We start from the raw sequence: 72,089 nt of genomic DNA on the forward strand, positions 1-72,089 counted from the left end.
CTTCTCTCCAGGGAAACCAACCCAGCAACCCCAGTCTACCCAATCTCCTCCTCTATCCAATCTCTTCCCTTCTACAGTCCTCCAATCCAGGCAACATTCTGGTGTATCTCCTCTGCATTCTCTCCAGTGTAACCACATCTTTCATTTGATATGGTGACCAGAACTGCACACAAAACTCCAAGTGCAGTCTAACCAGTGTTTGGTAAGTTTGCAACACAATGTCCCAACTTTAAAATTCAATGCCCTGTCCTATGAAGGCAAGCATGCCATATACTTTCATCACCACCCTGTCGATTTAAAGAGGAAAGGAAAGCAGTGGAAAGATGCTGATCAAATTTGAAAGACAAATGGACATGAACACACCTGGTAACTGAATATTCAGTGTACTCCTTATTTTACTCATCATATTTGCACTTAAAAGTTTTTTAAGATGGGGTTATTTACCTATTCAGCAAATTACAAATGTGCGATTTAAGTCTCTCTATTTATTTTTTCATTGGGGAAAATAGTGGGAACACGAGACCTAGCTTTTTCCACGAAAATATTTTAATTTATTTGAGGAATAAGTGTTCACATACATTTCACTCAAGGAACTGATTCAGTTATCTTAAGAGAAAGGGGACATTCAGCCTATCATGTCCATGCTAACATTCTCCCTTCTATTTCCAACTGTCCAGCCACCCTGGTAAGAATGAAGGAGCTTTGCAATTCATCGCACTATTTCCAAAACCTCCTTATTTGATGTTGCCAAGAAATGTCAAGCCATTTTCCCCAAATCATAGTTGAAATCATCCTGTCATGTTGAGACAAATGCCATCTCAACACTGATATTTCATATACATTGCCTAACCCCTCCTTGAATTTGAGCAACTCTCAGGCCTTTGATTCTTGTTCAGCCATCTATTTCCTGTTTGTTGATTAAAAAAACTACTTTAAAATATCCTCATGTTTTATGTTTATTTCTCCAGAGTCCATTGATACAACTCATTGAACATTGTTTAAAACTCCATATATTTTATTTCTGTTATCTGTTCACCCAGCTATTTAATGTTATTACATGTTTTAATATGATTTGTCTTTCACAAATGTATGTTAGCTTTGATTAATCTTGATTAACCATTCAATTTCAAAATATTTACCAGTTTTAATTTGAATTACTGTTTCTTTTCACAATAGTTGCTTTATGATAACCAGCTTGCGATTGTTGAACATCATTCAACGGTGTCATTACATCTGAGGATCGCAATGTGACACAGCATTGAAAGTAGGCATGCAGCCCATTGTGCTTGTATCATCTCAGGTAAGCTAATCAATTAGCTCCATTAAGTAAGTTCATAAGATAGGAGCAGAATTAGGATTTTTAGGCTCATCAAGTCTACTCCGTCATTCAATCATGCCTGATTTCTCCCTCTCAACTCCATTCTCCAACCTTTTCTCCATAACCCTTGACACCTGTACTAATCAGGATTTTTTCTATCTATGCCTTAAAAATATCCATTGACTTGACCTCCACTCCCTTCTGTGGCAATGAATTCCACAGATTACATCGTACTTTCTCCATAATATTGCACGATACTTCCCTTCAAGTAAATATCGTTTTGCATTTTGGATGTTCTGAGATGCCTAGTGGATCCTGTGGAAGTTCCGCCATTGGAAGGAGGGGGAGTTTGAAAGTATGGGGGTGGGGCAGCATATGTGGAGGGAATGGATAGGTGATGTTTTGGGTTGGGACTCTTCTTCAGACTCACTCATTGGATCTTGCATACTCATTCTCCTTGTGCTTGGCCTCCAGATATTCCAGCTGGAAATGTTTTAATTCTCCGGTGCTTTCCCACCAGTTGGTTCAACTTAGATCAACTTAGCCAGTGAGGAGGTAACAAGGATGTTTTTTGTTGGACTGGAAATCACTTGCAGAGAGGATAAGGGAAATAAGATTGTGAAATCATACCAGAAATAGTTCTCTATCATGTCACTTGTTGCTGGATCTCCTGTGCTCTTTCTACTCTTCGTTTTGGATCTTGGTATTCATAACTAGCTGTTAATTAACCAGTCACTTTGATGATGCTTCTAGCTCAAAAAAGCACTCCCCTTTCACTATATTAATTACTGGATTTCTTGGGCATTCTGAGTAGTATTTATTTTGGTCGGCCAACCATGTAATATGGACACCGTGGCTACTGGTTGGTTGGGAGTCATTAGGCCGGCTGAGAGATATTGGAGTGAGCAGAGTTTTTGTTGAGAAGTCTTTCACTATTGAATTTCCTCTGGTAGAGTCTCTATATAGTGGTTGGGTTCATGGAAATGGCAGAGTAGATTGGCCAGTCATTGGCCCAATAGTTGACAGCTCCCTTCATATCCACCAAGAGCATTCAGCTCGATTCGGCCCAATAATATGATGACACCATTTTTCCCATACCTGAACCGTCTGAAAGCCTCAGTCGTTTCATCTTCACCGTAGGTCCATGGCAATGTGCAGAACTGACCTATTTCCCTTCCAGTGTCTTTAGGCTGTAGTGGGACTGCTGCAGTGTGTCAGATATGAGATGTTTAGGCATTTCATTTGCTTCATTGAAGAGGTGTCCTCATAGATGTAAGTTTTCGAAATTGATTATATATTTCTGTAACTTCATTTCCACTCTGCAATATTCAGAAAATTCTTCTTTCTTTCAGCTTGAAATAGACAGCTTTTGGAGTTAAACTGACTTCTTTGCTTTACTAAAAAAAGGTAATTATGTCTTCCCCCAACCCAATTTCATTGGCTGCTGTTGTCCTTTTAATAAATTTAAATGTATCCATATGCATTTTGTTTTTACACACACCCCAGGAAGATACTTGCATTCTGGTTCTGTGGTAGAATCTTTTATCACCATCCCTATCTCACTTGCAAATGTTATAACTGACCTGAATGTTCCTGTGTGAACATTTGAATTTTCACATCAATGCAAGTTCCACACCTGCAGTTAGGGGATCGCTGTTTATTTTACAACAGTCCGATGTTGGAATCTAGGGAGTGTGTCTGAAATTCTGATAATTCCCCATCACTTATGGTGGTGAATTTGCATGAACAAACGGTGCCAAATTGGACCTGGCAAACAAGTGCTTTCCCTTTCATTTCAATGGCAAACTAAGCCTACAGGAGATTGGATTAAGTATGAGTTAATGTATGTTGCTCTGTTTCTTCTAATGTACTAATAAAAGTGCTTTGACTACTTTGGAGAATTAGAAACATAGAAACATAGAAAATAGGTGCAGGAGTAGGCCATTCGGCCCTTCGAGCCTGCACAGCCATTCAATATGATCATGGCTGATCATCCAACTCAGTATCCTGTACCTGCCTTCTCTCCATACACCCTGATCCCTTTAGCCACAAGGGCCACATCTAACTCCCTCTTAAATATAGGCAATGAACTGGCCTCAACTACCTTCTGTGGCAGAGAATTCCACAGATATTTAGACATTTCAATCGTGTTTTTGAGCCATTTTGGCTTAGTTTAGTTTCTAGATGCAGCGTGGAAACAGCGAGTCTGTGCTGACCAGCGATCACCTGTCCACCAGTTCTATCCTACACACCAGGGATAATTCACAGTGTGTAGGATGGAACTACCGCAGTGGTTCTATCTTTCCTCCCACATTGCAAAGACAAAGACAGCATGGGTTTCCCCCAGGTGTCCCAGCCTCCACACGACCTGCAGCCCAACTGAACCCCACCAACCGCCGGCAGAGCCGTCACCCCACAGCACCAGAGACCCGGGCCGACCCCGACCCCGGGCACCCTTCATGACCCCACCCCCCCTCCCCCCACACTCCGGCATACCAGCTGCACCCCACAAACTGGAGTCAACTCACTGTGAGCACCCGAGGTCAGGATCGAACACGGGTCACCGTGGCTGAAAGCTAGCAACTCTACTGTGGCACCACTGTGCCTTTAAGTTTTTTTCTTCATTTTCTCTCTCATTTATTATATTGTTTACAGTGTACTATGTTTACATATTCTGTTGTGCTGCTGCAAGTAAGAGTTTCATTGTTCACCTGGGACATATGACAATAAAACACTCTTGACTCTCTCTTGACTATTGAGTATTTTGTGACCTTTAGTGCTTATTCTAGTGTATGTTTATTGGCTGTTTTTCTCTTAATGCTGTAGATATTAACCCCATTTTTTGTTTACAGCGGACATTCGGTAATAGGACACCATCTACCCCTGTGTTATCCGAGAGTTATAGAGAGAGTTTACTGGACTTAATTCCTATTTCATTAAATATTTTGCACATAAACATACAAACCATTTTTATTTTGAATTCAGAATTTTCAAATGTTGATAAGCACTTTTTTAATCATCTTTTCAATTAATTTCCTCTCCCTTCTATAACTGTCTTCACCTTTCTCTTTTCCTCATCTGACATTTACAATTATTAATTCCAGGTTTGATAATTCTGAAAAATGCAGAAGGCTCCTGACCTGAAGCGTCATGTCTATTCCCACCACGGATATTGCCTGACTTCTGGACTTTCTCCAGCACTGTGATGTTTTGCTCTGCTTTACATTACTATTTTATCCATCTGACCGTTACTTTCAATCCTCCCTTTTTCAATATTTTTCTTCTCCAGGCGGACATTAGTGCCTCTTTTGTTCAGCTAATGTCGCCCTATGTTGTATCCACTGATCCCATGATGTAAATGCTTCCCCTTTCATCAAGAAGAAGGGTTTCAGACCGAAACGTTGCCTATTTCCTTCACTCCATAGATGCTGCTGCAGCCGCTGAGTTTCTCCAGCATTTTTGTCTATCTCCCCTTTCATCAAGTAGCATCAAGGGTGGAAATCGCCATCAAAACATGGGGGGGACGTGATTTCTTGCTGCCGCGTACACACACACACACACACACACGCACGCACACGCACGCACACACGCACACACACGGCTTCGGCCTTTGGACCTGTGGATGCTAACATCGGGAGTTGACCTGGTTGGTGACCGGCTCCGAACTCCAGCAACAGCAGCTTCGTCCGCCTCGAATCGTGGGGCTTCAATCGGCCCATTCGTGGGGTTTCATCGCCCGGCGTGGCTTAAAACTGGCTGCGGGATGTTCAACATCGGGAGCCTCGATTGCCTTGACAGCAATTCGACTGCGGGGCGACGGAAGATACCACGGCCGATTTTGATGAAAGGTCCCGCGAATGGGCCGATTTAAACCCCGCTCTATGATCTTCGCTCCACCAGGACGTCTCCATCCTCCAATCGCCTCGCTCTATCCTCAGTCCCACCCCTCTACTTCCACCGCTGACCGACATCTCCCTCCTCCAATCATCGCGCTGAATCATCATGTCCTGCCCACCCATTGCATGCTGACGGACGTCTCTCTCGTCCAATCGGCGCCCTCGATCATCAGTCCCACCCCCACTGGCTCGCGGAAAGCGGAGATTTTTAATAGATTTTTTTTCACCGAATTTAAAAATCCGGATTACAAAACATGGGGGATTGTCCCCCACCTCCAAAACATGAGGGGGCGTGCCCCCCCCTCCCCAATCCCTCCCGGGATTTCCGCCCATGAGTAGCATAGTGGTGCAGCTGGTAGTGCTGCTGCCTCAGATCTCCAGTGATCTGGGTTTGATTCTGACCTCTGGAGCTGTCTGTGCAGAGTTTACGCTGTCTGGACCTGTCTGTGCAGAGTTTACGCTGTCTGGACCTGTCTGTGCAGAGTTTACGCTGTCTGGAGCTGTCTGTGCAGAGTCTTCCTGTGACTGTATTGATTTATTTGCACTCCAATTTTCTCCCACATCCCAAAGGCATGCAGATTGGTTGTCAATTGGCTACTGTGAATTATCTCTAGGGTACAGACAAGTGGTGAAATCTGGGGGAGTTGATGGGAATGTGGTGAGAATTTTAAAAAAGATCAGCATAGGATTAGTGTAGATGGGTAGTTGACGGTCAGTCCGGGTTAAAGAGGCTAAAAGGTCTGTCTTTGCATTGTATGGCTCTTCTAGGCACAAGGACTAAAAGCAATCATATGTGACTAAGATGGGGTTCTGTTTTTAGAAGATTATTCGAAGGCACGCTGTCAGAGCTGAATGTCGAAGTAATGAACCATTTATCATCTTTACACATTGATAAATACTAAACCGAAGAAAAATGGAAACGTTTCAAAAATGACACCCATGCATTTGAAATTAACCCGGAAAACTGCTCCAAATCCAAATAATTAAGTTTATGTGGGCAAGTGCCTTCAAATTTTTCCAACAGATTGATTTGATATGGAAACAGGTTGATAATTGCCTTTGCTCTAAATGCCACTTTTGACATTAGTTCAATACAAGTGTCAGTGATTTAAAGACAGCGCATTCCAACACAGCAACTATAAATATTAATTCGATTATAAATATGAGCACGTTTTATAGCATCTCTCTTGGAATTGCAACAATTCTTACTGTTGTTCCACCCCTACCACAATAAACACCGAACTTTAGTTAAATTACCATATCTGGTCACCACTCTCATACGGTCTCCTACCTGCAGCTCTGATATCTGTTTGAGTGCCTCTTCCTGCTCTTTCAGTAAGCTCTCATGACGTGCTTGTAGATATGTACAATCAGTTTGCTCGATGCCTTTATCTCTTTGCTTCATGAAGCTTTCCATCCTGGAAATCTAGAAAGTCAACCCATATTAAATAAGCAAGATTAGTTTTTGCATTCCCTCTCTCTCCATCTAGCCCCCATACACGTTCTCCGACTAGTTTCACTGTCCTCCGTATTAAATTTTACTGATTGTATGCCTCGTTGTCACCTTCCCCTCAGCTAACAATGATCCATTCTACATTTTCCTTGAACTTTGTCCCCTTTGATCTCTCCTTTTCACATCTTACCCTTCCATATCCCTACGTCTCCCTCTCCCCTGACTCTCAGTCTGAAGAAGAGTCTCGACCCGAAACATCACCCATTCCTTCTCTCCAGAGATGTTGCCTGTCCCGCAGAGTTACTCCAGCATTTTGTGTCTATCTTCAGTGTAAACCAGCATCTGCAGTTCTTTCCTACACAAGATTTGATTTTGTTGCTTTATACCTGTGGGTAATTTCTAATTCTGAGGACGCTCACCTTCTGCAGAGAGTCCTGAATTCTATCGTAAAGTTCCTCCTTCTCCTGCAGATGTCTTTCATTCTCAACTCTGATGTTTATTTCATCCAATTGATTCTGTAGTTCCTGCAATGAAGATGTTAGTTATTGTAGAAGGAAACCTTACGTTATCATTATACAAAATCAAATTTACTTGAAAGGACTGTTATGTTAACTGTCTAAAAGCAATCTTCTGCCACTGTAACTAAAGTCGACAATGGACCACCCACAGCGATGGTTGCACTGTCTAAATAAGGCATTGTATTAGCTTCCAGGCATCAATGCCTTCTGCAGTAACTGGTGTGTCTTTTGTTGCTGTACCAGTGAGAACCTCACATCAAAAATCACCATGAAATGAGCTTCAGGCTTTAGATATACAGCAGGGAATCAGGCCCTGTCTCATGAGTCTGCGTCAACCAGCGATCATCCCGCACACTAACACTATCCTACACACTAGGGACAATTTACAATTTTACTGAAGCCAATTAACCTACAAACTGCATGTCTTTGGTGTGTGGGAGGAACTCGAAGAAAGGCCACATGGTCATGGGGTGAACATACAAACTCCGTACAGACATCAGCCGTAGTCAGGATCGAACCTGGGTCTCTGGAGCCTTAAGGCAATAACTCTACTGTTGCGCCACTATGACCCCTGGTGTATGGCACTTGACCGAAAATGTCAACAATTCCTTTTCCCTCAGAGATGCTGCCTGACCCCTTGAGTTCCATCAGCAGTTATGTTTTTGCTCCAGATCCCCCGTGTATCCCCATGGATACACAGATTTCTTGTGTATCCATGTACCTTCTGCAGTCCTTTTCTTTCCATTTCCATTGAGGTCTGCACTGCCTTGATCTCAGTAGTGTACTTCTTCACCAGTTCCTCCAGTCCTTTCATTAACTGCTCCTTCAAACGAACCTTCTCCTCTTCGGCAACTCGCTTCAGTTTCTTCAGCTCTTCTTCATGCCTTCTATGATGTTCTTCCTTTTCACGAGTAAGTGCCTCAATCACCTACAAAGTAAAAGAATTCTGAATTAAACTGCTTCAAAGCGAGATGCAGCCTAACCCGCTGGGTTTTCTCTGCACGTTCTGATTTTATTTCAGATTTCCCACATCTGCAGCTTTTTCATTTTCATTTCCTGAATAAATGTAACATGGAAATAAAGTGTCAACAAGGGACAAAAATGCTCCTGCACTGAACAGCCACAATTTATCTCCCATAGCCTCTGGAAGATAGTAACCTGTCGCAAGACACTTCATTGCAGAGAAAAGCCAACATAATTTGGCCCCAAGCAACAAAAGGTACCCAGTCACATTTCAGAGGGTTTTCAACCTAACTCTTGCCTCTCTTCCCACAGATGCGGCCTGACCCACATTCTCTCTTTTACTTTAGATTTCCAGCATCAGCAGGTTTTTTTGGGGGGGGGGGTTTATCACATTCCTGAGTCTAGATAGGATCTCCTAACAATTTGAAATGTGCTGCAAGTATAATTGGATGAGCTCCCTGGACTTTCCAGAAAAATCCAGGAATGTTGACACGGAACTGCGAGACAGGAGCGAAAAAAAACTGGGAGACAGGGATAAATCATTACAACCAATAAAGAGAGGAGAGAGAGAGAGAGAGAAAAAAAACACAAAGCAGGATGGGATGAGGAAGTCAACGTGAATGCCTAACTATCGCATCTGTTGAGATGAAGATCCACATGCAATTGTATGGACCCAACGTGATGGTCTTATTGATGCGTTTGGATGCACCTCCATTGGTATCACCAGGAGTGCAGGGATGGCTGTAACACAGGCTGCATATGATCACATTCTGCAGTACATCATAGTGTGGGTGCTCTGAATTAGTGCCCGTTGTACCCCTTCCTTGTGATAGCATCATTGTTATTGCACATGGACCACCCTCAGGTCGATTTTCATAATAACTAAGTTTGCTGCTCTGACCAGACATGACCCTGCCCTCATTTGGATGTACAAGCACTTTCAGTATGAGGAATGAGAAGATGATTCCCTGTATGCTTACATACTTGGCTAATAAATTAATTACAATTACAACTGTAATGATATATTATTAGCATGTGACAGGAAGGTGTGGTTCTTTGTGGATTCAGAGTTGTGCCACCTCAAGGCAGAACAGTTGTATTAAAGCAGTTGCATAGACAACTCCCAGGTATACATCATATAACGCCAGTTGCCAGAAATGTGTCTGGCGACCAGCAATAGAAGAGCAGTTGGGAAATACTCTGAAGTCCTGGCATAGATATCGCAAGAGGCCATCAGCTGCCATCAGACTCCCAACTCCTGGACTTGGCTAAACAAACCAAAAGCTACCTGGAGCATGCACATCAATAAATCTCTCACCACAGTAACCAGAAGATATATTTCCCCCAGACCAATGCAATGAGATATATGGATATGGGCCAAATCACGTTTAAAGCTGGCTGTCATTCTGATGGAAACAGGGTGTTCTGAGGCAATCTAAGATCACGTTTTTACATACACTTGACACAATTAGGGACAGTTTCTTCTCGAATGTTATCAGGCAGCTGAATCATCCTACTACAACCAGAGAGCAGTGCTGAACTACTATCTACCTTTTTGATGTCCCTCGGACTATCGTAGATCGGACTTGCTGGCTTAACCTTGCACTAAATGATATTCCCTTAACATTTATCTATACACTGTAAATGGATTGATTGTAATCATGTATTGTCTTTCTGCTGCCTGGTTAGCATGCAACAAACACCTCGGTACACGTGACAATAAACTAAACTAACTAAACTAACAAAACTCTACTAAACAATCACTGTTCACACACAAACCACACAGAAGGTGGACAAAATCAAAAACAAAGATTTTCACTGAGACAAAAATGATCCAATCCCTCAGAACCACTTTTGAGACACAAGTACCAATTCTCCCCAGACTGTCAGATTAAGGCAGCAGCTTCAGACTTCAATCACCCCCATACTATACAGTGCAGGTAATAACCAGTAGAATAATGCATTGACATATTGTCGATATAAGACCACACCTCATTCATATAATTAGGGTCAGAGAAATATTCATTTCTATGGAAACACCAAAAAGGTCTGCTTTTTGAAATGAACAAGAGGAATTTATTTTAGAAGTGACTAAAACCTGACTGTAATCAAATGTTTCTTGTAAATGTTAATGTAGTTAAGGAAGAGGTAGAAAGTAAGGCGTTATTTAATGACATTTGGTAAAAATATACTACAAACAAATAAATATTTGAAGGAAGGTTTGTGGGAATGCCCAGCCTTGGGGAATTAACCACTCACACGCTGGGTGGATGTATAACTGACAACAGATAGGATATGAATGGAAATTGTGGACTCATTGGTGATTATTTTCCTTTTTGTTTAATAGATTCAGGATCAGTTCCTGTGGATTAGAGGGTAGTTAATGTTATCCCGCTTTTTAATAATGGCGGGGAGAGAAAAGGGGAATTATAGACCAGTTAGCCTGATATCGGTGTTGGGGAAGATGCTGGAGTCAATTATAAAGGATGAAATAGCGACACATTTGGATAGCAGTAACAGGATCAGTCTGAGTCAGCATGGATTTATGAAGGGGAAATCATGCTTGACTAATCTTCTGGAATGTTTTGAATATTTAACCAGGAAAATGGACAAGGGAGAGCCAGTGGATGTAGTGTACCTGGACTTTCAGAAAGCATTTGATAAGGTCCCACATAGGAGATTAGTGGGCAAAGCTAGGGCACATGGTATTGGGGGTAGAGTGCTGACATGGATAGAGAAGTGGTTGGCAGACTGGAAACAAAGAGTAGGGATTAACGGGTCCCTTTCAGAATGGCAGTCAGTGACTAGTGGGGTACCGCAAGGCTCGGTGCCGGGACCGCAGCTACTTAGAATTTACATCAATGATTTTGATGAACGGATTCAAAGTAACATTAGCAAATTTGCAGATGACACAAAGCTGGGTGGCAGTGTGAATTGTGAGGAGGATGATGTGAGAATGCAGGGTAACTTGGACAGGTTGGGGGAGTGGGCAGATGCATGGCAGATGATGTTTAATGCAGATAAATGTGAGGTTATCCACTTTGGTAGCAAAAACAGGAAGGCAGATTACTAAATGGCATTGTTGGGAAAAGGGGAAGTACAACGGGATCTGGGGGTCCTTGTACATCAGTCTATGAAAGTAAGCATGCAGGTACAGCAGGCAGTGAAGAAAGTGAATGGCATGTTGGCCTTTATAACACAATGAATTGAATATAGGAGCAAATAGGTTCTTCTGCATTTGTACAGAGCCCTAGTGCGACCCCACCTGGAGTATTGTGCGCAGTTTTGGTCCCCTAATTTGAGGACGGACATTCTTGGTATCGAGGGAGTGCAGCGTAGGTTTACAAGGTTAAGTCCCAGGATGGCGGGACTGTCATATGCTGAGAGAATGGAGCATCTGGGCTTGTACACTCTGGAATTTAGAAGGATGAGAGGTGATCTCATTGAAACATATAATATTGTTAAGGGCTTGGACACACTAGAGGTGCTGGCTCGAAGGGCCAAATGGCCTACTCCTGCACCTATTGTCTATTGCCACGCACCTGCCCACTCACTCAACCTGTCCAGGTCAACCTGCAACCTCCCAACATCCTCTACACAGTTCACACTACCACCCAGCTTTGCGTCATCCGCAAACCTGCTAGTGTTGCTCCTAATTTCCTCTTCCAAATTATTAATGTATATGGTAAACAGTGAGTTGCTCGATCCAGAACCCGGACCTTCTGTCCAATGAGTAATGGTTTCAAGTCTTGTCTCTTGACTGAATTGTCAAAATGCGCCTTCATTCGCTGCTTGTTCTCTTCAAGTCGCGCAAAGTTCCTCTGCCCTTGGTATGTCTTGTCGGTGTCAAGGTTCGGGGGTAGAGGTGTCCGAATCTGTCTTCCAAACATCATCTCTGCTAGTGACGGTAACTTGGAATCAATCGGTGTAGTACACAAGTTGAGTAAAGCTGCGTTGTCAAGGACTCCTTGATGGCAGATTTCACCATTCGTACCATTCTATCAACAAGTCCATTTGAATGAGGGTACCTAGGTGAGGACGTCGTACGGGTGATTCCCCATTGCTTGCACATGAACTTGAACAGTTCTCCAACAAATTGTGGGCCGTTGTCGTAAATGATTCCCGTCGGTGGTCCTAAGAAGCCAAATGTTAACCATATTACCATAACCATATAACAATTACAGCACGGAAACAGGCCATCTCGGCCCTTCTAGTCCGTGCCCAATATTAACGTCATTCCCACATATACATGTTGCTACGCGGGCAAACTAAGTAGTCCTTGTGATATAACAAAGTAGTCCTTGCAATATCTCAACACACCCCTGCCCCAGCTTTCTTTAACTCCTACCCACCCACCCACCCCCACTACAATCAGTATGATGATGGGTTCTGACCCAAAAAGTCACCTATCCATGTTCTCCAGAGATGCTGCCACACCCGCTGAGATACTCCCACATTTCTTTATGTGGCTAAATGAGTGGTGGGAAAGAAACTGTGTATTTTGGTCCCATCATCCGCATCTGGCTTAGACCAACTAGGGCTATAAACTAGAAAATGTACTTGTAGGACTAGTGGGTAGGGTATTTGTTGAAGGACCCAAATAGATCACACAAATTAGGAGCTGGAGTAGGCCATTTAGTCCCTCAAGTCAGTTCTGCCATTTAATAAGGTTATGGTTAATCTGTTTATAATCATGATACCACATTCCAATATATTTATGGTATCCTTTTACCAGATTGTTTATTGAGAATCTATCTATCTCTGACTTAAATATTAAAAATCTTTACATCTACTCTTTGAGAAAGAGTTGCAGACTCAATAATGCCTTTGAGAAAAAAAAATTGCACCTTAACTCTTATTTTTAAACTATGATCCTTAATTCTATATTTTCCACGTACACCATTCAGTACCACTCATATATTTCAATTGCTTCCTCTTAAATTCAGCAGATACAAGCCTAACTTGTTCATCCTTTCCTCATAAAAAACATCCATTCTAGGAATCAGACGAGGAAACCTCATGTGTAGGAAATAACTGCAGATGCTGGTTTGAATCGAAGGTAGCCACAACATGTTGGAGTAACTCAGCGGGACAGGCAGCATCTCTGCAGAGAATGTTACTCCAGCATTTTGTGTTTACCAAGGAAACCTTTAAGCTCACTCTTCCGGTAGGTTAACATCCTTCCTTAAAGTTTTTTATAGATATGTGAAAAGAAAGAGATTAGTTAAAACAAATGTAGGTCCCTTGCAGTCAGAAACAGGGGAGTTGATCATGGGGAACAAGGATATGGCGGACCAATTGAATAACTACTTTGGTTCTGTCTTCACTAAGGAAGACATATATAATTTGCCAGAAATAGCAGGGGACCGCGGGTCAAAGGAGTTGGAGGAATTGAGTGAAATCCAGGTTAGCCGGGAAGTGGTGTTGGGTAAATTGAATGGATTAAAGGCCGATAAATCCCCAGGGCCAGATAGGCTGCTTCCCAGAGTACTTAAGGAAGTAGCTCCAGAAATAGTGGATGCATTAGTAATAATCTTTCAAAACTCTTTAGATTCTGGAGTAGTTCCTGAAGATTGGCGGGTAGCAAACGTAACCCCACTTTTTACGAAGGGAGGGAGAGAGAAAATGGGGAATTACAGACCAGTTAGTCTAACATCGGTAGTGGGGAAACTGCTAGAGTCAGTTATTAAAGATGGGATAGCAGCACATTTGGAAAGTGGTGAAATCATTGGACAAAGTCAGCATGGATTTACGAAAGGTAAATCATGTCTGACGAATCTTATAGAATTTTTCGAGGATGTAACTAGTAGCGTGGATAGGGGAGAACCAGTGGATGTGTTATATCTGGACTTTCAGAACGCTTTCGACAAGGTCCCACATAAGATATTAGTATATAAACTTAAAGCACAAGGCATTGGGGGTTCAGTATTGATGTGGATAGAGAACTGGCTGGCAAACAGGAAGCAAAGAGTAGGAGTAAACGGGTCCTTTTCACAATGGCAGGCAGTGACTAGTGGGGTACCGCAAGGCTCAGTGCTGGGACCCCAGCTATTTACAATATATATTAATGATCTGGATGAGGGAATTGAAGGCAATATCTCCAAGTTTGCGGATGACACTAAGCTGGGGGGCAGTGTTAGCTGTGTGGAGGATGCTAGGAGACTGCAGGGTGACTTGGATAGGCTGGGTGAGTGGGCAAATGTTTGGCAGATGCAGTATAATGTGGATAAATGTGAGGTTATCCATTTTGGTGGCAAAAACAGGAAAGCAGACTATTATCTAAATGGTGGCCGATTGGGAAAGGGGGAGATGCAGCGAGACCTGGGTGTCATGGTACACCAGTCATTGAAGGTAGGCATGCAGGTGCAGCAGGCAGTAAAGAAAGCGAATGGTATGTTAGCTTTCATTGCAAAAGGATTTGAGTATAGGAGCAGAGATGTTCTACTGCAGTTGTACAGGGTCTTGGTGAGACCACACCTGGAGTATTGCGTACAGTTTTGGTCTCCAAATCTGAGGAAGGACATTATTGCCATAGAGGGAGTGCAGAGACGGTTCACCAGACTGATTCCTGGGATGTCAGGACTGTCTTGTGAAGAAAGACTGGATAGACTTGGTTTATACTCTCTAGAATTTAGAAGATTGAGAGGGGATCTTATAGAAACTTACAACATTCTTAAGGGGTTGGACAGGCTAGATGCAGGAAGATTGTTCCCGATGTTGGGGAAGTCCAGGACAAGGGGTCACAGCTTAAGGATAAGGGGGAAATCCTTTAAAACCGAGATGAGAAGAACTTTTTTTCACACAGAGAGTGGTGAATCTCTGGAACTCTCTGCCACAGAGGGTAGTTGAGGCCACTTCATTGGCTATATTTAAGAGGGAGTTAGATGTGGCCCTTGTGGCTAAGGGGATCAGGGGGTATGGAGAGAAGGCAGGTACGGGATACTGAGTTGGATGATCAGCCATGATCATATTGAATGGCGGTGGAGGCTCGAAGGGCCGAATGGCCTACTCCTGCACCTAATTTCTATGTTTCTATGTTTCTATGTAAATAAGGAAAGCAATATTACATACGGTATTCCAGATAACGTAGTAATAATTGTGCTGAAATAATTATATTATCAGACAAAAGAGCGAATAACTACCAGAATTAGTACCTCAGGCACTACTGAAAAGAAACTAAATATGAATTAATAGACTCAGGAGAGAAAAGTAAACGATTAAACTATTAGACAGAGACAGTAGAGTATATGGACCAACTGCTCTACATCTAAAAGCAGAGCAAATGGCAAACAATTAAATAATTCCAGATGCAAATTCAACTTGATGTGACATGGTAGCTGTGATTGGTAACGGGGCAGCAAGACAGAAATGTACACTTGGTTCCCAATAAAACTAATTTGAGGAATGATGGAGGAAATTGCAGAGGGGGTGGAGCAGTCTTATTGCTTAAGGTTTAAACCAAGTCAATGAGAATATATAACGGGAGTTAAGCAGGCTTTGCAGACCTTTATGGATATAATTAAGAAATGAGAAAGGATTAATAATTCCAGTGGGGGTGGTACATAAAGCTGCCAATTAAAGCCATGACATCACAATGCATTAATGTAGAAACTAAGAGAGCAAAAATGAGAGGGATGGTTTAATTGGCTATTTTAAATTCCATATCGTTTGATACAAGCAGAATGATTCAGTCTGAATTTCTAGAATGCGCTTAGATTAATTTTCTGTTAGATGTCTGAATGCCAACGAGAGAAAGGTAATATTAGATTTAGTAACGGGTCAGAGTTAGTAAACAGCATAAGTGTACCTGACACTATGTGACAACACCTTTGTATCATTGCTCGATGCAAGGAGAGAAGTATAAAATGCAATAACAAAGACCTAGAAAGCCAAAGGACATGTTATAGCTAATGCCACCTCTGTATCGTGTACTGGTAGATTCCTCCCAAGGATCTGTGGGCAGTTGGGGAATCACAGCAAACGATGTATTGGCTTTAGTGGAGTGCAGTGTATATTACCAGACTTGTACCTCGGCTCCAAGATTTACCACAAGGAGGCATCACAGAAGCAAGATGACCCAAGTAATTCAGTATTTTTAAGGCAGAGATTGACAAGTTCTTAACTAAAATGGGTGTCAAAGATTACCGGGAGAAGGCAGGAGAATGGGGTTGAGAGGGAAAGATAGATCAGCCATGATTGAATGGCAGAGTAGACTGATGAGTCCAATTCTGTTCCCATGACACAAGAACAGTTTAGGATTGAGCCGAGGGAAAAATGAAGATGCAAATCTTTGGAATTCGATTAGTAAATAGCTGTGAATTACTCAGCCATTGCGCATATTCAAACCTCAAATTTAAAAACTTTTGGATATTAAAGGAATCAGAGCATATAGGAATTAGTCAGTCATACAACACAGCAATGTACCCAAATAGACCACCAAAGATCCATCATACAAATTTAATTTGCCAGCACTGAGCCTTAGCAAGAGAGTAGATGTAGCAAAGGATCAGCCATGACCTGACTGAATGACACAACTGGCTGGTGAGGCCGTATTAAATCTATTTATTATGTGATAATGTTACTATTTGTGAAGATAATCTGTAGAAACCTGCCTATAAAACATTATCTATTGTGGCACCTGTGCCAGTCCAGGACTTAGCGTGTCAGAAGGATACTGCTAGTGTGCAGGGCAATTGCTGGTCAGCATGGTCTCCGTGGGCCAAAGAGCCCGTTTCCACTGTACCTCTAAAATCTAAAGATCTCATCAGGTCCTGGAGGTTCATCCACCCTAATGCTCGAGAGCCCGAACAGCACCACCTTAATCTCAAACTGTACTTGCATATTAGTATTCTCCACCCTGATCTCACCAACCTCTATATCCTTCTTAGTGAAAACAGATGCAAAGTACATGTTTAGTATATCTCCTATATCCCCCGATTCCAAGTACCAACTCCCTCCTTTATCCTTGAGCAGTCCTACCATCTTTGGTTACCCTCTTATTTATTATTATTTTTTTCTTTAAGTATAAAAAAGTGGGATTTTCTTTAACCCGACTCGCCAAAGCCATTTTGTGGCCCCTTTTGGGCCTTCTGATTACCCACGAGATATTTGCGGGACCACGAGTTAAAACATACATCCATTATTCAGCCAGGATTCACAATCTTTATTTAGATAATTGGCTAACAAATTAAAATAATTACAGAACAAATACAGATTCAAATAATTCTATGACATATAAGGAATTACATTTAAAATAAAATTTTTACTCTGGAATAGACCAACTATTATAGTTTAACCTCATAGTCTCTCACACAGGAAAATAAGAGATCATAAAAAAAAGCAAGGTTAGAAAGAATCAGGGTACCCTACAAGATGTTATTGCTCATTTATATATCAATTCATGTAAATGATAAATAAATATCCAGTAAAGAAGCTGGTGGTGCAGTTTGACAAAGTTTTCTTCGTCTTTTTAGCGAATGTGCTGCTCAAATCTTCATTCTTCAGTTCAGCTTCTGCTTTCTTTGCCTAAGATCAGTAATGTCAGTTGGAACCTGAAGAATTAGGAAGAGGTTTGATTATCAAATTGTCTCCCCTCCTCTACACCCAAATAATTTTATTGCAGATTCAGTATTTGTATCTCCCAACAGTAGGTGGAAAATCTACAGACTTTTTTCCACCAGAGATTTTACTTCTCCCTTGAAAACATGACATTTACGATGATCACTAAAAGCACAACAGTAATAGAATGCTTAATGCACATATTTACTTTTCCAGTTGCATCTGACAATTGCAGTAAATGAAGAAACACCCTTACTTTATCAGCAGGTCCAACACTGAGTGGCTCATCCAATTAATTTTCGTCGAACACATCTAGAGTCTATAAAAAGGGGACACAAAAGTGTCTATAAAAGGAGATTTGGAAAGCAGAGCAAAAGAGACAAGACAGGGCTTAAAGCACAGAAAATGTAAGTTAAAACTGCTCTGTTACACAGGAGATATCCACAAGCAGGGTTACAGTCCTGTTAAGTTGTTAATATGCTTAACACATCATTGTGAAGTTTTACAATGATATAACAACCATTTCTGATCCAGGATATTATGACGTACATTTCACTTAATGCTCAAGAATTCTCATACATTCGCTCCGTAGGAAGGAACACTACACAGATGAAGCTCTAGGCTTCAAAGGAAGTTTTACTACCAATTCGGGCACATCCACAAGTACAAAATATTGAATAGAACATTCAATTTATGGGTACCAAAATCTCCATCCAGTGATATTTTGCTTCAAAGGAAAATCTCTGCTAAAAGAGGCAGGAGAAAAAAAAAAAATCCAGTGAGCAGGTAGCCATCCTGGAAGCAAAATGCGGCAGACTGAAGATTTTAGATTAGATTAGGTTACCACAGCTTGCGGTGAATCTGACCCAATGATCACCACCACCATGCTGTCAATACGTCCACCCACATAATAGGCTAATAATGCTAATGCTAAATAATGGCTATTGGATTAAGAGGCCAGAATTTCAACCACTTTTCATACAAAGATCACATAATATGCAGATAAGAAGTCGGCTAAAGGGAGTTGTAGAACATTATTCAAAGACTGTGCAACTTCAACACTATGTCAGCAGTTGGAGAATTCATTTGTAGAAAGCAAAGTCACTGCAGCTGATGCAGAACTGAAATTGCTGCACTCAGTGACAAATACTTCATTTTCTACGCATGACGTCCTGATGAACTCCCAATGAGATGGAACGTCACATTATGAAAATAAAGATCCTGTTATTTGCGATAAGGAAACATTTGTGCATTTGGAAAGTTAGATGTATCTTTCATTGTTATATTATACACCAATTTAACACAGCATTTAACAGGAAACCCCAAGCCATACTCCATCTACCGAGCTCTTGCTCTCAGATTAACGATTGAGACAATAAACAAAGATTACCCAGGTCTTTGCAACTTCAGGGACACATGGGAGCAGAGAGTTTGGGGATAGAGCAAAACGCAGAGATTCTTGATTTAAGGCGGAAATGGAAAGATTCTTTATTAGAAACATAGAAAATAGGTGGAGGAGGCCATGGCTGATCAAGTATTAGTATGATTAGTATGGATGTCAAGGGTTATGGGAAGATGGCAGGAGAATTGGGTTAGGAGGGAGAGATAGATCATCCACGATTGAAAGCGGAGTAGACTTGATGGGCCGAATGGCCTAATTCTGCTCCTATCAAACCCAAAAGAAGATTCTTACCATATCAGGACGATTGTGGCACTGGTCGGCAACGCATTGGCAATGATCACCACAATCAGATTTATTCTTCCTGCATTTGCATTGCCTGGTGGCACAACGACCATTACAGGAACACTGCAGAGGGATAGAACCATAAATAAAAGGAATTAATTTAAAATGTTCCGATAATATTTTAGTAGAAAGTAGGCGTTGTAAGAGACTAAATGGTCAGTAGGCAAGGACATTGTGCATTGCTGCTAATTAACAACTCGTGTATTTGCAAAGTCTGGAGATACACTTCCACTCCTCTGGAGGCACTGTTTAATTCATACTTTTTCTCCAGTTCCATCCAGCAAAATTTGGTATATCAAGAAAAGCCCAGCCATTGTATTTTAAGGTAAGACCACTTTAAAATAATGTCTATTGATTTTTGGGCACAAACAACACTTTGGAAAATTAACTGCACTAGACATACCCCTAAATTTGCTTTCTTAATTTCTTTAACTTTTTCGAGCATCCAATCAGCGTGAACGCCAGCAGCGTCTGATGCAGAGTCAGAGTCAGATAATAGTTCTTCCTTGGTTACACGTGTAGTCATCATGTTTGGCTTCGCACATGCCTTCCTCCTGTTTTTAGGCTGCAAAATGAAGCACATACATTAATAGAGCAACAAATTGGTAGACATTAAATTTAGTTGCTCATCTGGAAAGAACCAACCAGCATTTCAAGCCTAATACCCATGTCACCAGTTAATATCTTTATCTCCCTCACCTGAACAAAATAATGTCTTCATAATATCAGAACAAACTCTCAGTTTACGACCAGTGAAGTGGTTGCCAAATATAACCATATAACAATTACAGCACGGAAACAGGCCAACTCGGCCGTTCTAGTCCGTGCCGAACACTTATTCTCCCCTAGTCCCATCTACCTGCACTCAGACCATAACCCTCCATTCCTTTCCCGTCCATATACCTATCCAATTTATTTTTAAATGATAAAATCGAACCTGCCTCCACCACTTCCACTGGAAGGTCATTCCACACAGCTACCACTCTCTGAGTAAGGAAGTTCCCCCTCATGTTACCCTTAAACTTCTGTACCTTAATTCTCAAGTCATGTCCCCTTGTTTGAATCTTCCCTACTCTCAATGGGAAAAGCTTATCCACGTCAACGGTTTAGAGGAGTTTACATGTGTTTAGAGGTGTTTAGATTGTGTTGGACAGGTTATTTGATATCTGGTTTTCCTGGTCACTTTGTATCGTCAAAACTTAGATTCTTAATGAATTACAACATCTAATTCAATTTGACATCCTGTTATTTCAACTCGGCACATTACTCAAATGCAATTATTTTTCTTATTACACCCACAGCATTACATAAAGGACAAAATGAGAACAACACTTTTCTCACCTTGGGGGGAACATACTCAAATGAGGAACTTGAAGGCATTTCCAATTTGCCTTTATCAACCATGTTTCCAGTTGGGTACTGAAGAAAGTTCAGTTTCTACAAAGAGATGTGGACAATTCATTTGAGTATCAAATGTAAATTAGAGGACAATACAATCACCCAACTTTGATTCTATATTTCAAGTGGGTTCATCAGATTTTGTTTTTAAATTGTAAGGTGTCCTAAAATAGCACATAACTTTGATTAGTATACACAATAGCTATACTTCACCACTCCGTATTCTCTGTATCCCATCACTGCCACACCTTATCAACCATGTTCATTGTACCGCACTTGACTTCTGCAAGGCTCCCAGTGACCCATTTCTTCATCTCTTGCCACAGGTTAGCAAATTAACAATGTACAGAAGGAATTTTCAGAACAGTAATAAGAGGCAATCTAAAGAACCTTGAATAAATTTTATCCAAACGTCTCTCCCAGATGCGATAAATGTTTGTTTCAAAACGCTAATATAACACACTCATTTGTTGGATGTACAAAGTTGAATAAATTTTGGAGTGATATATTTGATATATTTACAAAGATTTTCAAGTCAAGAATAGAACCCAAAACGGAATTGATTATATTTGGAATAATAGGAGAAGATACCAATTTAAATAAAGATCAAAATGTTTTTTTTAATTATGGGTTAATAATTGGAAAGAAATTGATACTTAAATTTTGGAAAAATACAACCACACCAACTGTTAAAATGTGGATTAGGAATATGATGGACATAGCACGCCTTGAAGAAATGAGACTCCGACTAATAGATAAATATGACCAATTCTTAAAGAGTTGGTCTCCTTTCATCGACTTTTTGGAATCATGTGATGCAGCGGTGCCGTAAGGATTGCTGATTTCAGTTCATGACGCGGATAGAGCTACATCTCCGAATACAGATTTGAAAAATTATCTTTTAAGGGGCCTTCTCTTCTATTTCTACTTTCCTCTTTCTCTCTTCCTTTTTTTAAATTTTTTATATACACACTTCACGTTTTTCTACTCTCTACCATCTATTTCTCCACTTTTTCCCCTTCCTATTGCTTTCTTTTTCTTGTTCTGCTTACTTCTTTCTTATAACATAAAACTAGAGGTTGTACATAGAATGGATTACGTTATTACATAGTTGGCACCTAAAATTAGGTGCCACTGTACTGTTTTGTGATGTATTAACTTCTAATAAAATAAATAAACAAAAAAAAAATAAAGAACCTTAAACATAAAGGATCTAACATTGGATCAGGAAGTTAGAAATTAGATGTTCATATATTTTGTAAACAGAAGACCCTACTATTTAATGATAAAACAGCAAAAGGAGCACAGAAAGTCAGTTAAAATAAGGCAACGATTTTCTGCAAACCAAGGCCAGGCATTAGATGAAGACATTCTTAGTGGTAGAGACTTCTGAATAGAGTGAAACTGTTTAGTACAATTTACAAACTGAAATTCTTTGTTTTGCAGGAATTCGTGGCATGTGGCCAATAAACAAGCTGTAGTCCAAGAATTCCCCACAGCTGATCACACCACAAGAGACTACAGGAGAATGTTTCAACACAGCCTAGAAGTTGTCAAAATTTTCAAACTGCCACAGAATTATCTTAATCTCAGTTGTCCATACTCCTTGCCATTAACTCTTGAAATCATGTACATACTTGCTGATACAATTCATTCTCTTCAATTAGCTGTTGATTCCATTCACACAACTCTTTAATTTTCTTTATCTCTTCATCCTATCAGATAGAAAAAGTTTAACATGGTAAAACACATGTCTATTAAATCTACCATATTTCCTGCACACCGTTTCAACCCTATTCCAAAACATTTGGTTGGAGTTGTCAAAGTGCAATTGATCAGCGATTGAAGTTGGGATGGTTGAGGATATCGATCAAGGTAAATGGAGCATGCATTCAATTAAAAAAAAAAAAAAGCTGCAGATATTGGAAATTTGAAGTATTGTAAAAGCAGAAAGTGATAGACCAACTCAGCAGGGCAGGCAGTTCTGACTTCAACCTAGAACTTTTAACTGTTTCCTCTACCCGAGGTATTGCCTGACCCACTGTGTGCACACACAGCATTTTGTATGTATTCAGAAGAACTTAAAAGGGCTTGGAGAGAAAGAGATGCGAGCGAGTGCATACAGAAGAGACAGAATTATCGGTAGAGAATATGGAGTATTGCTAGGATTTTGAATTGGATTCAAGTACCTCAATCAGATTTTAAAATGTGAAGCAGGATATACATCACTCCAAAAAGATACAAGAGATATTGATGAAAAAAAAAAACTTACTTGGAATTTAACTATTTCCAGAAGTTGTGCCTCGCGATCATGAGGAGAAACTATTGACTGATTGGAGTTTTGAGGTAATTGACTAAGCAAATAGAAGACCTGAAAAGTAAAGGATTCATAAGATCACTATGGCAGTTTTAAATAGTTATTTATTACAAATCATTGGAAACATTCATTGTAGTGTAGATAATTGGCTCCGACTATCCAAATATAGTCATTTGAATTCTACTGGTTATGTGTAACAAGTGTTTTCCCCCTAACGTTCTTATGGATATTTCATTGAACAACAGACAACAGGAAAAGTTAAGTAGAAGCACAAACACAAATATCTACATGTTTAAATGCCTCCAATTATCTAGCAGTCACAACCTACAGAGTATAGAATTCCAGAGATACACACAGAGCATAAGTTGCAACATATATTGGTTTTAAATGACCACACTCTTTTGAATGAATGAATCTCTTTATTGTCATTGCACATGGTACAGCAAAATTTAAAAGTCAATCCCACGGTGCGATTCACAAGATTCACAACTTTTGTGACATAATTGGAACTCTCCCACATGTGAAACATCTCAACTATCCTATCATGCTCCTTTGGGATATTATGCGTGTTAATAAGATCAGCCGACATTCTTCTAAAGAATACAGGTCTAACATTTTGTAGTCCTTCATAATCAAACATGTTCATCCCATGAAAACTTAGTGATTTGCTTTAAGACTGCCTTCATTGTTTGTATATCCTTTAAATGAAAGGACTACAGCCAAGCAGTACTCCTGATGTCACCTCGCCAACACATCGTACAAATATAACAATATTATTTCCATTTCTAAACTCAAAAACCCCACCTTTCACAAAAAAGAGCTGATGTGCAATTTTCATTTAACTACTTGCTTCACCTGCATGTTAACCTTTTCTATTTTATGCATAAGTACAAACAGACAACCCCTGCATTCTACTCATTTGCAGTCGGTATATTTTAGGTAATAATCTTCTTTATGATTTCTACGGAAGTGCATGACCTTGACTTTCCCCACAATAAATTCAAATTTCCATGTTTTTGCAACATTATTCACCCAAAATCCTGTTGCAGAATTCAAATACCATCTCGGCTTTCTCAGAGTATTTGGTGTCATCAGCAGACATGGAATTTTACTTCGGAGTCACGTTAGTGACTTCGTGAAGAAGCCCGCCCCAGGACGCATTGCGGCATTACGTTTCAGCATGCAAAGCGGCAGCCGGGAGTCAGGGCTCCCGAAGAAACGAGAAAAAATCTAAGTTTAGGTAAGTACTTACCTTTACTGTTACAGCCCCTTTGCGTCTGCTTGTTTTCCCGCAGGGCGTGCAAGCGGCCCCCTTGGACTCCGGGAGGAGTTTTTTGTTCGAGGGAGGGGGGGAAAGACGCTACTAGGGAGAGAGAGCGCCGGCGGACCATGAACGGGAGCTGTGCCGGTGCCGGTAAACTCTCCACAGGGGCGACATTGAGAGCGCAGGAAGACGGCGCTAGCACTGTGTGGGGGTCCCCCTCAGTCCTCGCTCGCTCGCGAGTACTGTCAAGGTGAGGCAGGCAGGCGGGCGGGAGGAGGCTTCCGACATTTGCGGAGCCGTTAGGGGGACCCACTGTGCAGTGCTGGCGTGGAGTGCGCTGCAGCCCGAGTGCAGGTGAGCAGCAGCCCGAGTGCAGAGTCAGCCAGAATTGCTAGATAGAGCGAGGACCGCTAATCAGCGCCCCGCTCCCGACTCTGCATCAAGCCGTCAGCATCAGCTGCGGGCTGGGGGGGGGGGGGGGGGGGGGAAAATGCTGCACCTGCCCGCAGGACGAAAGGACGTCGTTGGGCAGCAAACAGGGGTGGACCGCTTAGCGGGCGGTCCGCAAACCCGACACCGCGACCGAGCCAGCCCGCTAGCACCTGAGCAGCGGGCTGGATGTGTGTAAAACCCGGCCGTGGAGCTGACATCGGACTGGGACGTCTCTCCACCCAGGAGGGGGAGAGACAGCCGCCTGAGCTGCAGGAGCGGCTCTTGGGCATTGGGAAGGTGAGTTTGCAGTTGTGTTTTATTACAGATTTCAGGAACACAACGCAAAAAACTCGCAAAGAGAAAACTGCCCCGCTCCAACTCTACCAGCGGGGCAGCAACCGGCGGCAGCGTCGCTCGCAGAGCGGTTTTTCGCTATCCCTGAGACCGAGCCAAGCCAGTCTCGCCAGAGCCTGCACGGCGGACTTGGAAAGCGGCCAGGAAGCCAAACGGCCGGTCGTCTCCGATTCGTCGGAGGGGGACATGTCTCTACCAAAGCAGAGAGAGACAGCCGCTTGAGCTGCACTTAGCAGCTCCTAGAGGAGAAGGTCCACCGGGAACAGCAGCGCTCCCGGCGAGACAGGACAGGCACCTCCTCCATAGTGTCGTATCAGGCACTGCCCTTTGCTACCCTCATACCACGGGTTGGAGCAGGAGGCTAGCATTGGTGACCAGGGCAGGGCTGGTCTGCAAATGGGGCAGGCGGACAAAATCGGGAGTATGCATGAGGTGCAGGATCAGGAACAGCTGTTGGGTGTGGTGGACTGCTTCGTAGCAACCCCACGGGCTGGAGCACCGCCGGAGCCAAAACAATGGCAGCCAGCAAGAATATACAGCAGCAGAGAACTATGAGGCCCTTAAGGGGAATAAGCCTAAAACAGCAAAATCTGGAAGTTGTGGGGGCCCTTATGCGGGCATAAAAACTCAAGCTACAGCGGATCCGAAGGCTCCTGATGTCAGGTATCACAGCCTATGCTTGTTCTGTGGAGATAATGAGATCAACACATGCCACCAGAAAGTGCTGGTATTAAGGTGTACCACGATTCGAACTAAATAATCTCTGAAGGGAAATACAACACATGCCCTCAATCTCAAAGATGCAGGCTTGAGCAAAGCCCAGCAGCGGAGGCAGATTCACTGCTATTTGGGAGAGATCTGAACAAAAAGCTGAAGGAGATCGAAGAGGTATCAAAAACCTTCGGCATCATGAGGGCAGGCCAAGGGACGAGCAAACCACGACTTTCGATACCCTAACAGCAGCACCTCACGGCATCCACCAGTCTATGTCTAGAATATGGGACTGGTGAAAGCTTGGGGCCGCACTATCCCCAAAGATCTTTTAGATCAGGGCCCGCCGCGGACCCCCTGGAAAATGCGCCCCCCCCCCCTACCCCAACGTCGCCAGCACATCCTCAGAACAAAAGCACTCAGAAAACAGAAAACACAAAACCGCCAATAACCATGGAGGTAGGTGGGTCTGGTTCCTACCAGCATATAGAGCGCTTTCTTGGACTATCTTGGCTTTCATATTAATTCAGTCCACGTAACTATAAGGATGCCAAGAGACAACATAGTTGAATTGGCACAAACAAGCACAAAGTAATGGTCAAACTACCAACTACTCGACAAATAACAGAGTAATTGGGGACAAATGGTACCATTGCTGTCTACATCATTCAGATGTTAGTATCAAAAACAACATATAGGTTGTCATTGAGCATCTCATGAACTTACCCACTGAAGTCATATCAGAAAGATAGTGGTGGGGTTACCACTTATAGTGGGCATTAAGTATCTAAAAAAAAAAATAAAAAAAAAAAAAAATGTTCGGGTGAATTTTATGAGTTTTAAAGCACTTGCATGTATGGGTATAAATAGACTACACTATGGAGGTGGCCTATATTAACCATATGGCAGCATAAAGTCGGTATCATATGAGAAGTTGGTCAAACCAATTTGGCAATGGTATATCCATAGATGTATTTGACTATCAACAACTTACCTGGGCGGTAAGCAAAATACAGTGACAGACACCAGGTCACATAATATTAAGGACCACATCAATTAGATGTTTTCATATAAAGTTAACACAACTATTAAGCTATATGATGCAACAGATATTAATGCATTTCATTGTCGCTGTACTGTACACTGACAATGACAATTAAAATGGAATGTGAAACTGATATCGATTATTTGCAATAATGCTATATCACCAGGTGTTCGGGGATGTCCTATGTATGTCGCGGGGGGAAACCAGACCCTGGGGCAGTGGAATCCTTATTAAAAAAATTTCTCTGGGACAGATAGTTCCAGCAGAAAGATCGTCAGCTATATATATTAACTTTTCTGACCTATAGGTCATGTTGTCATTCAAGAATGTATTTATAATATTCATAGACAAATGCGTTCACGCTGCATTGGTGAAATTAATTATATGTATTTTTCCCTTCTGCCTCACCAATCGAGAACAACGCACAGTACAAAAGGATTCTGCTTCAGTTATTTGATAGTACCTGACGGACTTACGCAGCCCTTGTTTCACTTCACGCCATGACATGGCTGTTGAAACTTGGATGGTGTTTTCCAGTACCCAGAATTATTAATAATCGGAGCCAGGCACAAATCAACTGTGCCATGAGAAATAAGCTCCTGAGCTGCAGATTCTGCGCAAGCCTCTGGGACTGGGATTGTTATACTGAATAATCGACACCATGTCAGCATCCTTTTGAACATCCACTGGACTACAACACTTGTCCAGCATCAAGAGAAGTACTGCAAGGATAACGGGGAAAACCTACTCATCCGATACAGGTACTACGAACTGGAATTCCTGGAGAACCTTCATCATGATGAAGGATTCGGCTTCAGTGCCATCAACACAGCTAGAATTGCCCTGCCTGTTCTTTTTCAAAACAGCTACAGGACAACAGGCCATGGGGCCACTGGCTGGAGGTAAATTTGAAGGGTATTAAAACTCTAAACCCCTAGACTAGGTACACCTATAAATGGGATGTCACAGTGGTTACCATACTTCAGGGGATCCCACCAGCCAGAGCCCTAAACCTGAACCTTCTATGCACTAAAAAGTTATGTTTACAAATCATGGAGCATTCATTGTAGTAGCACATAATTGGCTCCAACTATCCTATTTCAACTGGAACACCATCCTCACAGCTTCAGACCAGATCTCTATCATTTGTCCATGGGATTTGGTCAAACGAGAACAGGAACACCTTATCCAGTCATAAAACCCGGGCTACCCGCCAGAAAACACGGGATGTGCCACGACCCTATTACATTGTATAGACACAACCTAATTATGCGAGGGAGATGAAAAGCCTTGTGGGTTGGTCACAAAACACCTTGTGGTCGGGTAACAAGCCTTTTTTGAATGGCTCAAGCATCTCTTTATTGCTCATGGGATAAAACTAACATGTAAAATTTGTCATCCCACAGGAGAAGCTTCCACGTCCACGGCAAAGAATGGACGTGCCTTGTAAACCACATCCTGGAACTACAGCAGAATAGTGGGGTAAAAAACATTCAGACTATCCTATCATATAAACTGTTGACAAAGCGTGTTTTTATTTGCCGACATTCTTCTAAAGAATACAGGTCTAACATTTTGTAGTCCTTCATTAGCCAAACATGTTCATCCCAAAATTCTTCAGTGATTTATTGTAAAAATGCCCATTGTTTTTTTCTATAAAAGGACTAATCATTGGTTGATTATGATAACACGCTTCCTCCCTCAAAGGCTTTGGCAGCGAGTGATATAAGCTGATACACGGTTTGAAATCACAGAGCTTTGAAATCTTCACGAAGTCACTCACGTGACTCCGAAGTAAAATAGTAAGATTAAACGAGAACTTACCAGTTTGAAGTTTGATCTGTATTTTATGAGGAGTTACGATGAGGGATTACGTGCCCTCCGCTCCCACCCTCATTACATGGATCAAACTGATAATTGATGTCTCTTTATTCTTTACTATGTTACTTCAAATACGTGTCTGTCTGTGATTCCACACCGCTGCTTTGAAGTTATGCCGCAATGCGTCCTGGGGCGGGCTTCTTCACGTAATCCCTCATCGTACCTCCTCATAAAATACAGATCAAACTTCAAACTGGTAAGTTCTGGTTTAATCTTACTATTTTACTCTATGCCAGGTCATCTATGTAGACAGCAAATAATTGGGGACTAATGACTATGCAGAGAATTCCACTGGCCACCTTTTCCCAGTCTGGAAAAAGACCCATTCATTCTGCCTTTTTTCAAATTACGAGTCTTCAATCCACATTAATTTCAGTCTGATGAGCTCTTATTTTGATAAATATGCCATTTATTGTCACTATACATGTACAGTGAAACTGAAAGCTGCTCGTACTCAGTGCATACATACAATTTAGCACAAAAAACAAGAAACAGAAAAAACAAAAAACAGAAGGGAGATGGGGGGGGGGGGAATAGGTGCACAAATTCTGCGGCGCTACATACATATATACATATATACAGATGGAAGTCCGTGTTGGGCGGTGTAGTCAGTGCATGTGTGAATTTGAATTTATAGTAGATATAATTATCGGAAAGCAACTATTCCTGAGTCTGTTTGTCCTTTTGTGCACTAGCCATGTGATGATAGATTCCAGCATCTTGCCAACAAGAGATATTAAACCAACTGGCCACTTATTTCTCAACTAATCTCCCTTCTTTGCCAAATCAAACTTGTAGATTTCCAATATTTTCAGCATCCTCTTGTGAATTCAAGTTTTGAAAAAAGGTCAAGCATTGACTCTGCCACTAGCCATTTCCTTTAAACCCCTTGGACACAGGCTGTCAGATCTTTGCAACTCAGCTGCAATTAGTCCCATTAGTTTTTGAGAATATTTGTAACAATCACCTTCAGAAAATGAGACATCTGATATCCTTGGGGAAACTAGCCTTTAAGAAATAATTTGTAGAGCAAAGATATCACAGAATAAACGCTAAATATTTATCTTGAATTGCCCAATTAAGAATCTGAAAAGTACCGATTTGTTAGCCAATATGACACAATATTCTACAACAGTACTATAGGAAGAATAAGCAGAGCCAGTTTGTCTAACAATTGTGGTTTTAGAAATGTAGACATGCAGCATGAAAACGGACTATTGGCACACTATACCTTCTCTCGATGTCGCTGTTCTTGTTCTAGAAGCTGTTGCTGATGTTCCGTCTCCATCTCAGTTATGCGGTTTTGTTCTTCGAATACATTCTTCTGTAACTCTGTACCATCAACTATAGTCTGGTTCAGTGCACTTGTCGTTTGGCTATGTGATACTTTAGATGACACCAACTTCAAAATAAGAGAAACAAACACATTTTTTTCCTCTTGAGGACAAAGAATCACTAAAAAAAAGTGTAGTATCAATCTTTGTGCATTTTATTCCCCATGACTAAACATAACACAATGGTTGATTTTTAGAAGGGTTACCACAATAGACCATGTAAAGATTAATAAAACAACAGCGATAAGGTAATTTTATTAACCAAGCCATCTCACCCAAGACATCTCACCTATATTAAGACATCATGGCAGAGTTTGGACGGAATTCAAATCCCGCTTGGAGTCATACTGTCGTTTTTTTCAAGCATACCCCACCTTTTGTAATGGATGTACGGCGGCAGGCGCTTACAATGCTAAAAATGCATTTCGTTGTCTGTACTGTACACTGACAATGACAATAAATTGAATCATTTCATTTCATTTCATTAAACTCATTATTTTTTTCAGCATATTGTTGAATCTTACAATTTAAAGGGCAAGAGTATGAGGTAGCACATACCTCATTAACATCAAGGCCATACACATCAAGAGCCAGCAGACAAAAATAGACATTTGGATAGGCAAATCGATAGGAACGATTTAGAGGGATTAAGGGCCAGACGCAGGCAGGACTACCGTAAATGGGCATCTTGGTCAGCGTGGGTAAGTTGGGCCGAAGGGCCTGTTTCCATGCTGTATGACTATGACTAAAAAAAACAATGCTCGTAGCCGGCAGTTAAGTCAGACACCGTCGAAGGTTAGCAACAGACAATGAGGAGGCTGGTGAATGCAGTGAATTGTGAGGGAACCATATCAACACGATCTGAATGGAGTAGTTCTGCCCCATCTACACCAGGTTTGGGTGCTGACTGTACATTAAACTTTTTGATGCAGTGGTTATTACACATTCAGCCAATAATGCACAATAGTTTAATAGCAACTGAACAGTGGGTTCCGCTTGACCACATTTATAGATTCTCACCTCTTTCATGAGCCACTTTAATCCACACTTTGCTTCTTCAATGGTGGCAATTGTATCCCATTGATGCTTCAGCCTTTCTTCATTGTCTGCAACCATCAACTGTTGTTGGAGATCAGCAATTTGAGCAGTCCTAAAATGAAAGAAAAACAAAAACAAAAGTTAGCCTGTCAGACCAGGCTAGTAAGCCAAAATTCTTATTGATTACTGGTTTGTTATCACACACGCCAATAACAACCCACCAGATCCATTAGTGGACTTAAGGGCCTGTCCCACTTTCATGACCTAATTCACCTCTGCCGGGTTTGCCCACAACTCATATTTGCAGCATGGTCGTTACGAGGTCGTAGGTAAGTCGTAGCAGGCCGTGATGTAAGTCGTAGCAGTACCTGCGCTGTAAGTATAAAATACACCGCGGGGCTTGTTTCCACAGAGGCCCAGGGAGCCGTTGGTGAGAGGGGAGGAGTACCTGCGCTGGAACCAAATCGCCAACGTTCCAGAGAAGGAGTCTGGGGGAAGCCTCTGATTGGTTTACATTTTTACATTTTTGCCCTTAGGTTAAGGATTCTGGGAGATAAGGGTACAGTATTTATTAGTAAAGTGTAACGGATAAAGTTTTGTGTTTTTTAATATTTAATATAGTTAAATTGGGAGTAGGATATGTCGGTGGAGATTGGCCCCGTGGTTTGCTCAGCCTGCAACATGTGGGAGATCAGGGATATGGTCGGTGTCCCTGGTGACTATGTTTGCAGGAAGTGTGTACAGCTGCAGCTCCTGGCAGACCGCATTGAACGATTGGAGCTGCGGTTGGATTCATACTGGAGCATCCACGACGCTGAGAAAGTCGTGGACAGCACGTACAGCGAGTTGGTCACATCGCAGGTAAAAGGTAAGAGGACAGAAAGGGAACGGGTGGCCAATAGTCAGCAAAGCACTAGGCAGGTAGTGCAGGAGTCCCCTGCGGTCATCTCCCTCCTAAACAGTTATACCATTTTGGATACTGTTGAGGGAGATTGCTCATCAGGGGAATGCAGCAGCAGCCAAGTTCATGGCACCATGGGTGGCTCTGTGGCACATGAGGGGGGGGGGGGGGGGAAGAGTGGAAGGGCAATAGTAATAGGGGATTCAATTGTCAGGGGAATAGATAGGCGTTTCTGCGGCCGCAAAAGAGACTCCAGGATGGTATGTTGCCTCCCTGGTGCAAGGGTCAGGGATGTCACTGAACGGCTGCAGAACATTCTGGAGGGGGAGGGTGAACAGCCAGTTGTCGTGGTGCATATTGGCACCAGCGATATAGGTAAAAAAAGGGATGAGGTCCTACAGGATGAATTTAGGGAGCTAGGAGATAAGCTTAAAAGTAGGACCTCAAAGGTAATAATCTCTGGATTACTACCAGTACCACGGGCCAGTCAGAGCAGAAATAGGAGGATATTGCAGATGAATACGTGGCTTGAAAAATGGTGCAAGGGGGAGGGATTCAAATTTTTAGGGCATTGGAACCAGTTCTGGGGGAGGTGGGACCAGTACAAACAGGACGGTCTGCACCTGGGCTGGAATGGAACCAATGTCCTGGGGGGGGTGTTTGCTACTGCTGTCGGGGAGGATTTAAACTAATGTGGCAGGGGGATGGGTACAAGAGCAGAGGGGCAGGGGGGTGTAAAATGAAGGTAGAAGCAATAGGTAGCAAGGTGAAAAGTAAAAGTGGCAGGCAGACAAAACCAGGGCAAAAATCAAAAAGGGCCACTTTTCAACATAATTGTATAAGGGGTAAGAGCGTTGTAAAAACAAGCCTGAAGGCTTTGTGTCTCAATGCAAGGAGTATTCGTAATAAGGTGGATGAGTTGAACGTGCAGATAGCCATTAATGATTATGATATAGTTGGGATCACGGAGACATGGCTCCAGGGTGACCAAGGCTGGGAGCTGAACATCCAGGGATATTCAATATTCAGGAGGGATAGAGAGAAAGGAAAAGGAGGTGGGGTAGTGTTGCTGGTTAGAGAGGAGATTAACGCAATGGAAAGGAAGGACATTAGTTTGGAGGATGTGGAATCGGTATGGGTAGAGCTGCGAAACAATAAGGGGCAGAAAACGCTGGTGGGTGTTGTGTACAGGCCACCTAACAGTGGTAGTGAAGTTGGAGATGGTATTAAACAGGAAATTAGAAATGCTTGCGACAAAGGCAAAGCAGTTATAATGGGTGACTTCAATCTACATATAGATTGGGTGAATCAAACTGGCAGGGGTGCTGAGGAAGAGGATTTCTTGGAATGTATGCGGGATAGTTATCTAAACCAACATGTAGAGGAACCAACGAGAGAGCTGGCTATTTTAGACTGGGTATTGAGTAATGAGGAAGGGTTAGTTAATAGTCTTGTTGTGCGTGGCCCCTTGGGCAAGAGTGACCATAATATGGTTGAGTTCTTCATTAGGATGGAGAGTGACATTGTTAATTCAGAAACAATGGTTTTGAACTTAAAGAAAGGTAACTTTGAGGGTATGAGACGTGAATTGGCCAAGATTGACTGGCAATTAATTCTAAAAGGGTTGACGGTGGATATGCAATGGAAGGCATTTAAAGACTGCATGGATGAACTACAAAAATTGTTCATCCCAGTTTGGCAAAAGAATAAATCAGGGAAGGTAGTGCATCCATGGATAACAAGGGAAATCAGGGATAGTATCAAAGCAAAGGATGATGCGTACAAACTAGCCAGAAAAAGCAGCATACTGGAGGACTGGGAGAAATTCAGAGACCAGCAGAGGAGGACGAAGGGCTTAATTAGGAAAGGAAAAATGGATTATGAAAGAAAACTGGTAGGGAACATAAAAACTGACTGCAAAAGTTTTTATAGATATGTGAAAAGAAAGAGATTAGTTAAAACAAATGTAGGTCCCTTGCAGTCAGAAACAGGTGAGTTGATCATGGGGAACCAGGATATGGCGGACCAATTGAATAACTACTTTGGTTCCGTCTTCACTAAGGAAGACATAAATGATCTGCCGGAAATAGCAGGGGCCCGCGGGTCAAAGGAGGTGGAGGAATTGAGTGAAATCCAGGTTAGTCGAGAAGTGGTGTTGGGTAAATTGAATGGATTAAAGGCCGATAAATCCCCAGGGCCAGATAGGCTGCATCCCAGAGTACTTAATGAAGTATCTCCAGAAATAGTGGATGCATTAGTAATAATCTTTCAAAACTCTTTAGATTCTGGAGTAGTTCCAGAGGATTGGCGGGTAGCAAACGTAACCCCACTTTTTAAGAAGGGAGGGAGAGAGAAAACGGGGAATTACAGACCAGTTAGCCTAACATCGGTAGTGGGGAAACTGCTAGAGTCAGTTATTAAAGATGGGATAGCAGCACATTTGGAAAGTGGTGAAATCATTGGACAAAGTCAGCATGGATTTACGAAAGGTAAATCATGTCTGACGAATCGTATAGAATTTTTCGAGGATGTAACTAGTAGCGTAGATAGGGGAGAACCAGTGGATGTGGTGTATCTGGACTTCCAGAAGGCTTTCGACAAGGTCCCACATAAGAGATTAGTATACAAACTTAAAGCACATGGCATTGGGGGTTCAGTATTGATGTGGATAGAGAACTGGCTGGCAAACAGGAAGCAAAGAGTAGGAGTAAACGGGTCCTTTTCACAATGGCAGGCAGTGACTAGTGGGGTACCGCAAGGCTCAGTACTGGGACCCCAGCTATTTACAATATATATTAATGATCTGGATGAGGGAATTGAAGGCAATATCTCCAAGTTTGCGGATGACACTAAGCTGGGGGGCAGTGTTAGCTGTGAGGAGGATGCTAGGAGACTGCAGGGTGACTTGGATAGGCTGGGTGAGTGGGCAAATGTTTGGCAGATGCAGTATAATGTGGGTAAATGTGAGGTTATCCATTTTGGTGGCAAAAACGGGAAAGCAGACTATTATCTAAATGGTGGCCGATTGGGAAAGGGGGAGATGCAGCGAGACCCGGGTGTCATGGTACACCAGTCATTGAAGGTAGGCATGCAGGTGCAGCAGGCAGTAAAGAAAGCGAATGGCATGTTGGCTTTCATAGCAAGAGGATTTGAGTATAGGAGCAGGGAGGTTCTACTGCAGTTGTATAGGGTCTTGGTGAGACCACACCTGGAGTATTGCGTGCAGTTTTGGTCTCCAAATCTGAGGAAGGACATTATTGCCATAGATGGAGTGCAGAGAAGGTTCACCAGACTGATTCCTGGGATGTCAGGACTGTCTTATGAAGAAAGACTGGATATACTTGGTTTATACTCTCTAGAATTTAGGAGATTGAGAGGGGATCTTATAGAAACTTACAAAATTCTTAAGGGGTTGGACAGGCTAGATGCAGGAAGATTGTTCCCGATGTTGGGGAAGTCCAGGACAAGGGGGTCACAGCTTAAGGATAAGGGGGAAATCCTGTAAAACCGAGACGAGAAGAACTTTTTTCACACAGAGAGTGGTGAATCTCTGGAACTCTCTGCCACAGAGGGTAGTTGAGGCCAGTTCATTGGCTATATTTAAGAGGGGGTTAGATGTGGCCCTTGTGGCCAAGGGGATCAGAGGGTATGGAGAGAAGGCAGGTACGGGATACTGAGTTGGATGATCAGCCATGATCATATTAAATGGCGGTGCAAGCTCGAAGGGCCGAATGGCCTACTCCTGCACCTAATTTCTATGTTTCTATGTGATGCTATTTGTTGGTACTCGTGGCATCAAGTAGGTCGAGGCGTTTTTCTAGCCTGATTAAAATGTCCACGAGTAAAAAAGGTTGTGAATTAGGACGTGAAAGTGGGACAGGCCCGTTAATGTGCTGAGAGTAAGAGGGAAATAAGCCTGATGGAAGTGCTCCGATATCTGCTACAGGCTGATGAGCCTATGCCGCCCTCATACAATGTAAGAAAATGTAATAAGACAATACTAGTCTGCCACAGGGAGAAAAAAAAAAAAAAAGGAACTGAAACTCAGTCAAGATGAGAAACCAAATTCATTTCAGTTAAGACAAGGATCATCCATTAATATAACATCTTCAAATGAAAAAATGTAAACAAGCTCAATACATTCTTAGAATTATTGGTGATCACACCAACTGTTGTGCTCATCAGAGCATTCACTGCAGCCAGGTTATGAACTTTGTCGGCGCACTGAGTGATTACAATTGTTCACGTTTGAACCAAGTCCATTTAAAATGCTCAGGGTAGAAAATGTTCTGCCAAATTCTCTCTTCAGCACAAAACTCCTTTGAACAATTTACTTCTTAGCAAGAGATGGCACCACATGATAGAAATTTCATTTAACATAATCTGGCAAAGAAATGTCTCTTAACAAAATAGTTTGCTTAATTATTTATGAAGGAATGTAAACCACCGGAACAGCAAGGGGTTTTGCAGGCAACATGACAAGAAGTTGAGGGACTTTTAAATATTAAGAATTTAAAAATAGGAAAATGGAATCTTTTAAGGGTTGTAACTATGTTTATCCTCCATCTCATAATTCAAAAAAACAGCGTGTTAGATTAAAATAAACGACAAGCACAAGTCTTTACGCCGAGATTGAGTAAATCTCACTCCATAGATCAAAATTTAATCCTCTACTGTATTCCAGTTATCATATTAAAAATATTACAAATCTATAACAAGAAAACAGTTGAAGTCCGGCAGTGGAATAACATAACGAACAGTTCTAGCACAAGTTTTAATATATTTCTACCAATTAGAGTACCTGAGTTCTACTTCTGTTTGCACTCTTTCAAGCTGCTCGTTTAAAGGTGGACTACAGATTTCAGTGCTTTGCATCAACTCAGCCAATGTAAAAGTTCGTCTCTACATTAAAAAAAAAACAGTACATTGAAGCCGAGGGAAACCCAGGAGTGAAAATTACTTGTAGGAAAACATGCCAATTATTTAGGATATACATTCCAAATGGAGAAAATTGTGCGGGAATAATGTTGAAATACAATTTAACAGAATTTGTTTTCAACATACGAATATCATAAATACTAAAAATTGGTTAGATTTACAAGACTTGTCCAAAACCTCGCGCTTTCTTTTACATTTTTTACTCAATGGGAATTTAATTGATGAAAAATATAATTTAAAGATTTATAGCACTAACATTTATAAAATTAACCTACAATAGTAATTCTCATTTCCATGTGGATTAAATTTAAGGATCAGCAGAGATAAATTATATTCCAAAAAGAAAAATGGCAATCTTAAAAACCTTGAAGATAGAAACATAGAAAATAGGTGCAGGAGTAGGCCATTAGGCCCTTCGAGCCTGCATTGCCATTCAATATGATCGTGGCTGATCATCCAACTCAGTATCCTGTACCTGCCTTCTCTCCATACCCCCTGATCCCTTTAGCCACAAGGGCCACATCTAACTCCCTCTTAACAGTCACACTGTTCAAATTTGGCTACCTCCAAACGCAAGAAAATAGTTGTTTTACATCGAGTCTGGACAATCTTTCATGCTCCTTTGGCTTAATGGCCTGTACCTACCCGTACATTAACGAACAGCAGCGGGATCACCCCGAAGGTGTTCACATAATCGCAGGGGACTTTAATAAGGCCAACTTGAAGACTGTACTGCCGAAATTCTACCAACATGTCAAGTGTTCTACTAGAGGGGTGAACACGCTGGATCATGTCTACACCAATATCAAGCACGCGTATAGAGCCATCCCCCTCCCCCAACTCGGCCAGTCAGATCATCTCTCCCTCCTGCTCTCTCCAGCCTACACCCCCCTCAGACGCAGTGCCAGGCCCACCATAAGATCTGTTACAACCTGGCCTGAAAATGCACTCTCCAATCTACAGGACTGCTTTACACAGACAAACTGGGACATATTCGAACACCAGGATCTGGAAACTCTCACAGAATCGGTGCTGGACTATATCAAGTTCTGCATCGGAAATGTGACTGTAGACAAAAACATACGGGTTTTCCCAAACCAGAAACCCTGGATGTCCAGCCAGGTCCGCACACTCCTCAGAGCCCGCGATGCTGCCTTCAGGTCAGGTGACAGAGCTCTGTACAGGGCTGCTCGAGCCGATCTGAAAAGTGGTATTAAAAAAGCCAAGGCGGACCATAAGAGGAGCATAGAGTCCCACTTGTCCAGCAATAATACACGGGAGGTATGGCGGGGCATACAAGACATTACCAACTACAGAGGCTGTGCCACAAAGTCAGAAGACCTGAGTGCGCCGCTGGCAGAAAAGCTAAATTGCTTCTTCTCCCGCTTTGAAACATCACAACAGCAGCACTCACCTGCTACAGCCCTGTTCCCACCCTCACCTGGCTCCTGTACTACCCCACTCACTGTCAGGGAGCACGATGTCAGACGGGTGCTCCTGGCAGTGAACCCCAAGAAGGCTACCGGCCCAGATGGAGTACCTGGTAAGGTGCTCAAAGCGTGCGCCCACCAGCTCACTGCCATCTTCACCAGAATTTTCAACCTCTCCCTGGCCCAGGCAGTTATTCCGTCCTGCCTAAAATCAGCCACAATCGTCCCAGTGCCGAAGAAGTCTCCCATCACCAGCCTTAATGACTACCGTCCTGTGGCCCTCACTCCGGTAATCACGAAGTGCTTCGAGAGGTTGGTCCTCCAGCACATCAAGGACTATCTACCACCAGACTTCGACCCCCACCAATTCGCCTATCGCCAAAACAGATCCACAGAAGACGCCATTACCGTAGCTCTCCACTCTGTGCTGAGCCATCTGGAGCAGGGGCAGAGCTACGTCCGGATGCTCTTTGTGGATTTTAGTTCAGCTTTCAATACAATCATTCCGGACATTCTCATTGGTAAACTGGTCACTCTCGGCCTCCCCACTCTCACATGTGCCTGGATAAAGGATTTCCTCACCAACCGGCCCCAGACTGTGAGACTCGGCCCCCACCTCTCCTCCACTCGCAGGTTGAGTACCGGTTCCCCACAGGGCTGTGTGCTAAGCCCCCTCTTATACTGTCTCTACACCTACGACTGTAGTCCGGCCCACAACAACAACCGCATCGTCAAATTTGCTGACGACACTACTGTAGTCGGACTTATTTCAAAGGGAGACGAGGCAGCCTACAGAGAGGAAGTCCTGAAGTTGACAACCTGGTGCTCAGAAAACAATCTGGCTCTGAACACCAGGAAAACAAAAGAGCTCATTGTCGACTTCAGGAGGCACAGCACCGACTTAGTCCCCCTACACATCAACGGCGAGTGTGTGGAGAGGGTCAACACCTTCCGGTTTCTCGGCGTCCTCATCTCCGCTGATATCTCCTGGACAGACAACAGGACAGCGGTTCAATCCTGACTACGGGTGCTTGTCTGTGCGAGGTTTGTACATTCCTACATGGGTTTTCTCCGACATCTTGGGTTTCCTCCAACACTCCAGAGACGTACAGGTCTGTAGGTTAATTGGCTTGGTATAAATGTAAATTGTCCATAGTGTGTGTAGGATAGTGTTGATGTGTGGGGAACGCTGGTCAGTACGGGCTCAGTGGGCCGAATGGCCTGTTTCCGTGCTGTATCTCTAAACCAAATTAAACAAATTACAAAACCAGGGCCAGACATGGCACAACAAACGTGAATAAAAGCATTACACCAAAATTAATTAAATATGCTACACATTTATTACACAATTATGAAATTTCAAATATAGTACCAGGAATTTTCATTATCAATCCCGTACAACAATGTCAAATGAATACACTAGATGGCAGTAAAATGCAAACCATTATTTAAATTACAGTCAAAATATCCAGTTTACAACCCAGCGGTATGAATATTGATTCCTCTAGCACCCTAACCCCTGCATCCCCTCTCTCTCTCTGTCCCTTCCCCACACAAGTACTTCTACCAGCTTCAAAACCGTCTTGTTGAGTCTCATTGTCTGTAACTCATTCGCATCCAGCCCACAGCTAACATGGACATTTCTTCCCATTAACCCTTTCTGGCTTAAGCCCTCCCTTCACCACCTCCAGTTTAAATTCCATTTGGAATATTTTGGAGGACCAAGAAACCAAGAAGCAAGAACCAAGAACATAGAAAATAGGTGCAGGAGTAGGCGATTCTGCCCTTCGACCCAGCACCGCCATTCAATATGATCATGGCTGATCATCTAAAATCAGTAACCCGTTCCTGCTTTCTTCCCATATCCCTTGATTCCATTAGCCCGAAGAGCTAGGTAGACACAACATGCTGGAGTGACTCAGTGGGACAGGCAGCACCTTTGGAGAGAAGGAATTCCTGCTCTCCAGAGATGCTGCCAGTGCCACTGAGTTACTCCAGCATGTTGTGTCTACCTTCTATTTAAACCAGCATCTGCAGTTCTTTCCTAGCCGTAAGAGCTATATTTAACTCCCTCTTGAATATATCCAGTGAATTGGCCTCCACTGCCTTCTGTGGCAGAGAATTCCATAGATTCACAACTCTCTGGGTGGAAAAGTTTTTCCTCATCTCAGTTCTAAATGGACTACCACTTAGTCTCACACTGTGACACCTGTCACTGGACTCCCCCAACATCGGGAACATTTTTCCACCATCTAGCCTTTTTCTAACCACGGCCTGTTCCCTTTATCATTTTTTTTTTTTGCATATCTTGCATTCATTTGTTCTATATCTTCCTCTATCACCATCTATATCTCTCGTTTGCCTTTCATAGAAACATAGAAAATAGGTGCAGGAGTAGGCCATTCGGCCCTTCGAGCCTGCACCGCCATTCGATATGATCATGGCTGATCATCCAACTCAGTATCCCATCCCTGCCTTTTCTCCATACCCCCTGATCCCTTTAGCCACAAGGGCCACATCTAACTCCCTCTTAAATATAGCCAATGAACTGTGGCCTCAACTACCTTCTGTGGCAGATAATTCCACAGATTCACCACTCTCTATGTAAAAAATGATCTTCTCATCTCGGTCCTAAAAGACTTCCCTCTTATCGTTAAACTGTGACCCATAATTCTGGAACTCCCCAACATCGAGTCTATCCAGTCTTTCTTCATATGAATGTCCTGCCATCCCAGGAATCAGTCTGGTGAACCTTCTCTGTACTCCCTCTATTCCCCCTGACTCTCACTGTGAAGAAGGGCCTCGACCCAAAACGTCACCTATTCCTTTTCTCCAGAGAAGCTGTCTGACCCGCGGAGTTTCTCCAGCTTTATGTTCTCAAATATCTTCATTGTGTCAAGTTTTGTTTAATAACATCGAACATTGTTCTTAAGTCCATCTGAATGCTTTTATTTTAAAGCAGTTTGGATAACAGTGAGACCCTTGGGTTTAACAAACCCACTCCCCCTATGATGTGACACAAACCTCAGGAAAATCCAAGTGTGATAAATCTAAAGTAACAGGCAGTTATTTGGGATATGAAACTGGATCCAATCCCTTAAGGGCCTGTCCCACCTGGGCATCATTTGCACGTCACGCAGGTGAAAGCAACAGGTGCCCTAAACTTTCTGAGGCACAACTTCATCATTGTTCAACTTCTGTCATGGAGAAGCTATACTTCACCCTCGTTAGACCTCATTTGGACTAGGCAGTTGCAGCATGGGACCCATACACAAATACAAACATTTCATCCATCGAACGTGTCCAAAGACAGGCAGCTCGATTTGTTACTAACACCGATGAGAGAGAAGCGAGTGTCACCAAACTTCTGAATTCTCTGGGGTGGAACCGTCTCCAAGACAGACGTGAAGTTCACCGTTTGACCTGTATTTACAAAATGTTAAATGGTCAGCTCGACATAGACTACAAGACCTACACCAAACCCAAACCAATTAGGAGCAGACGAGGGCATTCGATCCAATTTGTGATCCCAGCTACAAAGACAGATGTGTACAGCAATTCGTTCTTCCCCCGCACAATTAAAGCATGGAATAATCTCCACCCAACTATAGTTACCCAACCAGATGCAACTACATTTAAAGTAGCTCTTTCTTCCCAATAACCCTTTCTGGCTTAAATCCCTCCCTCCCTTCACCACCTCCAGTTTAAATTCCAGTTGGAATATTTTGGAGGACCAAGAAACCAAGAACCAAGGAAGTTAGTATAAACCGCGGCATACGACAAAATACATTTCGTGTACAACTTCTATTTTAAATTTAACAAGAAAGAAATAGAACGAGAAAGAAAGAACGAGAAAGAGAAAGAGTGAAGGAAGTAGTGATGTCAGACTCAGATTCAGATTCAGATTCAAACTGTATTGTCATTGTGCAGTGTACAGTACAGAGACATCGAAATGCAGTTCGCATCTCACCCAGAAGAGCGAACATAGAATAATCAGCAATAAATATATGTACGTACATACAGTCGTAGTAGTGTAATGTTTCCCTGTGATCTCCAGTTTCCTCCCACTCTCCAAAGACGTACAGGTTTGTAGGCTGAATGGCTCGGTGTATGTGTAAATTGTCCATAGTGTGTGTGGGGTGGTGTTAATGTGCGGGGTTCACTAGTCGGTGGGCTGAAGGGACAGTTCCCACGCTGTATCTCTGAACTAAACTAAACTAAACTCGCTGCCTGGGCCCGTTCTTGCATCCCCACTCCAGTCATTGTACTAGTTTCATTCTCGTCCTGTCGAGTTTCACTATCTGTGAAACTCATTATCACCTCGCCCACAGCCAACAATGGACCATTGTGGGCTCCACTTTTCCTTGATCCTTTTTGCATACCTTTCATTCATTTGTTCTCTGTCTCCATACTAAACTACCAAACTATCTTGTAGTGATCAAAATTTCGCACAGCACGGCTCAAGAACAGGTCACCACGTCTGCTCAACCTGCGCCCAAGATCGGTGTTGTAATGGGGCGTAATGTCGCGGGTAGGCTGATCTCTAACGGTCCCCCCCCCCCTCTCTCTCGCAGCAAGCCCGGGGGTCCCGCCGACAAACCCCACCCCCCAGAGCCGACCCACAGCCCCAAACATCCCACCCTCCCGCGCCCCCACCTGCCCCACAAATGACCCGGCGGCAGAGGCACTGGGGAGGGGGGAAGGGGGGGGGAGACGCATCACCATCCCCCTGGACCACCCACTCCCCTCCACCATCCCCCGGGGGGGGGGAGGTTTAGGAGGGGGGGGGGGGGGGGGGAGGGAGGGGGGGGGGGGGGGGGGGAGGGGGGGGGGAGGGGTGGAGGGGGGGGGGGGGGGAGGGGGGGAAGGGGAGGGGGGGGAGGGGAGGGGGGGGGGGGGGAGGGGGGAGGGGGGGGGGTCGGGGGGGGAGGGGACCCGGGGGGAGGGGGGAGGGGTCGAGGGGGGGGGGGAGGGGTCGGGGGGGGGGGGGGTTGGATGCGACGCACGGAACCACAGGTTTGCACGATAATCCCGCAGCTAATTCGTGAATGGAGGGGGCGAGAGAGGGGGAGAAAAGAGTTAAGAGGAGAGAGGAGAGGAGAGAATGAGAGGATTGGAGGGGGAGGGGGAGAGTGGGAGGAGCGGAGAGGGAGAATGGGGAGGACTGAGGAGGGGGGTGGGAGAGAGAGAGGGTGGGAGGTTAGAGAGGGGAGGAGAGAGAGTTGGAGGAGGATTCGGGGGAGGGGAGGGGGCAAATATTAGTCGCTGGGGAGCGTGTGATCGAGACCCATGGAAGGTCGGGGAGAGGAGGGGGCGTAGGGTAGACATCTGTCCCCGTAGGGCCCGAGACAGGTGGCACGGTGTAGACTGTCTTTGTACCCTCCCCCACCTCCCCTCCCCTCCCCTTGTGTCCTCCCCCTTCCCTCAACACAGTCACGCATGTGGGAGTCTCTTCACCCCCCCCCGCCACAGATCGATGTATTGAAATAACATTGGTCTTGCTCAACACTGGAGGTAGCGTGGGGGACATTGAATGAAGCGCCGGCCGGGGGCGGTGTACTGTCTGTGGGGACTTTGTACGTTCCTTCCTTCCCCTGTGACCTGCGTGGGTTTCCTCCCACACTCCAAAGACGTGCAGATTTGCAGGTTAATTGGCTTCGGTAAAAGCTACACATTGTGTGTAGGTGGTGTTGTGTAGGATGGTGTTAGTTTACCGGGAGAGGAGAGGGAAAGGGGATTGTCCCCCTTGGGGTAAAAATCATAAGTGATAGGAGTATAAGGCCATTCGGCCCATCAAGTCTACCCCGCCATTCAATTGTGGCTGATCTATCTCTCCCTCCCAACCCCATTCTCCTGCCTTCTCCCCATAACCTCTGACACCCGCACTAATCAATAATCTATCTACAGTGCCCTCCATAATGGATATGTAGATAAGGTTTCAGAAGTCTATGGGTCAAACAGGACCAGCCCAGTAGGCCAACATGGACAATGTGGGTCAAAGCACCTGTTCAAAAACTCTACGTGCTTGGTAGCATTACATCAACAAAAGGCTTTCCTTTTAGAAGGTGGAAAGAGTTTAGGGAAACAGAATGTTATTTAATTGATAGTTTATCTCCAATCAGTTCTATTATGAAGGCAGTATGTGCAAGGGTATTCCAATTAATTTGCTGCATGGTATATAGTCCACTAATGTATAGTTTTTACATGCAAAACAAAATCAGTGTTCAGGTGCATTTTGGTTGCACTGTATCTAAACTACTTGACATTAGCTGGAAACTATATTGTAGGCCATTAGCAATAAATGGGGTACAGGTAGTTCCTCATTTTTATAAATCATATTGGTAATAATGCAATTGATTAGGGAATGCCACTAACATTACCCTAGTAGCATTGATTATAACACAATCATAAAAACCTGCTTAAATACGTGTTGTCAAGGCATCCTTCATGTTCTACTATAATGTGATTTACAACACAAGGTTTTTTAAGAATGCAACTATTATGATTTTAAATGCAGAGCAATTGCACCTTAACTCTAGCAGCAGTCCCTTCCATTCCACGGTTCAATTATTTGCGTTTTTCAGTCGAGTCTTTCTGTATCTGTAATGCATCTCGCAATCGTTTGTTTGCAGCAGCAGCCTAGGTAGACAAGTGATAACATTATTAAGTTAATGCCATGAAAGCTTTATCGCCAAATATTGTTTGCAGAAAACGTTTGCCGAAGAGCGGATAAATTGGTAACTAAAGAACAGCTTTCAAATTGTCAATTGTGTCCCCTTTCTCTTGTACTACCAAATAATGAATATGGCAAGTAGATTCTGGGGTCCTGTCTATCTCATGGAGCAGAAATCAATTTCTTGTTCACAGGAGACGTCTGGGAAGAAGGGATCCAAATTGTTACTGAGGACCCAAAGATGCTGCTCATACTCACTTCCTCAGTTTTGCGGATTAAAGCATTTGCTTGCTGTTTGCAATCTCGTTCTAGTTTCAACAACTCGTACTGTCTTTTTCGATCCTGTAAGAGAAAGTATCTCATTAGTTTGAACACTGCTCTTCCTTTCCTACCTCAAGCCAATCCCCAACGATCCCAAATGAATATGGCAGACAGGATTCACATTAGAGGCAGAGGCCACTGAACTGTAATAATAATTTTATGCCACTACCCTTATCATTGCACAGTACATAGTGAGCGAGTAATTGCTTCTTAAAAATGGCTCAACGCAAGTGTTCAGCATTTAACCTTCTTGGATCATTAACAATTATTTCTCCAGCTGCCACATAAGCTCAACCTCATTGATCATAAAAAGGGGATGGTTGCACGTTAAAACAAACATATGCTATACATAGGATAGCAATAATTCATGAAGAACTTTACAACAAGATTACAAGCAAATTGAGGTAAAAAAACATACATATACACACACACATATAATATATACACACACCCTATGTTAAATGTGCTAGAGATACAAACGTCAGCTTTCCATAACGAACAAGCATTACAACAAACACAATGGCAAAGTGCAACTTAAAAGGTTGCATTTCCATTTACTTAACTTTAAATTCCCAATTTAAGCCATCAAAAATATTACCTTCTCCTTTAGCTGAATAACTTCCTTGTCATTTTCTGCTTTCAATCTTCGGGTCTTCTCACCTTCCTCTTTCATATGTCGCATCAGTTGCACTCGCTGACACTTCAATGCCTGAAAGAGACCAGTGCACCTTTCAGGTCATTCATGCAAAAATCAAATTGACAGCCATCAAGGCAAAGATGAGCTGCGATAATCTTGATTTAGAATGATTGATAATTTAAAACAAACTAAACCTCTAATTCCCCCACTATAAAAATGCACAAAGTTTACAAAGAGAAAGCCTAGAGTAAAGTAATCTATCCCATGCTTTGGTGAAGACTTGCAGCTGGGCATGGGAAATGGGTTTGACTGTTTGGCACCCACCTCCCAGGGCCACGTTTCTCATGCTACCTTTAAGCTCACCAGGAAATCTTAAGCCATTTTGTAACATCTAAGAGTTAAAAGTGGTCATAAAGCCTGCCAGTCTGGCACCAAAGTCCCAGAATTTGCTGTATCCCCCACTCCCCCCCCCCCCCCAAGTTAAATGGGAAGAAACTACACCTTGAGACCAAAATGTTGATTACACTCTTAAAACTGATTGCAATGGTAGTCATCACTTCTGGTGAGAATCCAAAAACAACCAAAATCTGATGTATTCCTGAAACAAGTTTTTTTAGTTTTTGTTTTTTTAAAGGACTAAGATTACAGTTTTGCTGAGGCAGGAACTCCAATGAGGTTAGGAGGCAGGAACTCAATGGTTAAATTGGTAGCACACAAACATAACAGCAGAAATAGTCATGATTTAAAAAATATATATTTCTAAATTTTGGTTTTGATACATTACCAAAGATAGATTTTTTTACCTGGATCTCTTGGTTCAGTTTATTAACAGTGCCTTCTGCCCTCTCCTTGATTTGCAGGATTTTTGACTGCTCTATCAGCTTCTTTTTAAGGTTTGTCATTTCAGCTTCCAACTCCTGAAGGCGTTTCCTTCGACGTTCACGAACTCTGAAAACAGATAGGAGAAAAATAAATCCATAAGGCCTGCATGGAATCATAGTTACAGTTGGCCATACTTTGCAAGAATGGCAGAATTTCTCCCCAAGAAGGACAAAGTGAACTAAATGGATTTTTAGTAGTTATCTTTACTGTTGTGTTTTCTAAATTACAGATTATTGAAAGTTCAATTCTTCAATTGCCATGGTCACTGGATTACTGATCTGGTAACCATAGCCAACTTCCACTGTAATCTTCAATCCTCCAAGTAACAAAGCTATCAACCTGAAATGTTAATACTATTTCACTACATACCGCCTGCCAGCACTCTGCTTCACCTCAGATTTAACCCTCCTGACTAGGCCAGTGCCAGGATAAACAGCAACCATTAAGTGTGGAGACTTTAATCTAACTACCTCTCTGTAAATAACTTAATTAAACAACTTGCTAACCTTTGACACTGGCCAAAGATACTCCTGCCATGTCCTCAGCTGCTGCAACCACATACCCTTACCATACCAACCTTGCCATACCAAGTTGAGAGCCTTTTCCAAAATGTGGCACCTTGACCAAATAAAAACACAGGATCCCACACAGTTGCAGCCTGGATGTTTCATGTACCATTAGAAATTAATTATTTAATCGATCTTTAAACCAAGGTTACAGACTAGCCTGGAGACAAGTGATACAGGCAAACCTAATCTGGGCATTGGTAAGCAAGTTATAGCTCTATAGGTAATCTTCTGTCACTTTGCTGATAGTCAAGGGTCAACTTGCAGGGCAGGAAATTGAAATGATCAGCTCTCTTATTTTTGGTGTATTTCGTGAATAGGACACGATTGGACAATATTCTTCTGGCATGTATGCCCAGTTCTTGCATCATAAAGGTCTTCACAAAAATTGCTTCTCGTCAAGTATTCAGCTTGTATTTTGTTGTAAAATATCATTCATATATTCCAGTAAAATGGAAGGGTCAATAATGAGAAGACGGTTTCAAAATCCATTCATACTCAAGCACTTCTATTAGTTCTTGCTTGGAAATGAAATGCTAAAACAAAATTGAAATTTTCCAATTTGTCTCCAAGATAAAATCATCTTGGCACGTTGACCTTTTACGCACGTTAGAAATACAATAAAAGGTTTGATTCTTCAAGTTGACAATTTGATTCTCATTTAAGTTCCTCAAATCAAAATGTCTGTCTTAATTATCTTTATCAGAATACAAAATCCCAATGTTAACTAACTTGGTTGCATTGGTGTCTTTCTTTGCACTGCGCAGCGCCAGCACCAACTCTTCTTTTTCCTTTTGCAGGGCAGAAACTTCACTCTCAAGCGATTTGATGCTGTCCTAGAAAAAAAAAAAAATCAAATACATTAATGAAACATTCATTATAAACGAGTAGGTTTATTACACAGTAATTGCACAATACTTGCAAGAACATACAATTTCAGCTAAAACGTTTGCAAAAAATACAATTCACTTTCTCATTAAAGCTTACCAGACACACGACATGAACAGGCTCCATTTCACAGTCACTCTGGGACATTTTCCGACCGAGTTTTTCTTTAAGTGCCAGTACTTTATTCAGCTCCATCAACTCTTTATACATTTGGCATTGCCTCAGCGCAAGACTGGCCACAAAAGGATCAGAATCCCGCTTTTCTTTTAAGACTGCATTCTCCTATTAATACAGAAGCATTTCTTAAGTTATCAAGCAGTGCTGCTGAAGGCACATTCATACAAGGTTAACACTGCAAGACTAATTCGAAGCAGTGTCACATAGAAGACTAAGCTTTGGATGTTTAAATGCTGCAACAACAGTTGCATTGTTTATTTTCTTCTTTGTGGATAGGTTTAAGAGGAAAGATTAGTTAAAATTCCAGAACATTTTTATGCCTAAAAGCAATAGTTTAATGCAAACTTTCAAATATTTCTCCAAAAGGATAATAGAACGAGAACAGATAACACTTATGTCTGAATTAGACAAAACAGCGTCATGTAGAGGTCTACATGTTGTGCAAACACTCAGTTTAATAATTAACCGATACAGCCCCGTCGCTCATGCGCACATCAAGTAAATATTTAACTACTACTGCGCCATCGTTAGTGAGCACACACGGGTTAAACTCCAACTGTGTATCCTTTGAATTCCAACTTCCAATCCTTTGAATTCCAACCGCCTAAAGGCGTGACTGGTCGGCCCAGAGCACGGCCGGTCCACACGAGCAGTCGAGCCCGACCAACGACGGTTCGATACCAAAAAGACTCAGCCCGCCACAGTCACTTACAGTCATGTGTTCTTCAACATCCATTCCCTCCAGTTCAGGTGCAAGTTCTTTACATTCATTCTATACATGAAAAAAAATAATTAAAAAATCAAACAAAACGTTTAGGTAAGTTGTTTCCAATTCAGAAAGTATTCAGACCCCTTCACGTTTTCCATATTTTGTTACGTTACAGCCTTATTCTACAATGGATTCAATTAATTTTTAAAATCATCAATCTACACAATAACCCAGAGTAAAAAGCAAAAACAGGTGTTTAGAAATGTTTGCAAAGTAATTAAAAAGAAATACCGGAAATGTCACATTTACATACGCATTCAGACCCTTTACAGTACTTCGTTGAGGCATCTTCTGCAGCGATTACATTCTCAAGTCTTCTTGGGTATGACACTAGAAGCTTGGCACACCTGTATTTGGGTAAATTCTCCCATTCTTCTCTGCAGATCCTCTCAAGCTATGTCAGGTTGGATGCGGTGCATCAATGCAGAGCTATTTTCAGGTCCCTCCAGAGATGTTCAATTGGGTTCAAGTCCGGGCTCTGGATGGGCCGCTCACGGACATTCACGGACTTGTTACAAAGCCACTCCTGCTTTGCCTTGGCTGTGTGCTGATGATTGTTTATCCTGTTGGAAGGTGAACCTCCGCTCCAGTCTGAGGTCCAGAATGCTCTGGAGCAGGTTTTCATCAAGGATCTCTCTGTATTTTGTTCCGTTCATCTTTCCCTCGATCCGGACTAGTCTCCCAGTTCCCACCACTGAAAAAATATCCCCACAGCATGATGCTGCCACCACCATGCTTCACCGCAGGTATGGTATTGGCCTGGTGATGAGCGGTTCCTGGTTCCCTCCAGACGTGAAGTTTAGCATTCAGGCCAAAGAGTTTAATTTGTGTTTCATCAGACCAGTGAATCTTGTTTCTCCGAAAGTCCTTTAAGTGCCTTTTGGCAAAGTTCAAGCGGGCTGTCATGTGGCCACTATCATAAAGGCCTGATTGGTGGAGGGCTGCAGATAGTTTTCTTCTGGAAGTTTCTCTCATCTCCACAAAGAAACTCTAGAGCTCTGTCAGAGTGACCATCGGGTTCTCAGTCACCTCCCTGACCAAGGCCCTTCTCCCCCGATTGCTCAGATTGGCCGGGCAGCCAGCTCTATGAAGAGTCCTGGTGATTCCAATGTTCATCCATTTACGAATGACGGAGGCCACTGTGCTCTTCGGAACCTGCATTGCTGCAGAAATTGTTCTATACCCTTCCCTAGATCTGTGTCTCGACACAATCCTGTCTCGGAGGTCTACGGACAATTCCTTCATCTTCATGGCATGGCTTTTGCTCAGACATGCACTGTCAACTGTGGGACCACATCTAGACAGGTGTGTGCCTTACCAAATCATGTACAATCAATTTAATTTACCACTGGTGGACTCCAATTAAGTTGTAGAAACATCAATGGAAACAGGATGCACCTAAGCTCAATTTTGAGCGTCAGAGCAAACGGTCTGAATACTTATGTAAATGTGATATTTCAGTCATTTCATTTTAATTACGTTGCAAACATTTCTAAACACCTATTTTCACTTCTTCGTTCTGGGGTATTGTGTGTAGGCTGATGATATATATATATATATATAGATATATATATATATAGATATATATATATGTTTTTTTTTATTTATTTTTTTAATCCATTTTAAAATAAGGCTGTAATGTACCAAAATGTGGAAAAAGTGAAGGGGTCTGAATAATTTCTGAATGCACTGCAATTGGCAAAGATTCACCCCAGGCATATCTTATAGAAACATAGAAATTAGGTGCAGGAGTAGGTCATTCGGCCCTTCGAGCCTGCACCACCATTCAATATGATCATGGCTGATCATCCAACTCAGTTTCCGTACCTGCCTTCTCTCCATACCCTCAGGTGTGGGTGCAGGAGTCACCTCTTAACATATGACTGTCATTTAATGCTAAAGCAATGTTTGCTGGTAGCTCATTCATTTTCCAATTACTTTCCTGCATGGCCTCAAGAATTTTTGTGCAAATTAAAACTGATCTGACAGTGTCCAGGGCAGCCTCTGTGTCACTGTCTGCATTTCATGCCAGATCCTAGCTAACAAGAAGTGGCCCAAACTAAACCAAAGGAGTGTGTCCTGGTAGTCCAATGGGTAGAGGGAACAAACAGAGAACGTTTTCCCACAGACACAGGCTGTACAATCATATGATGAAAGAATAGGACGACTTGGCTTGTATGCACTGGAATGTAGAAGGATAAGAGGGTTTTATAGAAACATAAAATTAAGGGATTGTACACGCTAGATGCAGGAAAGGTTCCAAATGTTGGGGGAGTCCAGAACCAGGGACCACATGTTAAGATTAAGGGGAAGGCCATTTAGAACTGAGATGAGGAGAAACATTTTCACCCAGAGATTTGTGAATTTGTGGAATTCTCTGCCCCAGAAGGCGGTGGAGGCAGACTTACTGGGCACATTCCAAAGAGAGTTGGAGATCTTAGGGCGAGCAGAATCAAGGGATATCTGGAGAAGGCAGGAACGGGGTATTGATTGTGGATGATCAACCATGATCACATTGAATGATGGTGCTGGCTCGAAGGGCCGAATGTCCTACTCCTGGACCTATTTTCTATGTAACTCTGGCACATAGTGCAGAATTCTGAATAGAAGTATGAGGCATCATTTTGTTGATATTTATAATTCCGTGAATCTTTAAAATGCCCTCTAGGTCAGGTTGGGTTACTGCTCAAGAAGAGGAGACAATCTGGAACATGTAAAAATGGTAGTCACCACCAAATGATTAAAAGAGCAGGATGACCAATTGATCTCTACAGCAGAGAAACCACAGGAGCAATTCTGTAGTTGGAGCCGACTTGAAAACAAAAGCAGCTGAATATTCTTGAAAGATAAGCACATTTCTATTCTCACAAGAATATTCCTTTTTCCTTCCCAAGAATCCCCAGGCTTATAATGCCCTGCGTCCAATATAGGCAACTTGACACCCAGAGAAGCCCTCTCCCTCCCTCCAAAGGCAAACATTATAATGTGGCGGAACACAATGCCTAAAGTTGTGCTTAAACTAGTATCCCAATGCCCAGACTTGGAAGTTTCATGCAAGTCCACAAATTGTCAAAAAGATAGCTCTGTAATTAGCCAAAATAACCCCCCAGCCAATGTTAGCTGTCAATGCTTCCATTTAAGGAATGCAAGAGAGATGTCCAAATGACCCAAAGGATGCAAATGGCCCATTCGTGCTTCCATTTCTTAAGCTAGTCACCCATTGGGTTACTTGGGGCTAAAGAAATGGCTTAAGTTTAGAAGCATTGATATTACATTAAGAAACCTGTATCATTTAAGCTTCATCGAGCAGATCGTGGCACTAGCGATAAAGATTATTTCAATCTATTATTGTTTACGTCTCATAACTCACCTCCAGATCAGTAATCATTTGCTGCAGACTGCGTAGGGCATCAATTTGCTCTTTTGTTTTTTTACTGGACGAAATTTCAATTAGTTGGTCCAAGTCCAACTTGCAACTGTCAAAGAAATATGCAAAGATATGGCTTTTCTTCGGTTTACTCAGAACAAACCTGCTGAACTGGGATTGGAGATGCACATACCAGTTCTATGATTTTCCTGCAATGTTTCTTTGCCATCTGAAAATTCCACATTGTTTGTTTATGCTCTAATATGACACCCATCTGTAAAGCATGAACTTTAACGATTGAGGGAGATGAGACTGAAATTGTCAGTAAGGGCACACAGAAATTATGCATAGCCATGGCTGAGTGAAGCTCGAAAATAAGACTGGGGAAAGAGAAAGTAATAAACGGGCGTGACACTTCAGGAGGCAAAGCACTACACGTGGCAGTCATAATAGAGGATAATATTTGAAGGTGGGTACATTGTGGTCAGGAGTTTATGATGAATGTGCAGATTACCAACAGCTATTTAAAAATAGGAACAAAAGTATCAGACCGCAAAACTTTGAAGAGGAACGGTAGCATGCCTGTTCAGCAGAGGGACAGTTATTATTAACCAAAGACTAAAATCTCACCACAATCCTGACAATATATATTGGCCTTTGAATTGGTGACTCAAGATTTAAAATATTGAAAGATCCCACTGAATTATACAGATACGTATGCCGCGTGCTTCGAAAGTTCACTCAGCCTGCCCATCAGCTTTTCATTCACCTGCTCCACCTGAACAAAGTGACAAAAGTTCAGATACTAATCACAAATATGCACTTAAGACAACTTAAATGTTTAGTTACCCACCTCTCCTATTCTTAACAGTAAATAAATCCACACAAACCTCCCAATTCAATTGTATCACTTTCTCTCACAAGGGACAAGTGTAGGTGGTGAGAATTATTACAACGTGTAAATGGAAAATAGGAGGGGTGTCAGTTACAGCTAAAAGAGTAATTATACAAAAGGGAATCTGATGTGTTAATTACACCTACAAATAACACTAAAAAAAGAAACATATGCTTGGAGAAATTACTTTAAGGACAAGAAAGCTACACTCCATAATGTCCGTACATCACGCCACTATGTCAGTTGGGAGAAGGGTGTGGTGTTATCATGGTAAATGGGAAGAATCACACATTTGCAAAATATTCATATTGAGAAATGCTGTCTTACCACTATAACCCTTTCACACATGTGTGTTGTCTGGCCAACAGCTTCACGAAGCTCTTTGCTCAAATTTTCTACCTCCTCCCTTTGTATCCTTGCTGCTTCCATAACAGATGGTCGATTTTCAGATTCACCCACTCTAATTAAATAAATATTTCTCTTATTAATTTCCATAATAAGTAACAGCCACAGACAAATCCAACAGGAGCCGTTAACTGTCACAAATGACTAAACAGATTTGTTTTTTGTGTTATTATTTACAAAGTATCACATATTCTGAAGAAAATTAATTTGCCAGCAGTTGTCAAAACAATCCTTTCCAGTGAAACAGAAAGGAGCCAGAGTTACGATCACACACACAGACCCCAATATCCCTCGTACAATGTACTACTATCAAAAACTTTAATTACACAGATTAACTGCACAAGAGTGAATAGTGGAGGATCACGATTTCTAATAGCTACTGTACGTCGTATCATTTCGCATTCTTTACAAAATAGCACTGTTAACAGAAAAATAATGAATATTCAACATGTAAAAAGGAATTGCAAATGCTGGTTTGTACCAAAGAAAGGCAAGATGCTGGAGTAACTCAGCAGGTCAGGCAGCATCTCTGGAGAAAATTGATGATAAACGACATTTTGGATCAGGACCCAAAAAGGCACCCATCCATTTTCTCCCAAGATGATGCCTGACCTGCTGAGTTACTCCAGCATTGTGTCGAAAAAGAATATTAAGCATATTCATTCAATTGTCCTTTTTCTATTGCAAACCATTGTAATTGAGAATATTGAATTTCTTATTATGAAAAAGAGCCCCAATGATATTAATTCTGTTTAGTACAATGCTACCCATTTTAAACAAACTCATACCTCTCCAAATTTAGGCCAAGAGATATATATCTATCAGGCCAATCTGTTAGGCCACTTGTAGCTCAAATTAATACAACCGCATAAAATGTAAATCTCAGGATGACAAATCTCAACCCATGTATTTAAAAACATTGCTTATTTCTGGAAAAAATGAAATGCAACTGGTGTACATTTATGCATTCACTCTTCAGCATATTTGGAATTGCATTTTTGTTCCAAATTCCAATTTGCATATTGAATTGCGCTTTACTTGGTTTTCAATAAATATAAAGAAGAAAACCCAACGTTAATTCAGCATCTCTATTCAACCCATGTGCCAGTGATATATTTTGTGGTGTTAATTGATAGAAGATGGAATTATCTACGTGTAACTGGCCTGTTATGCCGCTGCAAGTAAGAATTTTATTGTTCCATTGTTGCCATGCATGACAATTAAAAATTTGATTCTTGAAGAGCCAAAAACAAAAACCAGTGAGCAGACCAAGTAGAAATTACCATTTAAATTAGTGAACCTATTTGGTATACAGGTTCCATATACTTGGCTTACCCAATGCTCATCTCAACTGTTCCACCATGTGCTTGAAGCAACAGCACTTCAAGTTCCTGCACCTAAACCAAGCACAGTAAGTATTAGGCCCCCCATCTTTACATGTAAATGCCACATTCAAAACATAACCTGAAATAAAACTATAATCACACACACGAATGTTTCATTTAATAGATGCCAAAAGAACGAAAGCCTAGTCAAATCTGTTTAGATGGATTATCTTCTCTGCAGAATGCAATATGACAGTCAAGATTATGCAAAGCCAGAAATTGCAACTTATAAAAGCAATTAACTACGAAAACAAATTGTCGTCATTACCCAATAACTTTCGCAGCCCAGAGGCACCACTGGCAGTGCAGTTGCCTTACTGCTCCACCAACCCAAGTTTGATTCCGACCTAATATTGCACCCGTGCAGTTTATATGTTCTCCAAAACAGTATGGGTTTCCCCTGGGGTGTTCCAGTTTCTTCCCACATTCCAAAGGCATGCGGGTTGCTAGTTTAATTCACTACTGTTAATCACACCCAGTGTAGGCAGATGGTAGGAGTGTGAAGGGCATACGAGTGAACAAAAAGATTAAATGGGGGAAATGGGATCGACCCAAGAACCGGCATAGGCTGAACTGCCAAATGGAACCATCGGTTGCACGGAAATATGAAAATTCTGCTTATCCCAAAACCATTCACGATACAATTTTTGTGTTACGTTCACTTGAAAGTCGTTTTAAAATGTTATGATTTTATCTTTGTGGTTCAGTTTGCAATTGTATTATTACCTCAGCATTAAAAATCTTTATATTGACTAGCATTTGGTGCTCTGCAAGAGAAACTGCCTCTTTGTTGGAAGGATGGATATTAAACAATATCAACAGTAAACATTATCCGCACCAGTGGATATAGCCATATCATGAATTCTACCTGTTGTTTAAGGCGTTGCAGTTCAGCCGCCTGGGGATCAAAGTTAACCACAGGCTTATTCTTTATCTTCCTTGCTCTGTCAGCATAACGGAGTATATTTAGAGTCTCCTCCAGATTTGAATCAGCAGGACTGACGCAAGCCATCATCAATGTATGGCTGTTTCCACCAAGTGAGTCTGAAAGGACAAGATAAGTCCGACGACCTCTGGTGAAAATTTCAGCTGGAACGGGCAAGAATTTCTACTTTACAGTAAAACACACATCTGAGAAAACACTAAAAAACAAAACAGAAGGACATCAAATCCCATGTTCTCTATTACAATTCTTTGCTGCACCCATTGAACCACTCTGGGTCCAGATAGGTCTAATTTTAGTAACATTGTTTGCAACAAAAGTGACCTTCCAAATGTTGCAACGAATGAAAACAATGATCTTCATATTGACTATTGACTACAAAAGTCTCCGTCCAAATTAAGCTTGTACAAACACAAATAGGACCGACAGTTTATGGGAGAGGATTAAGAGAAAAAAAAGGTTTATCATGGGTGTATTGTGTGTATGATCCCATGTTAACAAAGAGCAGACTTGCAAGTGAGAATTGATTACCCAGCCATGGTACTTTACCACTATCATCTACCTGCACAAGAAAAAGCATTTGGGAAAAAGAAAACTGGGAAATAAATACACACCAACCACCGCATGGTAATCAAAAAAGAAAATCAATCACATCGAGGAGCAAGTGCAATCCCTTCCGTCCTATATTTGAAATGGAAAGATCAAGGAGCGCGAATAGAAATATTCATTTGGAATAGACACAAACCAACAATAAAACTAAGCCATGACTGCCCTTCACCGCACACAGTGTCTGAGACGGACCGGCAAAATTATTAAGGACCCCTCACACCCCAACCATGGACTGTTTACCCTCCTCCCATCAGGGAGGCGGTACAGGAGCCTCAGGTCTCTCACCAGCAGGCTAAGGAACAGCTACTTCCAAAACACCATTACCCTGCTGAACTCACAGGCCCGGCGCCAGCCTCCCCTCCCCCCCTTCTCATCAGTATTATTTATAGTTTATATAATTTACAGTTAAGCTCTATTCACCAGAATATAGCACATGTCAATCTTTTATCTGTATATATGTATATGCCTATGTACATGGATCAATATATCCTCATTTGTATATATTGTTTTAATCAGCATTTTACTACTTTGCACTATGATTAGATGCTAAACTGCATTTTGTTATACCTGTACTTGTATTTGCGCAATGACAATAAAGTTGAATCCAATCCAATCTAAAATCAGAATCTCACCTTGAAGCAATCGTGTTAGCTTTGAGTCACGATATGGTACAAAACCGGTGCGATTATTCTCATCCCCTAGTGCACTGATGACATTGCCAAGGCACAACAATCCACGGTTGATATTAATCCCTGTAACAAGATGATATTAGAACATCCACAGAATACACAACACAAAACCTGCAACCCCATAGGGAGCTTCTGTCCCTCGGCAACAAATGTCAATGAGAATGGTTGAGCTCGGTGATCTATCAATCCTGAGATCGAGACCTCGTCATCTGGAGATTTCACTACAAAATCTAGAGTTCCCCGGCTCAACAGCACTGAGGGAGAACCTCATGCAGTTTAATGTGACAGCTCATCGTCATTTTGCTAAGACTGGTTAGGCTTAGAAGCTTTAACGAATGGAACAAAAAGGAGGTAAAAGTAGCCCGATAAGATCATCCCCCACTTTGCTGTTTAACTTGGCCCTTCTGCTCAACTTGGCCACATCAGCCAACATGACCCAGCTACACTAGTCCCACCTGCCTGTGTATGGACCATGTCCCTCCAAACCTGCCCTATCCATGTACCTGTCTAACGGTTTCTTAAATGGTAGGATAGTCCCAGCCTCAACTACCTCCTCTGACAGCTTGTTCCCGCTGAGTTTTTCCAGCATTTTTGTATACCTTCGATTTTCCAACATCTGCAGTTCCTTCTTAAACAGCTTGTTCCATTCACCCACCATTGTTTGTGCGAAAAAGTTATTCCTCAGATTCCTATTAAATCTTACGCCCATCACCTTAAACCTATGTCCTCTGGTCCTCGATTCACCTATTCTGGGCAAGAGAATCTGTGCATCTCCCTGATCTATTCTCCTCATTATCTCATAAGACCACGCCTGCTCCATGGAATAGTGTCCCAGCCCTACTCAACCTCTGACGATAGCTCAGACCCTCTAATCTCGTATATCTTCTCTGTACCCTTTTGACATCTTTCCCATAGCATGGTGCCCAGAACTGAACACAATACTCTAAATGCAGTCTCACCAACATCTTATACAACTGCAACCTGACCTCCCAACTTCTATACTCAATACTCTCACTGATAAAGGCCAATGTATCATAAGCTTTTTTGACCACCTTATTTACCTGCGACTCGACCTTCAAGGAACCATGCACCTGCACTCCTAGATCCTTCTGCTCTACAATGCTCCACAGAGCCCTACCATACACCGTGTAGGTCCTGCCCATGTTAGACTTCCCATAATGCAACACCTCACATTTCTCTCTATATAATTCCATCAACCATTCCTCAGCCCACCTGGCCAATCGATCAATAATTTTATCAGAATAAAATTACCTTCTTTCAGGCGGTCACCTTCTGCTTTGGTTTTTCTTTGCTGTTCTGACCCTGCCAGATGGAATTTTGAACGAATATAATGGTTTCTGTGAAAAATGAACAGACCGTTAGTACCTTGAAGCAGGCATAATACAACACTTGCACATTCACCAGTTAGGAAATGTATTACTTAAACCAACAATATTTACCCATCACTTTTCTTTCTCTGCTCAACAGCAATGGTGAAGATGGCATGCGATCGGGATGACTGGGAGTTCATAGCTGTTGCAGCAACTGTTCTTGTAGAATTCCCTTGCTCCAGGCATCCCAACATATCCATGGCAGTGTTTACAGTCCTTTCTATTAGTCCCACAATCTGAGAGTATTAAATTTAAAAAAAGTTGTACAAGAAAGGAATTTTAAAGGGTGTTCAAAAAAAAAATCAAGGGAAGTTGAAAACAGGAAACATTAACGTGCCCAAACAAACGCGACTAAAAACCAGATCTGCAGATTACTCTCCAGAATATAATTGACCTTTAGAGCATTTATATATAAAATTAAGTGCCTCTGCAGAATGTAGGCTCTTGTCCATTTTAACCAGATGTCACCAGTTCAAAATGCGGTATCAGACTAACAGATTAGCTATGTAGAATGTCAAATCACATCTTCAATATACAGAAGACACATTCTGGCAATTGTAAGGAAGGAAATGTCATGCATACCTTTATTCCATCTTTGGGATCTTCTCTAATATGGATCTGTGATTTGTCCCGAGATGTATCCAATAAGTCCAAAATATCTTCGTTATAGACCTTTACGACAATGAGAAATGTAATTTCAACATCAAGCCCTGAAAATATATCAATTTGACCCCCCCCCCCCCCCCACGAAAAAAACAAAACAAAGGTATCTTCAATACTAAATTACACAAGTTTCCACAGGCAACGTAACCAATAGAAAGGCAGTTTTCAGTGATAATTTCCTACAAGCAACTTATTATCTTTGCCCATTTTTCATTCAAATTGTTTGGGAAGGAAGGCTACATCACAGCCCCACAAAACTTGGTTTAATGCTACAGAAGTACAGATGCATAGTGTCTGTTGCCACATTACTCATGATCGATTGGAAAAATACACCACCCGTTGCAATTTATTCAAGTTAGGAAGCTTCTATAATGCAAGGTACAGGATGGCATCTAAAATACGGCTAAGAGTAGGAATTAACAGGCTCTTTTCAGAATGGCAGGCAGGGACTAGTGGGGTGCTGCAAGACTCAGTGCTGGGACCCTAGCTATTTATGATATATATTAAATGTTCTATAGACTCTGGATCAGTTCCTGTGGACTGGAGGATAGCTAATGTAACCCCACTTTTTAAGAAAGGAGAGAAAATGGGAAATTATAGACCAGTTAGCCCGACATCGGTAGTGGGGAAGATGCTCGAGTCGATTATTAAAGATGTACTAGCAGCACATCTGAAAGCAGCGACAGGATCGGTTAAAGTCAGCATGGATTTATCCTAATGACCTGGAAGTACTCACACCAAATCATATTCTTCTGCTGAAAACCATTCCAACACTTCCACCTGGGCTTTTTGTAAAAGAAGATTTGTATATGAGACGTAGATGGAAGCAAGTACAATATATGGCAAATCTTTTTTGGAGGAGATGGATACAAGAGTATTTGCCTTTAATCCAAGAACGACAACGATGGCTAAGGATTAAAAGGAACTTTGTTCCAGGCGACATTGTGTTGGTGGCTGACTCTACAGCATCTAGAGGTTCTTGGTTAATGGGTAGAATACTGGAAATCATGCCTGATGTTCAGGGTTTGGTACGTATAGTGCGACTGAAAACAAAAAACAATGTTTTAATAAGACCAATAACTAAGTTGTGCTTGCTTCTAGAAGGCGAAAGCGAAGATGGAAGAGTCGAGAAAGAATTGTGATTGCAGATATATAGTGCATGCTATTTTTTCCTCATTAGTATAGTGGTTAGTTTCCACGCCTAGCACGCGGGAGATCGCGGTTTGATTTCCTGACGAGGGAGCCACAGGGTTTTATTCCCTGATATTTTGATTTTGATGTATGTTAAGCCTTAATGGCCACTTTTTTGATGTTATTTGGTAATTGCCTCATTATGTATTCGGAACAATTAGGGGCCGGTATGTAGTGGCCATTTGGCCTATTTTGCATGTCATTGTGGATGGCATGTTCCTTTAAATTTTAGCCAGCCCGTTATAATGTGGGTGGGATTTTATGACGTGTCTTGGGGCGTGTTTATGCAGCTTAACTGCTTGCGTGTTAGTTTAGTTGAGGATTCGTTTTGGACAGGAGAGGGAGAAGGTTTATCCTTCGACCATGTCAAGCAGGTCAAGGTCAAGCATGTCAAGCCAGGTCAAGCATGTCAAGCCTCATGTGAAGAAGGAGACACGAGGAGTTTTCTAGTATCTGAAGCAATGCGCTGGAGTTCGAAGAAGATTGCTGGAACAAGTCGGAAAACCTTGGATGTATCTTACTGTTTTATATCTACAATAAAGAAAATATTCATTAAAAGACTGTGTGCTGAAGCTTTATGAAAGTAGAAGCTCTGAAAGTCTCTGAGGCAGCTTGCATGCGTACCGAAGATATTCCCCTTATCCCCTCTCGTCCAATTAGTGGCTAGGGAGTTAATTTCCTGAAAGATCTGAAAAATCTGCCGCTACAAATAATACTCGACTAATCTTCTGGAATGTATTTGAGAATGTAACATGTAGAATGGATAAGGGAGAGCCATTGGATGTAGTGTATCTGGACTTTCAAAAAGCCTTTGGCAAGGTGCCACACAAGTGCATGCAAAATCAGAGCACATGGTATTGGGGGTTGGGTATTGACATGGATAGAGAACTGGCTGGCAGACAGGAAGCAAAGAGGATTTTCAGAATGTCAGGTAGTGACGTGGGGTGCCACAAGGCTCAGTGCTGGGACCCCAGTTATTTACAATATATAACAACGACTTAGACGAGAGAATTAAATGTAACATCTCCAATTTTGCGGATGACACAAAACTGGGTGGCAGTGCGAGCTTTGAGGAGGATGCTGAGGCTGCAGGGCGAGTGGGTAGATGCATAGCAGATGCAGTACAAAGTGGATAAATGAGGTTATCCCTTTGGTGGCAAGAACAAGACGGCAGATTATTACATGAATAGTGTCAGATTAGGAAAAGGGGAGGTGCAACGAGACCCGGTGTCCTTGTACATCAGTCACTGAAAGTAAACATGCAGGTGCAGCAGGCAGTGAAGAAAGCTCTTATTATGAAGGCACGTTGGCCTTCATAAAAGGATTTGAGTATAGGAGCAGGTCCTTCCACAGTTGTACACGGCCCTGGTGAGACCACATCTGGAGTATTGTGTGCATTTTTGGTCTCCTAATTTGAGGAAGGACATTCTTGCTATTGAGGGAATGCAGCAGGTTACTTCCCGGGATGGCAGGAATGTCATATGATGAAAAAATGGAACGACTGGGTATATACCGTATTCACTGGAATTTAGAAGGATGAGAGTTGATCTCATAGAAACATATAAAATCCTTAAGGGATTGCACAAGCTAGATGCAGGAAAAATGGACCCCATTTTAGGAGAGTCCAGAACCAGGGGTCACAATTTAAGAATAAGGGGTAGGCCATTTAAGGCTGAGATAAGGAAAAGCATTTTCACCCAGATAGTTGTGAATCTGTGGAATTCTCTGCCACAGAAGGCAGTGGAGGCCAATTCACTGGATGTTTTCAAGAGAGAGTTAGATATAATTCTTGGGGCTAATGGAATCAAGGGATATGGGGGAAAATGTGGGAATGGGGTTCTGATTTTGGATGATCAGCCATGATCATATTGAATGGTGGTGCTGGCTCAAAGGGTTGAATGGCCTACTCCTGCATCTATTTTCCATGTCTCTATGACCAATGTACTGACGCACGGTGGCCTACTATCTTACACGATTGTGCCTAATGCATAGGAGGATTGTGACCGAATGTAAAAAAAAAAATCACTTGTGTACACATGACAAGAAAGTACCATTGAAAATGTAAGCAGTGAGAATTTAGGAGGTAGTCGAGGGACGAAGAGAGGCAACAAAACTTTGAATGATGTGCTACAAGGAAAATGCTCAGAAATTGTCTTAACGAATCCACAATCTCAGCCTTCCCTCACCTCCAGATAGGAGATCTTCAATGTAAAGTCATTTTCGAAATTATCTTCGATCTTATTAAAGAGTGCGTTTATTACTCTCGGAATTACACCAACACCGGGATCTCCCTCCTGTACAGACGTGTATGTGCCACCCTTTGAATATGTCTTTCCAGAGCCAGTCTGTCCATAGGCCAGCACTGTGGCATTGTATCCTAGAGAAGTACAAGAGATTTAAAAAAAAAGTCAATGTTATCATAACGGACGCAATAAGTAATCAATGTTTAAAATGATTAAAGACTTGCTTGACAGTCTGATTGTAAGTGGATATTCTTCTAAACTTTAAGGAAACAAGATTGGAATTGCCAGAAATGTAGCATTCATGTGGATCCAAGAACACCCACCAATTCAAAACTTTAATGAACACACCCAACCCCCATGTAAGAGTACATATGCTTGTTGACATATTTAGCAGAACAAAGGAGCTAATCCTTTGCGACTTCAGCAAGCAGGATGGAGTACACACCCCAGTCTGCATCAATGGTGCTGAAATGCAGATGGTTGGGAGCTTCAAATTCCTAGGTGCAAAAAAGGATAACTTGATCCGGCCCAACCAAATTAGTAATACAGTCTGGAAAGCACACCAACACTTCTATGTAGATGATTATGGCAACTTGGCAGGTCCCCAATGTATCTTACCAATTTTTATGAAGTACCATAGAAAGCATAGTATCAGGATGCATTACCGCCAGGTGTGGCAACTGGTCTGCCCAAGACCTCAATAAATTGCAGAGATTTATAGGATGCAGCCCAATTCATCACATAAACTAACGTCCTTCCACCTCCAAATCAACACTGCATTTCATGATGACTCAGGAAAGCAGTCAGTCATTCTCTCTTCCCCCTCGCTCTAGTTTGACAGAGTTTTCAAAAACTTGACAGCAAGTACCACCAGATTCAAGAACAGCATCTCCCCCACTTTTAGCATCTTTTGAACAAACCTTTCATACACCAAGGACATATTCCCAATCTACTTCAAAGATCCAGCACTTTTCCCCTACATTTTCTTCGTAGCTCTAACAATATATTCTGCACTCAAGTATTTCTTGCATTACCAGCTGTACGCATGCAAGGTCTGCCTGGTGTGGTATGCAACACACAGTTTTCCCAGTGTTTCTCAGTAAGTCTGCCATAAATCGATATAAATACTGCTAACTACATTTTCACATTATTAGAACAGGATGTCTTATAAAAAAAGTGATCAAATATGTGACAGGTGGAAGAGTCAAAAGATTTGATAAAAAGCTGCCACCAATGGTAATTAACAAGCAACATAAACAAAACGTCAAGCTTTTCATAAATACATATAGTAGGATGTCAGTACCTTTGAATATTCCCTCAATAAGGGGGCCAACAGTGACCTTAAACACTTCTTCTTGTTCAGCATATGGCTCAAAGACATGATCATAGGAAAAAGACTTGTTTAAGCCCAAAATTACCTGTAATAAGGAAGAAAACAAAAGCACACAACATGATGAAAATATCAAAAGGTTCGTTCTTGCCCGTTGATGAAGCCGAGTTTTAGTTAAAAATATAAGAAGATATTAAATTGGTTTCTGGGCTAGCTTACAGCTTATATTTAGTGTCAAATTAGGCTTGCCTTAGGTTGTGGGTGTGTGTGAGATAATAAATCCTATAACATTGTCTCCCAAGTGACAGGCAGAGGAGCAGCTAGAGAGATAGCTGGTCAAATCTTTGAAGTGAGATGCCATAAACCAAATGACCAATGTTTATGGGGAGGAGGCAATAAAGGAAGAGAGAAATAGCCAGTCACATCTTTGTAAACAGATGGCCTATGTTTATGAGGGACCAAGTGACAAAGAAAAACCAGGGAAGTGGAGATAAAATGGCCTATGTTTAAGAGGGACCAAGTGACAAAGAAAAACCAGGGAAGTGGAAATAAAATGATAAAGCAAATGGTCAATGTTGTTAGTATATCTTGTACCATGTAAACAAAAGGCCTTTGATGTGATGCAATCTGTGGAAACCTTTTCCTGTACCTCTGACATGATTAATGTCTGTGGAAGGTGTTAAGGGGACAAAAAAACCCTATTTAAGGCAATGTAATTCTGTTGTTCAGAGAAGGTGGCTGAGGACAGTCAAGTGTCTGTGTTGGTCACTTGACTGGAGTTCTCCCTCCCTTCCATCGGCCGATGTTAAGTAAAGTTTTGAACTGGTCTACCAAACAGTTTGTGTGGTGTCTGTTTATTAAGAAGCGAACCTGGTTTAGTAGTTGAAATAAGTAGCTTTTTCACTGTATATTCCAATCTTCTACCGAAATACAGAATCCACACAAACTGTTAAAACTACTAAATTATTACCTGTGCCTCTCCCGGCATAAATGTTAAGCACATCTGACATCCTTCCTCGATTCCTTTGCGCACGAGTGGTCGACAGCGCAAGGCCACTCGTACGGGAATTACTTTATCCTCTGCTCTTAACATTCTGCAACAGATAAGAGCGTGTCGAATTGCCAAGTGTACATTATATCTGAAACATACTCAGATGCAAACATTGAAGTAGTTAGCGGAACTAATTAGACAAGTGCCAGAGGTTTGGGGAGATAAATGTGATCAAATTTACCAATAAACAAATCAAAGTCTGACAAGAGAAAGTGCAAAAACGTAAAAAGCAGTTCAGAGGTCAAGCAACAAGATGGCAATAATTGAGAATATTTTCAAGAACAAATGTACGTACTAATTTGCATAGTCATTAAATGTGGAAAGATTTACATTTGGTAAGAGGAATGAAAAATAAGATCTTCTGCTTGACACATTTTACTACCACTTTATAGTGTATTAAATTCAAATTACAGCACACATGAAGAGTGAATCAGCCCCATGTAGTTTTGCCCACGCTTGATAATTTTAGATAGATTGGAGCCATTGAAGGAAAGTACTGTTGATGTATTTGGATTTCCAAGACAATTTAAGATCGTCAATAAATACATATCCAATTGAGAGTACAGGATAAAATGCACAACATTTTACATTTGGAGGCGTCATCTCATATTTGATATTTGTTGAATCATAAAATGAAAGTAACAAATCAAAAAGACATTGCACAAAGTACGCAATGTCATCTAAAGTTACTGCAGTGATGTGTTCAAAGATACTCTCCATACAGCAAAATTCAGAGAGCCATGACAACAAATGATTAACCACATTGTTGATCCTCTAATACAGATTTTTAACATTCTATGTACCCTTTAGAGAATATGCACTTGGATGATGCATTGAACATCTGTCCATGGCCACCAGAAGGTTATACTCAGGTTGCTAATTCCTCTTTGCATTTTTTGACAATCGAGTGCTCTCTCAAGCCAAGGTCTTTCACTGCTCAGATAAGTTTGGGTTACTCTGCTTTATAGGAATAGACAGCTTGCATCATTAAGTACTTCATATACAACTTGAGATAGCTGCAGGAATAGCAGCACAAAATGTATGTATTATACTCCAGTATGGGCCAATTCTGGAATATCAAAAAGCTTAAGATTTTGTGATGTAACTGGGGATATTTACTAAAGTTTATACTTCATGGAAGTACAAAATATTTCATTTTTTCCTTAACGATGGCAGGAAATGCAGGGAGGGGGGGGTGGGGTTGAAAAGAGAAAGCAAGAACAATTGGACTGATGTTCAATTATCGGTTGGCATTCATTGCAAGAGGGTTTGAGCTTTAGAGCAAGGAGGTCATACTGCAGTTGTACAGGGCCCTGGTGAGACCACACCTGGAGTATTGGGTGCAGTTTCCTAATTTGAGGAAAGACATTATTGCTATAAAGTGCAGAGTAGATTCACCAGGTTAATTCCTGGGATGGCAGGACTGACACATGATGAAAGATTAGATTAGATTAGATTAGATTTGTTTATTGTCATTCAGACCTTTCGGTCTGAACGAAATTCTGTTTCCCTGCAGTCATACATATAATTAAAAAATGACAAAAACACACAATCAACACAAATTTAACATCCACCACAGTGAGTTCACCAAACACCTCCTCACTGTGGTGGAAGGCAAAATCTTAAAGTCTCTGGCTCTTCCCTCTTTGTTCTCACTCTGCGCCGAGGCGACGGTTCAAACCCCGCGGGTGGTCGCTGCCTCGCCACAGCTCAGAGGCCGAGTCAGGTCTCCGCTGCTGCTGCCGCCGCCGCCGCTACAGCTTCGGTGCCGAGTCAGGTCTCCGCTGCTGCTGCCGCCGCCGCCACAGCTCCAGGGCCGAGTCAGGTCTCCGCTGCAGCTGCCGCTGCCGCTACAGCTTCGCTGCCGAGTCAGGTCTCCGCTGCTGCTGCCGCTGCCGCTACAGCTTCGGTGCCGAGTCAGGTCTCCGCTGCTGCTGCCGCCGCCGCCATGGCTCCAGGGCCGAGTCCGGTCTCCGCCGCTACTGCCACCGCTACAGCTCCGTTGCCGCCAGCTCCGCCATTAGGCCTCGGCGCAGACGGAGACGGGGGATACGACCAAAGAAAAGTCGCATCTCCCGAAGGAAGAGGCCAAAGCATGTTTCTCCCACCCCACCCACATACATACACAACTTAATAAAACAAATTTAACTAAGACATGGCAAAGAACAAAACGAAAGAAAAAAAAAACAGACGGACTGCAGGTGGGCCGCAGCTGTTAAGCCAGCGCTGCCATCTTTACAGAGTAGGGATTCATCCTTTACAGAAAGGATGGATCGACTGGGCTTACATTCACTGGAATTTAGAAGGACGAGAGGGGACCCTATCAAAACATAAAATTCTTAAAGGATTGGGCAGGCTAGATGCAGGAAATTTGTTCCCGATGTTGGGGGATCCCAAAACCAGGGGTCACAGCTAAATAATAAAGGGTAGGCCATTTAGGACTGAGATGAGGTAATACTTTTTCATCCAGAGTTGTGAATCTGTGAAATTATCTGCCATAGAAGGTACTGGAGGCCAATGCATGGATGTTTAAGAGGGTTAGATTTAGCTTTTAGGGCTAAAGGAATCAAGGGATTATGGGGAAAAAACAGGAAAGGGATACTGATTTTGGATGATCAGCCATGATCATATTGAATGGCAGTGCTAGCTTGTAGGGGCAAGTGAACTACTCCTGCACCTATTTTGTCTGTTCCTATGTCACTGTTGTTAAAGATAATTTCAGTGGTTATGGATTTTCCAAGGATTGAAAAAGGCAATTTCCAGAGTAGAATCTGCTTTAAAGCAGAGAAAAAGTTGCAAATCTTTGGAAAACATTTTGAATGAGAATTCACATATATTGAGGATTGAGACCAACAGATTTGTTGAGGTTCAAGGGAACAGATGATGCAGGGTATTTTATTTTTATTTATAAACTTTATTTCGTAAACAGAATAAAAAAAAAAAAAAAGCAAATGTGAAAAGCAAGTTTGCCCTTCCTCAAATTAGGGGACCAAAACTGCACACAATACTCCAGGTGTGGTCTCACAGGGCTCAAAATTAACGGTTGCCCGGGTGCCAATGGCAACTAACAGTCCCGCCGGGAAACCTAAAAGCCATGCCATTTTGTCCGCCTTGGCAAGCAACCGGGACACCCGCCCGCCCGCCATCCGGGTCCTGGTTCTGGTCTCTGCTCGGCACTTGGCTCTCCGCTAGCTCTCGGCTCGGGTCTCTGTTCTCCGCTCATCACGGCCGGCCGCCGTGCACATCACCGGCCGGCAGCCCTGTACATGCGCACTGCCATGGCAACTGGTCGGCGTCAGCCACTTTCTCCCTCCCTTTGCATTTTGGGAGCTCTGGCCACCATTGCTGCCCGGTCACTGCCTCACCGCAACGGCTGAAAAACAACGCAGAATCACTCCCTGGAGCTGCAGTAACTCCCTGGAGTAACTCTTGCTTCTTGGTTTCCTGGTCCTCCAAAAATATTCGAAATTGAATTTATACTGGTGGACCCACCACCACCAAACACCATACTCTGAAAAATAACAGCCTATTGCATTTTATCTGTTTATTTATTGTGTATATATATATATATGGTCTATAGTATATAGACACACTGAACTTTTATCTCCTGTTCTGTATTGTGTTTACATATTCTGTTGTGCTGCAGCAAGCAAGAATTTCATTGCCCTATCTGGGACACATGACAATAAAACACTCTTGACTTCCTTAAGCAAAAAAGGGTTATTAGGAAAAAAAAGCTACCTTAAATTTAGTTGCGTCTGGTTGGTACCTATGGTACCTATGGTAGGGTGAAGACTATGCCATGCTTTAATTGTGCGGGGAAACTCCATGGAGCAGCCAGCATCTCTGGATAGAAAAAATTGGACGACGTTTCGGGTAGAAACCCTTCTTTACATTTCCTCTGGTTTTAGAGTTTTTAGTTTAATTTAAAGATACAGCGTGGAACAGGCTCTTTGGCCCACCAGGTCCACGCCGACCACCGACCACCCGTACTCTAGTTCTATCCCACATATCAGCGACACAAGTCAAGAGTGTTTTATTCTCTTACGTCCCAGTTAGGACAATGAAATCCTTACTTGCAGCAGAACAGAATATGTAAACATAGTACTCTGTAAACAATGTTATAAAGGAGAAAAAAAAAACTCCATACAGACAGCACCCATATTCAGGAGCAATTCCGGGTCTCTGGCAATTTTAGGCAGCAAATTTATGGCCAATATTATATGGTTATATGGTTAATGTACTGCGGGAAAAAGAAAGGAAGAGGCGGAGACAGTAGACTTTGGGAGAGCTGGGAATGGGAGGGGAAGGAGGGAGAAAGCAAGGGCTACCTGAAATTGGAGAAGCCAATGTTCATTCTGCTGGGGTGTAAACTACCCAAGTAAATTATGAGGCGCTGTTCCTCCAATTTGTGGTGGGCCTCACTCTGGCCATGGAGGAGGCCCAGGACACAACGGTCGGATTCGGAATGGAAGGGGGGGGGGGGGGGGGGGGTAGTTGAAGTGCTGAGCCACCGCTAGATCAGGTTGGTTATTGCGAACGGAGTAGAGGAATTGTGCGAATAACCATATTTTTGTTTGGAAGTGGATAGAGATAATATGAATTGCATTAATTGCAACGTGTAAAAAGAGATGAGATACTGTATTGTAATTTTACTGCATGTCTTTGTGGTATATATCATGTCTTGAATTGTGAATATGTTTAGTTTGTTACTTTATACGAAGCAAAACAAATATGTGAATGCTTCATTGACCATAATTCCGACTGGTAACTACGCACGCCTCATGCAAACCATCTTAAATGACCACCTAAACTGTGATTTGGCAACCTAAAAAGCTGCCGAGGTTGCCCGGCTGGCAACAGGGAAAAAAGGTTAAGCGAGAGCCCTGTCTCACTAGGGTTCTGTACAACTGCAGAAGGACCTCTTTGCTCCTATATTCGATTCCTCTTGTTATAAAGATACACATGCCATTTGCTTTCTTCACCTGCTGTACCTGCATGCTTACTTTCATAGACTGATGAACAAGGACCCCCAGATCCCGTTGTACTTCCCCTTTTCCCCAACTTTACGCCATTTAGATAGTAATCTGCCTTCCTGTTTTTGCCACCAAAGTGGATAACCTCACATTTATCCGCATTAAACTTCATATGCTATGCATCTGCCCACTCCCCCAACCTGTCCAAGTCACCCTGCGTTCTCATAGCATCCACCTCACAGTTCACATTGCCACCCAGCTTTGTCATAGAAACATAGAAATTAGGTGCAGGAGTAGGCCATTCGGCCCTTCGAGCCTGCACCGCCATTCAATATGATCATGGCTGATCATCCCTCAGTATCCCGTACCTGCCTTCTCTCCATACCCCCTGATCCCCTTAGCCACAAGGGCCACATCTAACTCCCTCTTAAATATAGCCAATGAACTGGCCTCAACTACCCTCTGTGGCAGAGAGTTCCAGAGATTCACCACTCTCTGCGTGAAAAAAGTTCTTCTCATCTCGGTTTTAAAGGATTTCCCCTTTATCCTTAAGCTGTGACCCCTTGTCCTGGACTTCCCTAACATCGGGAACAATCTTCCTGCATCTAGCGTGTCCAACCCCTTAAGAATGTTGTAAGTGTCTATAAGATCCCCTCTCAATCTTCTAAATTCTAGAGAGTGTTAAACTGAGTTCTTTCAATCTAAAGTCAACTTGAATCAAACACTTGTTGCTGTTAAAATCAATTCTTTATTCAGCTGAGACTAGTCTCTTGAACCTTCCAACACAGAGCTGATGCTCTGGGGCGGGTCCAGAGAGGAGTAACTTTGATACAAACTCATGGCATTTATATAGGTATTAGACATTTTAGATACAGAGGGTATGACAAGCTAGTAACCAATCATCTTAGTCCTTCTGGTGATTTACAACATCAGTCACATGATCCCCCTTCCCTGGCCTCATTACAGCCTTCGTTTGCCTGTGCTTTATAACTGTTTTAGAATTATTTTATTTCAACACAGCAAAACCCCAGTAGGTTCTTATGAAAGACCATTCCTCAAAATACAAGATACATATATAACACAATGATCACACAAGTCATACACACTGTCTATACCAAGAGAAAATATATTTCTATAAATCTAAACAATTGCTATAAGTCTAAAGTGTACCTTTCTATTAAGCCAATACATTTCATAATTGGTGTTATTATAATTTTACACATTTTGAAATACCATTACCTATGCCTTTAAAACATTAATTATATAAGTTTGCTGAATTACAGTTTCTAAGTTCAAAACACACATTTCCATCTCAAAGCAACTATTCTTTCACTTGCATCTTATTCTTTATCACACATTGTAATTGTACACAGCCAAAGCTAACTGCAGTCTATCATCTCTCAGCCTTGAATTCTCTCAAACCTAGCAAAACAAGCCATAACTCTTCACCTTTATGTCACATTCAGAGCTCAAAAATGTACCATAGAGACAGAACAGATGGCCTAAGAAGAGGCCCCTTATTCAGCTTCCGAATCTTCAACACAA

General features: G+C 42.2%; 1 protein-coding gene across 1 annotated transcript; it reads right to left on the reverse strand.

Annotated features, from left to right (window-relative positions):
- Window positions 1–29,699: 29,699 nt before the first annotated feature.
- On the reverse strand, window positions 29,700–60,066 carry LOC129693963 (chromosome-associated kinesin KIF4-like). The gene is made up of 17 exons (XM_055630685.1): window positions 60,035–60,066; window positions 59,673–59,868; window positions 59,160–59,326; window positions 58,972–59,057; window positions 57,643–57,762; window positions 56,270–56,502; window positions 53,489–53,551; window positions 52,777–52,944; window positions 49,350–49,409; window positions 48,560–48,742; window positions 48,305–48,408; window positions 46,928–47,072; window positions 46,086–46,196; window positions 45,425–45,508; window positions 36,927–37,027; window positions 31,207–31,336; window positions 29,700–30,254 (listed from the first exon to the last, which is right to left on the reverse strand). The coding sequence occupies exons 1-17, from the start codon at window positions 60,064–60,066 to the stop codon at window positions 30,078–30,080; spliced, it is 2,160 nt and encodes a 719-aa protein (XP_055486660.1). The 3' UTR covers window positions 29,700–30,077.
- Between the last annotated feature and the right edge of the window lie 12,023 nt (window positions 60,067–72,089).

This window comes from Leucoraja erinacea, unplaced genomic scaffold (genome assembly GCF_028641065.1).
Source record: "Leucoraja erinacea ecotype New England unplaced genomic scaffold, Leri_hhj_1 Leri_504S, whole genome shotgun sequence".
In the NCBI taxonomy this organism is placed as follows: Eukaryota; Metazoa; Chordata; class Chondrichthyes; order Rajiformes; family Rajidae; genus Leucoraja; species Leucoraja erinaceus.

Coding starts and splice junctions, on each gene's coding strand:
- LOC129693963 (XM_055630685.1), bottom strand. CDS start 60,066: ATGAGTAATGTGGCAACAGACACTATGCATCT. Junction 52,945..53,488: donor TTTCGAAGCACGCGGCATAC/GTATCTGTATAA, acceptor CTCCAATCCCAG/TTCAGCAGGTTTGTTCTGAG. Junction 49,410..52,776: donor AAATGATTACTGATCTGGAG/GTGAGTTATGAG, acceptor TTTCATGTATAG/AATGAATGTAAAGAACTTGC.